General features: G+C 40.5%; 1 pseudogene; it reads left to right on the top strand.

Moving 5' to 3' along the window:
- Positions 1 to 50,972: 50,972 nt before the first annotated feature.
- Positions 50,973 to 51,951, top strand: LOC102283798 (small ribosomal subunit protein uS5 pseudogene; annotated as a pseudogene).
- Positions 51,952 to 72,089: the final 20,138 nt, after the last annotated feature.

Below are 72,089 nucleotides of genomic sequence, written 5' to 3'. Positions count from 1 at the left end.
CTAGTTTGAATTAAACATTATGATACATACCTACACTAGTATAAACTATTTTTTTAAAATTTTCCTAGTCAAGATTTCTTTCTCCAAGAAGAAAATTAGACAGGTGCAGCACACCAAATGAGATGAACTTTGTCCTCAAAGAAAATTGGTTTTTCCTTTTCAATTTCATTTCAAAGAGATCTGACAAGTGTGGCTTTGAACAAACTTTAACAGCACAATATCCTTTGTGTAAGTTTTCCCTTGTCAGCTTTTCCATTCCAGCAGGAACTTAGAACAAAGTGGATGTTGCCCTTTGAGTTGAGAACTTCATCAGTTGAATGAACACCAGTATAGTGCAGTGAAATTGAGGGCATACTCTCTCCTCGAATCTCAGCAGTGCAATGTCTCAACAAATATAATTTCTCTATCTGGTGTAAGGAGACACCAGCTATACATTCAGTTTCATACATTCGCCATCCTTTTTTCATAGTAAAAGCCAAACTATTTGGCAATATAGCCACTTGAAACTTTTACACATTATGCAAAAGAACCTTCCATTGTGTGTGGAACACAAACACAATATTTTGTGATGTTGTTTGGAGCCACACCATTTTATACCAACGTCACAGGGAGCTTGAGGTTAGAGGTGCAAAATCAGACTTTCAGGTACACACTGCTTTCTTTATATGCAAAAGAAAAAAAAATAGGTTTTTCTCTTTGTTTTGCTTTGTTTCATTTTTAACATGTAGTTTTGTGACCATTTGAAAGTAAAATTCAAAAGCAGAGAAAAAAATACAGGAAGCTGCTTCATAGAGATTCTAATCTGTATTGCACAAAAGCTTGTTATGGCTACTCATTCCTTAGAGTTTTAGATTGTGTATAAATTGTGCTATTTTATACCGGTTACAATCCTCTTTGACAAGTGTATTTTTTTTTCAGGTACTCTCCTAACTTTCTAAAGGTTTTTTTATTACAGTTGCCCCTTGCTATGTTTTTCTTTCTCTTGACTCCAACTGTTTCTTTCATCTTCTTTTTTTCCCTGTGCATTAATATTTAAAGACTGTACTAGTGTCAAACATTCATGTAGAGACAACTTAAATGCAAAGTGGATAAGGTTACAGAATAAGTCCATGCCCAATTTAATTACAGCATTTTGATTAACACAGATTGTAAGTAGTTTGAACTAAGAATTTTAAGTTGTTCAGCTTGAATATTACAAAGGCTAACTAGAGATGAAGTGTAACTTTGACTCAGAAACTGCCAGAAAACACTCTGATTAACCAATTTAGATGTACTATCTAATTAAGGATCTAAATATCTTTGGATCACAGAAATTCATGTTTATTGATAAGATAAAATATTTATTACCCAGAGAGCTGAATTAGCAAAAAGAACAGCTTTAATCAGGTGCTAACTCCCAGAGAAAAGAACATTGGTTGAAACTTGATAATATAATACTTGGGAGCAAACCTGGCTTGTTTATTCAAAGGCCGTGCTTCTTGCCAGCAAACTCAGTATCCTTGAAAGGTTAGAGTTGATGAAGTCTGTGGCCAAGTTTCTAAATGGGTTCGATAGATAATGACCGCCCATAGCAATTGCTAATTGAGAATAATGACTGGCAAGGAAGAAAGGGCACAGATCAGATCAGGGATGGAAGAAAACTGCTCTGAAGCAGGGGCCAGAAAACCCTCCAAGGTAAAGGGGAGAGAAACTCAAGCCTTTATATTTACTAAATAAACTGCCATTAGTTGAAGCCAAATTGTTTTGATAAATACAATATTTTCCTAAACAATTATAAGTGTAAAGAAGGTGAGGATATATTATAAGCTCCTATAATATAATTCCTAGTTCTTGCCAAATGCCTACACAGAGAAATCACTATATTTACAACTTTTTTGTCTTAAGATGAAAACAGAGGTTCTCTGATTTCTGTTATATTTCATTTTGTGTTAACTTGTTTTTGTTGTTCCTCAATGCATCCCAAATAGAGATGAAATCAGGTGTGAGTTATGCAAAGAATGAACGCAATATTAAGTAAGGTGATTGTTCTTTAAGTTCTAAAATTTTAAAAGCACCGTGAACGCAGAGTTTTGTACTCATGGATTTTATAGGTAGAATATGGTTTCTGATAGAGTAAAATCACATGAAAGAGCATGCCATATTTTATGTATTTAATCATATTAAAGACAAACTAAGTTCCAATACCTTTTTAAAGCCAATACCTTTCCAAAATGGGATAATTATCCAGGTAGAACCATTTGCTTGTTGGTAATTCTATTCAAATTATAATTAAAACATAAAACATACATGACTCACACAGACATACACAAGCCCCATTCTAGTTTTGCAAACTCTTAACATACAAAGGATGAAGTCTAAGATTAGAGTAATGACAAATATTTCTTGTTTGGATGACCTTTACCTGGTGAGACTTACTAGAAAATGTTTAGAAGGGGAGATGCTAAAACATTTATACATCTCATGATTATAGTTCTTGGCACATATGACAGCTTTGTTTACTTTAAAAAGGAGATTTTCTAACTACAGAGAAGGTATATTCTGCATGTCAGATCCTGTAGTTAGAATCACTACTGTTCTGGGCCCTTACAGTTTGCCAAAAATGTCAATTTAAATGCCAGTAAATGCAATATTAAGAGAATCAGGAATGAAAAGTAGGCAGCTATTCAATATAAACGTGATAATCCAACCATTTCTTAACCACTTTTTCATAATAGTGAGCCCTCTTTCTGGTTTCCTCTCCCTTTGTTTGGGCACAGTATAGTAATTGCTGCCAAGGCTGAATAATATACTTATTCCCTAGAAATTAGAGTTCAATATATTATCCTATTAAAATAATATATTACAGCATTACCAGCATCATTATTACAAAAATGGATTCAGAGCAATAAGCCAGATTTGACCAGGGGACTGTGCTGCTATAAATCTACAGGAATCACATGAGGCGTGGTGTTGCTGACCAGAAATTTTCAGTGCCCAGGCCTCTTGAGACATGTTAGTTAGATTCGTGGGCATAGGACACAAACTTGTTAAGCAATTCTGTCGGAGTGCTATAGAGAAACCATTTAAGTAGATAATGTCCTTCAAGAGCAAAAAAAGAAAAAAAGTTCTGTTGAGATCAATATCCACTGATTTTTATATTTGGAGGAATATCAAATAGACATTAAAGTAAGACTTCTAAAATGACTACATGTAAATAGTGACAAGCTTTGCAATTAAATTTAGTGCCCATTGTGATTACAAATTATTATAACTTATTGCCTGTAACTGAGGTCTGGTTCTATGCAAAATTATAACTCAAATTCAAAAAGTAAAAGTAAAGTCGCTCAGTCATGTCCGACTGTTTGCGACCCCATGACTGTAGCCTACCAGGCTCCTCTGTCCATGGGATTTTCCAGGCAAGAGTACTGGAGTGGGTTGCAATTTCCTTCTCCAAATTCAAAATTATAACTCAAATAAAATTTATCTCTGTTTTCTCCATGACTTGCATTTCTACTCTACTTTTCAACTGGCTACTTTCCCCACTAGCTACTTGATCTCTTTTATCCTAGGCCCAGTCATCTAGGGTGCTCACTTTCTTTATAAGAAAAAAAGTAACAGACTGTTGGACTTGGAAATGTTCTTATTTAACTTACTCAACACACTACTTTTAAAAGTAAGGAAAGACATTCTGATGTGTTATCTGAATCACTCAACGTCACTCAGATGCTTCATAGCTGATTCTCAAACAGGACACCTCCTTTGTTGATTGATAAGATGCAGTATGTTCCCCTGGCATTGTTTTCATTAATAGGTAAATCATTAAGCCAAAAGTGTATATTACTAATTGTGAAAATGTGGGTCACATCAGTGCAGTGATTCTGTGTATGTGTTCGGTGTCCGATGGGGCTTAAAGTGGAAGCCTAGCAAAGATAACTTTGTATTTTGGAAAACCTCCACCAGTGATTCCTGTATATAGAAAGGAACATGTTTCTCATGGACCCATCAACATTTTGAAGAGTAGACAGAGCTCTTGGTTAATGCCTATGTTTTCTTGAAAAAAATAGACCAGTTGATGGATGTCATGGAATTCTTTTTAACCTCGATTTCCTTCTTTAAAGAAAAATTAAAAATTTGGTTCCTTTAAAGTTCCATCAGTAGTTTACAAATTACTTGACAAATACACAAATTAGTAATTCCCTTCCTCCTTGTGTAATTTATCTGTGAAGTCTGTCCACATTTGAGTGCATATGTGCTTTTAGCACGATCCAGAGCAGCACTTCACAGACATCAGTTTGTGTAGACAGCTCCTGGGCCAGAGATGCTGTAACTCTAAAAAGCTCCCAAGTGATGCCCATGCTGTGCCTCTAGGGGCCAGGTGTTGCTATAGACTGAAGAAAGGATGCCAGCCTAAGGATCGTAACGTTTTGAATTTGAGTCTGTGTCCTAGTTCTGTGTTTTTAGGAATATACAAATGTCCTTATGTGGCTCTTCTAACTACCTGGGCAACCTAAGATTTGTGTCTTTACCTATAAATGAGAATTATCTTGCCTTTGCAGCTCCTGGAATTGTTGAAAGATCAAATGATGTAATGCATTGAAATGCTTCATAAATTACAAAGTGCTGTGTCATTAATGTTAGTTATTAACATGTTATATCAAAGTCCTCATCTAATTCAACATAGCACTAGTCTGTGAGAACCAAAATTCCCTGGCAGGAAAAAAAAAAAATTGGGCTTTGTCTACCCTTTATTAAAATCATACAATAATTTTTTAGGAAATATATGGCATCTGGAAAGGACTCCATCCTTGATTACTAAAAATGCAAAGTTAAATAAGAATAATAAAACCTGTCATATTGGCAGTTATTTTCTCACTATGATCCTTAGTGATGGGTAAGGTGCAGTGAGATGGCCACTATGATATACTGCTGAGGAGAGTGTAAATTGGTACTCAGTTTCTATAAAGCATTTGAAAAATATGTGTTAAGAGCCTTAAAAAGTGTTGTTAAAATCAGTAACTTCACTTCTAGGAATCTATTTTAGGGAAATAAGAGATATGGTAAAAATAATTTATATATCAAAGAACAGAATTATTATCATAATCAACTTTTGCATGATCTAAATGGCCAAGAATAGGAATACTGCTAAATAGATCTGGTGTATCAAATATAATGAAATATAAAGGCAGAACTTCATTCAGAAACACTTGAACTTTCACATTTTCAATTCACTAGATAAAAACAAAGTGGCTATCCACCAGAGCAAATTTTGTGAAATAGGAGAGCCTTAGTATGCAGTAAAATCTCAAATATTTTAAATATTTATTAATATTTTTGACCTTGGTAATATCACTTCTAGGAATCTACTTGTTCCCCTTCTCACAACTGAAGTAATCTGTTTCATAAAAACATGCCTAGTTCTAGGATTCTGTTAAGTCTGCACCAACTTGTGAGAAAATGTAGTTCAACTACCATTCTTTAAAATTCACAAGGTGGCATGTTTTAGGGCCTTTGCACTGCCCTTGCTTGATATTTTTTGATAGTTTTAAAAGAGTCCTTTATTCAAGAGATATTTATTGATACTTAATACATATCCAGTATCACTCTGGGTATGATGGATAGGAATTTAATGATAAATACAGATACAACTTTAACTTGGGTCTCGTAAAAGGAGATAATACAATTTAGTCATATGTAATACAGCATGACTGCAATAATGTAGCCGTAAGGGAAACACAGAAAACCTGATGAAAGACCAGAGTGGGTGACTTGTGGTGAAGCAAGAATAAAATGGTTCTGGTGGAAAGTAGCCTAAAGAATGAGTAGGACAGGTAAAATGGGCAAGAATGCAAGGAGATTTTCTGATATAGAAATTTATAAAAAACAAATGTAACAAACAAAATTATGTTATATCCAGGAATATTGGAATCTCCTAGATTACAATCTAATCTCCTAGATTAGATTCCAACAGTGGACAGTTTGGGGGGAAAACTCAAGGAAGTTCAATGAGATCAGATCAAATCATCAAGTACCCTGAATTTAAGGCCAAGTATTTAACTAATCTTAGAGGGAATGTGAAGTCATTGAAGGTCTTTAAGAGCAAAATAGCGCAAAGTCAGACTTCAGGAAGATGATTCTGATAATACTGTGCCAAAGAGTTTTGTGGGAAATTGTATCTAGGAAGTTTATACAAGAGACAGACAAAATTCCAAACCCATCTCAATAAACTATTTATGTTGCTCTGAAAAAGTTTCTTCCTCTCCTTTGTGGGATTTAGCCTACCACCAACATAAATAGACCTTTGTGTGAATTAGAAAAGGAGCCGTGTGGGTCAGGCAGCACCCAGAAGCACACTGCAGAACCAGACAGCACATTTGTACAAAGAAAACACTTCCTCCAGGTCACTGAGTAGATTCTGGCAGTGTGATGTGTGTGGGGAACATGTTGAGTGTAACCCAGGTTGGGTTTTATCCCTCACTCTCCACTTAGCCAGGCATGGAATCATGTTCACCTAGCATTGAATTGAGACTATTGATCCTGCCTTTAGGATTGTGGTTAAGTCATATACCCAGGTGTTGTGGAGACTTGTATTAGATGTCCAATGATTAACAGTGAAGGTGATTACAATGGTGATGGTGATAGTGAGCAGCAACAGTAGTAGTAATTTTAGTCGTAATGTTTACTGCTGATATCTTGACTTGGGCTTAAGGGCTTCGACTAATAGTCAGAGAATGGAAGTGAACAGGTGAATAAAAAATGCAAAAGTAAGAGTGGATGGTACTTTATGACTAGTTGTATCTGCAGAGTGAGAGAAAATACGTCAATGCTGATTTTCAGCTTGGTGAACGAAAAAAGAGTGATGATGCTCCAGACAGAAATAGTGAAGTTAGAAAGAGCTATTATGGGCAAGATGACAAGATCTGTTTTGCTTTGTGTTGTGTGTAAGGGAAACAGTGAGGTATCCCAATAGAAATATTCATCAGGTGATTGAAAATATGGGATTAGAAGTCAGTGTGAAGATGTAGACACACTGAGATCCAGGTGCATAATAAATCTTAAAAATTGATGTGATCACTGAAGGGATGGTACATAAAGGCAGGAGAACATGGACAGAAGATTCCTCTGTGCATTTATTACACGTTATCTACTGCAAGTTTCAGGTGTTGCCATTCAGAGCATATTTGATATGATAAAACTCTCATATAGAGGGACAGTGCACCTCTGTAGAATCATACAAGACGGTCCTGTTTGAGGATTTCCCATGTTTAGGAGATGATAGAGGAATAAGCACGATCCACTTTGTCAACATTCAGAAAACTAAGATCATGGCATTAGTCCCATCACTTCATGGCAAATAGATGGGGAAAAAGTGGAAACAGTGAGAGATTTTATTTTCTTGGGCTCTAAAATCTCTGCAGACAGTGACTGCAGCCATGAAATTAAAAGACACTTGCTCCTTGGAAGAAAAGCTATGACAAACTTAGCATATTAAAAAGCAGAGACATAACTTTACTGACAATGGTCTGTCTAGTCAAAGCTATGATTTTTCCAGTCATGTATAGATGTGAGAGTTGGACCATAAAGAAGGATGAGCACCAATGCTTTCAAACTGTGGTGCTGGAGAAGACTCTTGAAAGTCCCTTGGACAGCAAGGAGATCAAATCAGTCATTCCTAAAGGAAATCAACCCTGAATATTCATTGGAAGGACTGATGCTAAATCTGAAGCTCCAATACTTTGGTCTTTGGCCACCTGATTCAAAGAGCCGACTCACTGAAAAAAGAGCCTGATGCTGGGAAAGATTGAGGTCAAGAGGAGAAGAGGGCAACAGAAGATGAAATGGTTGGACAGTATCACTGACTCAGTGGACCTTAATTTGAGCACACTCTGAGAGACAGTGGAAGAGCAGGGTAGCCTAGCGCGCTGCAGTTCGTGGACTCACAGACTTGGACACAACTTAGCAACTAAACGATCTTGTCTGAAATGTAGGGGGTGGCCACAGAAACGAAAAGAAAAGGAGGGACCTCCCTCTTCAATTGGTGGAGCTGTGGTCCCAAAAAAGTGCATGAACCTTTGTTGCTTTTTTGTCCTCTCTCTGTCTGTCTGCCTTTTGGCTCCCAATGCGGTCACGGAAATGCATGGCAAAATGAGGTAACTAGAGGCTCAGATTTTTAGCTGGATAACCACACAGGGGAGCCCTAGAGAAGAGGAAACTCAGAGAGATGGCAGAGAGGGAGAGCCTCAAGAGAGCTACCCCATAATATTGTTTATGAACACCTTCATTCACTCAAGCTGTGCATGTATGGATCTAATCAGCATACCAGAGACTTTGAGAATCAAACTAACAGATCCCTGCTAACAGTGGTTCATATGTAGGGCAGATCTGAATAACACTACAAAGGTTTTGAAAACTGAGCTGCCATGGGAACCACAGTCCACAGAAGCAAAACTGGTTGGAACCTACAGATTGAACTTAACCATGCCAATTGCCTACTAAAACAAAAATCCTAATATTTTCCATAAAATTTAAATGGGTCCAGTGTCCTATAATATTCAGAATGTCCAGGACACTATCCAGTATTACTCAAGATATATTAAAAACAGGCAAAACCTCAACTCTTATGGGAAAAGACAATAGTTACCAGTGATAAGAAGACACAGGTGCTGGATTTTCTGACAGATACTTTGAAGCAGTTAATATATAAGTGCATCCATGAAAAGATCTTCAACATTGCTAATTACTAGAGAAATGCAAATCAAAACTATGAGATACCACCTCACACTGGTCAGAATGGCCATCAATTAAAAAGTCTACAAATACTAGAGAGGGTATGGAGAAAGGGAATCCTCCTACACTGTTGGTGGGAGTGTAAGTTGGTGCAGCCACTTTGGAGAATAATATGGAGATTTCCCAAAACACTAAAAATAGAGTTGCCATATGAACCAGAAATCCCTCTCCTGGGCATGTATCCAGACAAAACTATAGTTCAGAAAGATACATGCACCCCTGTGTTTACAACAGCACTATTTACAATAGCCATGACAGCTACTTAAATGTCCATCAACAGATGAATGCATAAAGAAGACGTGGTGCATATATACAATGGAATCCTACTAAACCATAAAAACAACGAAATAATGCCACCTGCAGCAACATGGATGGACCTAGAGATTATCATATTCAGTGGAGTAAGTCAGAGAAACACCAATATCATATGATATAACTTATACATGGAATCTAAAATATGACATGTACAGGCTTACCTACAAAACAGACTCACAGAGGACAGACTGTGGTTGACAAATGGAAAGGATGGTGGGGTAGGGATAGAATGGAGGTTGGAGTTAGCAGATGCAAACTAGTATATATAGAATAGGCAAACAACAAGACCCCACTGTATAGTATAAGGAGGTAAATGCCCTGCTGCTAAGTCGCTTCAGTCATGTCCGAATCTGGGCGACCCCATAGATGGCAGCCCACCAGGCTCCCCCGTCCCTGGGATTTTCCAGGCAAGAACACTGGAGTGGGTTGCCATTTCCTTCTCCAACGCATGAAAATGAAAAGTGAAAGCGAAGTTGCTGAGTCATGTCCGACTCTTAGCAACCCCATGGACTGCAGCCCACCAGGCTCCTCCGTCCATGGGATTTTCCAGGCAAGATTACTGGAGTGGGGTGCCATCACCTTCTCTGACTAAATGCCCTATCCTGTGATAAACTGTAAGGGGAAAGAGTATAAAAAAGAAAATATGTGTATGTATAACTGAATCACTTTGCTGTATAGCAGAAATTAATACACTGTAAATTATACTTCAGTGAAAAGTCCAAACCATTAAAAGTAAAACCAAGCTTAAAAAAAAAAAAAAAAATATATATATATATATAGTTCAGTTGCTCAGTCGTGTCCGACTCTTTGTGACCCCATGAATTGCAGCACACCAGGCCTCCTTGTCCATCCCCAACTCCTGGAGTTTACCCAAACTCATGTCCATTGAGTCAGGGGTGCCATCCAACCGTCTCATCCTCTGTTGTCCCCTTCTCCTTCTGCCCCCAATCCCTCCCAGCATCAGAGTCTTTTCCAATGAGTCAACTCTTTGCATCAGGTGGCGAAAGTACTGGAGTTTCAGCTTCAACATCAGTCCTTCCAATGAACACCCAGGACTGATCTTTAGGATGAACTGGTTGGATCTCCTTGCAGTCCAAGGGACTCTCAAGAGTCTTCTCCAACACCACAGCTCAAAAGCATCAATTCTTTGGCGCTCAGCTTTCTTTGTAGTCCAACTCTCACATCCATACATGACTACTGGAAAAACCATAGTCTTGACTAGACAGACTTTTGTTGGCAAAGTAATGTCTCTGCTTTTTAATATGCTGTCTAGACTGGTCATAAATTTCCTTCCAAGGAGTAAGCGTCTTTTAATTTCATGGCTGCAGTCACCATCTGCAATGATTTTGGAGCCCAGAAAAATGAAGTTAGTCACTGTTTCCACTGTTTTCCCATCTATTTGCCATGAAGTGATGGGACTGCATGCCATGATCTTAGTTTTCTGAATGTTGAGCTTTAAGCCAACTTTTTCACTCTCCTCTTTCCCTTTCATCAAGAGGCTCTTTAGTTCTTCTTCACTTTCTGCCATAAGGATGGTGTCATCTGCATATCTGAGGTTATTGATATTTCTCCCGGCAATCTTGATTCCAGCTTGTGCTTCCTCCAGCCCAGCGTTTTTCTCATGATGTACTCTGCATATAAGTTAAATAAGCAGGGTGACAATATACAGCCTTGATGTACTCCTTTCCCGATTTGGAACCAGTTTGTTGTTCCATGTCCAGTTCTAACTTTTGCTTCCTGACCTGCATACAGATTTCTCAAGAAGCAGGTCAAGTGATCTGGTATTCCCATATATATATATGTGCTTCAGTAAATAATGACAGACAATCTTGAAATGAATGGAGAAATAGAAAGTTTTAGCAAAGAAGTGGGCTTCCTCAGTAGCTCAGCTTGTAAAGAATCTGCCTGCAATGCAAGAAGCCCCAGTTGGATTCCTGGGTCAGGAAGTTCCCCTGGAGAAGGGATAGGCAACCCACTCCAGTATTCTTGCCTGGAGAATCTCCATGGACAGAAGAGCCTGGTGGTCTACAGTCCATGGGGTTGCAACGAGTTGGACACAACTGAGTGACTAAGCACAGCAAAGTATAAGATATGTACAATACTCAAATGTTATTTATAGAACTGAAATACAATAAATGAAATAAAAATCTCACTGGATGGACTCAATAGCAGATTGGAGACTAACTTAAATCTGAAGAGTGAACTTAAATGGTTAATAAAAATTATCCAGTCTGAGATGTAGAAATAAAAAGAGCTTTAAATATAAGCCAAGCCTTACACCTATGGGATAATATAAAAGACCTAATATTTGTGTCATGAAGAGTCCTAGAAGAAGAGGGGAAAGAGTGTGATGTTTTAAACAATAGTTGAATAAATAATGAGTGAAAGGTTCACATTTTTGGTTAAAGATAAATATCTCCCGTTTGGGGGAACATGACAAACATCAATCATAAACCCCAGTGTAAACCTCCAAAAATCTGTGCTTATACATGGCATAATCAAACAGTTGCAATCTAAAGAAGATGAATACAGTCTTGAATGCAACCGAAGTAAAATGGTGGATTTCCTGGAGGGGAACAGTATTCACATGAAGATGAATTTCTCATCAGAAACCTTGGAAATGAGAAGGAACTGCCAAAATAGCTTTAAAGTGCTAGCAGAAAGCAACTGTCAACTCAGAATTCTACATCAGGAATGAAGGTGAATAAAGATACAACATGGAGAAATTTTTTTTTGGATGATGGAGCTGTTCTGTATCCTGACTCTGATGGTGATTGCACAAATATATGTGTGGTGTGTCACTTTAATGGTGTCTGACTCTTTGTGACCCTGTGGAATGTAGCCTGCCAGGCTCCTCTGTCCATGGGATTCACTAGGCAGGATTACTGGAATGGGTTGCCTTTTCTTCTTCCAGGGAATTTTCCTGACACAGGGGTCAAACTTGCCTCCCCTGCATTGGCATGCAGGTTCTTTACTACTAGTACCATCTCGGAGCAAATGTATACATATGTTAAAATTTTGTAACACTTCTTTTACATCGGGAGTAATTTTGCTGTATGATAATTAAAGATAAAATTAATAAAGAAAAATAATGAATAAGAATCTAAATCCAGAAAATGAATGTATCTATAGATGATTTGATTTTAACATACTGTTTCCCTCTCACCACTATATTCTTGACCTTTCACTAAGTTTAGAAAGAGTGACATCATAGAAAATATTTAGTGAAGAGGTGATATTATGATTATTTTTGTAATTAAGTAGGATAGCTTTTCCCAAAACAATAAATTCCTAGTGGCAATTTGGAAATGATATTCAGTATTTCAGGTCGTTAAGATATCATTTGTTGAATACAAATGCAGTAACTTAAAAGCTGACAACCAGTGGCTGATGAACCATACAAGGCTTGTAAGAAGAATCTCATTGATCAGTACCTTGGAAGCCATCTTGTGCTACTCACCATGGAATGAGTGGTGAGTGTCACGATCAGAGCTGCTAAAAACAGTGTCAGCAAGAGTGAGTGAGGAGCAACTGGTAGAATTGTTTATGTAACCCTACACTTTGACTAATAACATACTTGACTCATCCATGGTCATTTTATGGGTCACGGCAACATTTTTAAAACATTGTTCTGGAAGACCTAGGGTTTAGTATGGGTGCTGAGTAGCCTTGCTGGTGAGGCTGTTACAAGACCAGGTAGTTGTTTCCAGCCACCACCCCAGCCTCAGCAACGCAGGCTCCAGTATTTGGTTTCTGTAAAATATTTTCTTGAAAATAGGGTTGTATTTCTAGAGGGAGAAACAAGCATTGTATGGGTCATATTAAACACTGGCCCACATAGAAGCATTCAGCCAAAAACAGGTGTACAAGTAAAAGAACCACATTTGGGAATTGCTTCTTAGAAGAACATGTGAGAGACTTTAGGAGCAGCCGGCTTCTTCAGGAAGTTCACGGACTGCTTTAGGAGAAGCTACTAAAACAGGAATAAAGAAAGAAAAGAAAATGCTGAGGAAGCCTATTGGAGAATAGTATATCCAGTGTTGAAAATCAGAGAGAAACATACAGCAAAATTTTGGATTTCCTACTTGACCCGCATGCAGATGAACCCAGAGTGTAGTGTTACCTTCTGGATTCTCAGCACAAGTGCTTTGGAGCCACTTCACTGAGAATGTGAAAGAAGTTACCGAAAATGTGGGAAAAGAGAACGGAAGGGGCATGTAATGACAAGGAGAGAACAATGTGGGCCTGTGGAGGTGAATAGTTTTAAAATCACTAAAGAATACAAAGAAAAACAAGAGATTTTAAAAGGTATGATTTGAAAGCTTAAAAAGGGAGAGGATGACTAAAGAGAAGAACAATGGTTCTCATACAGCCAAAAATGAGAGTCAGCCATGACAAGTGGGGTCTGGGCCAGAGGAAAGTGGGGAGAATTTTAGACTTATCCCATCCTCACAGGAGCAGGTCCATATGCCTGCCACAGGGTTAAAAGATACTGCCGCAGCCACAGTTGGTCTAAGAGACTCCCACAAAATCGGGGCTATGACCTCAGTCTCACTTCTTCTAAGTGCTTTAAAACACGAGGGCCAGGTGTGTAGCTGGGGTTTAGAGGCAGCGTCGACTCCCAAGAAAAAAGTCCTTTGGTCTTGCTTTTAGTAGCAGAGATAAAACATTATTTTAAGAATCTAAAAATAAGAGGTTAGCAAGGAAAAGAAGTTGTTTCTCAGGTCATGTTAACTCATGGCAAGAGGAATAGCAGGAAGTGCCAGAGAAGGCATTGACTATTTGAAGACAGACCACTATAGATTTCTCCCATCTCCAGCAAAAAAATTCATTCAGCAAGTCAAAAAGTAACATGTCTTCCATGTTGTGAAAGTTGAAAACTTCTAAAGCTGCCTTTCCAAGAGCTGCTGGTTACAGAGGATTTGTATTTGGGTTTACTTTCTTTCTTTGTTTATGTTTAAAAGCAAGTTTTCTGAACCCAGTGATTTTCCTTGTGGTCTAGCAGGTCAATACATGCTTTGGAAATTTTAGAAAGCATGTTTTATTTATTTTCTCAACCAACCAAAAAGCCCCTTAGGAACCATTGTAGTCTGTTGGTTAAGTATGGTTTCATTCATATGCTTCTTAAAGGTCTGTTATTTACAGACAGACAGTAATGACTTTATCTGAGCTAATCGAGTTCATTATGTCATTATATATTTAGGGCATGTCCTGCATTCAGAAAAAAATCCCTGTGAGAACCCTGTACAGAGTGCCAAGAACCACAATAGTATTCATCAAATTTCCTGATTGTGGTGTTACATGCATTGTTTTTGTTTTTGTTTTTTTCTCTAAGCAAAGATTGGCAATTCACTTCTTGCTCCAGGAGTACTCAAGCAAAAACAGTTCAGATACCTGGTTTCAATTACTTTTCAGTAACCGTCCAGAACTTGTCCCCAGCTGAACAGGTAACAGTGGAGACTTTTGGACATTGAGCGGTGTCGAGGGAGAACACAGACACAAATTTGTCACTACAAAGTAACTATCAGCTATTTGGTATCTGTGAAGTGCATTGCTTTTGGGGTCCCCAGACAGAGAAGAGATTTTAGGAACTGGGCAGTGCTCATTTCCACTTAATCTCAGCTGGGCTTCTTATAAGAGATTCTTTAAGTTTTATTTCCTTCATAACCACCATATGACCCAGCAATCCCACTCTTAGGCATATACCCTGAGGAAACCAAAATTGAAAGAGACACATGTATCCCATTGTTCGTTGAAGCACTATTTACAATAGCTAGAACATGGAAGCAACCTAGATGTCCATCGACAGATGAATGGATAAAGAAGTTGTGGTACATATACTAAATGGAATATACTCAGCCATAAAAAGGAACACATTTGAGTCAGTTCTAATGAGGTGGATGAACCTAGAACCTATTATACAGAGTAAAGTGAGTCAGAAAGAGAAAGATATATACCATATTCTAACGCATATATATGGAATCTAGAAAAATGGTACTGAAGAATTTATTTACAGGGCAACAGTGGAGAAATAGACATAGAGAATAGACTTATGGACATGGGGAGAGGGGAGGAGAGGGTGAGATGTATGGAAAGAGTAACATGGAAACTTATATTACCATATGTAATATAGATAGCCAATGGGAATTTGCTGTATGGCTCAGGAAACTCAAACAGGTGATCTGTATCAACCTAGAGGGGTGGGATGGAGAGGCAGATGGGAGGGAGTTTCAAAAGGGAGGGAGTATATGTATACCTATGGCTGACTCATGTTGAGGTTTGACAGAAAACAGCAAAATTCTGTAAAGCAATTATCCTTCAATTAAAAAAAATTTTTTTTAAAGGTTTAAAAAAAAAAAAAACAAGTTCTGGCTTATTTTTTAAAACACTGATACTCCTTACTGAACTTTTTTCCTTGTAGCTGAAGGAACGAGACTTTGGTAAAATATTTATTTTATTGGCTGTATGTTAATCTTTTGTGTATATACATCCCCAAGATACCACCCTATGGGAAGTGAAATCTAAGGCAAACTCAGAAAAAGTGGTTATGAATGGATATGAAGGAGCCTTAAAACAGATACATGTAGATGATGGGGCAGTAAGTAAGATACACGATGCAGCCCTTTAAACCCTTGCCTATCAGGGATGTCCCCAGCGAGGGGCCCCTTAGGTTTTGGCTGCTTGCTGGGCTCCATGCCTTGCTTTGTGACACTTCTTTAAATGCTGTGTCACATCTCCTATTATTTGTTGAATTTTGGGGCATAGTCATTGACCCTTTAAAGTGAATGAACTGAAAGAGTAAATAGAAAATAGATCTTTGTCTGTTCACCACACTTCAGATTAAGATCTATTTTCTATTATTCCTTCTGTTTGGGCTTCACTCATAGCTCAGTTGGTAAAGAATCCACCTGCAATGCAGGAGACCCCGGTTCAATTCCTGGGTCGGGAAGATCCCCTGGAGAAGGGATAGGCTACCCACTCCAGTATTCTTGGGCTTCCCTTGTGGCTCAGCTGGTAAAGAATCTGCCTGCAATGTGGGAGACCTGGGTTTGATCCCTGGCTTCGGAAGATCCCCTGGAGAAGGGAAAATAAATCTTAATCTGAAGTGTGGTGAACAGACAAAAGCTAGTCAACAAAACTCTGGTGAGAATGCCTTGTAGGAGGGAGTCATAATGAAATTGACCAAAACAAAGACAGCAATGACTTCCGACTTGCAGAGGGGAGGTGTAATGCTCTAATCTTTTAGGTCCTGACCCAGCTCCTCAAAGCTATGCTAACATGTATTCAAATAGATATTTTAAATAACAAATGTGAAGGGGGCATGAGCAAGTGTGAAGGTCTTGAGGACGATAGATGCTTAATTTTCCATTTTCTACATTTTTCTTTTGTTTCAGACAATTCCAGACTCCATTCCCAATTTTTTTTCTATGTGCAAAAACGAAGGCTTTGTGCACTCTGTTGCTATGGAAACAGGAGAGAGAGAAACAGTTTATGTATTTCAAAAGCTGTCAGCCTATATGCTGTGGATTTTGATAACTAAACCTACATGTGAGCCATCTTTTCTCTACTCCCAACGCCCAATGCTATAACGTTTATTTTATTTTATACATGTGTGTATATGTTGCTTGAGAAAATTAAGGATCTATTTATTTAGCTGTGGTGCAATCTATTTTATATTTAATTTAATGTCCAGGGGACAGAGAGAGGCTTTGGTGATGCAGTTAGAGAAGTATAAAACTGTTCTTAATAAATGCTTACTAAATCAGAATGAAGACAGAGTTAGCAGGCATCACAACTCAATCTATTGGCAAAATAAAAAAGATTGAAGCTCTATTAATTTTAAAACAGATCTGAACCTTGCTTGGCTTATATTTCATATAATGTAATGTCTGCTATACCCTCTTCAGCTCTCTAATAAAAGAGCTATTTTGAAATTACAAAATACACTGTGTTCTCCCCAAGAGAACCCAGTTCAATAGCTTATTGATTTTCCCTGGCATCCTTACTCCGGTGTGAAGGGGTTTCTGGGCTCCTGGACCTGGAAGGCGAGAGTTTGTTTGTAATTGATTCAGATTCTGTTCAGCAGAGCACTCCCCACCACCCCTAACCAATGAATAGTCTTTATGATGGTCCAGCCCATTAAATGCTGGCCTTCCTACTATTCTCAGTTGCTTTCCAGCACTTCCTAATATTTTCAAGAAAATGACTGCCATTGTAAGGTCATTTTTATCAAGTTTAGATGATGCAGTTAAGTGGACCAGGAAAAATACTTAAGAACTTCGACCTTCAAATCTAGAGTACACTCCAGTAGCTAAAGGGTCTGTTGGGCTCTCTGCTCTAAGGCCCGCTTTCCCAGTCTTTATAACTAGATGATTCACTTGAGTCTGAAAATCAGGTCCTTGTCTAAAAGTGTCTGTTTTTACCCCTTCATGAAGACATACTAGCAATAATTGATCTAAGTGTGTATAAAGGATAAGTGAAAGATGAATGGGAAAATGAAGTTAGTGATGCTTCCTACTGTCTTTTTTTTTTTAACAAGAAAATGGAATGTCTTTGATCTTAACACACACACACACACACACACACACACACACACACACCTCTTAAGTTCAAAATCTTTTCATCACAGTGTTTCAGAGTTGTAGTAACTTAGTCTCCTTGTCCAGTGTAGTTACTTCCCCAGTAAATGATAATGGTTACAGAAAGATTAGTAGGACTCTCCAAAGTAAATTATTTTGTTATTCTTAATAACCATAGACATATATAGTCCTTTCTCCTCTAAGAAACTTGAAGCATCCAATTGACCTTATCTCACAAATACCCTGTTTCTGAGACGTGATACACTTTAAATTTCCATTAAATTGCTGGGGGTAAATAAAACCCAGAGATATAAAATAGCCCCAGCAAGACATTTGTCAAATTGTCTGTAATTATTTACAGGTAAAATAGAAAAACAAAATCTGACTGATTAAATCTTAAGTATGTAAATTATAGTATCTCCATTAATTTGGAGAAAGGTTTTTACAAAGTGTCAAGAGATTCTGTCTCTGTGGCTTTGTCCTGCTCACATATTTTGCCAACTACTTAGATCAGAATATTAAATGCATGATTATCAAATTTTAAAATGGTATATTTTATGCTATAAGAAATTGAAAATATATTATACTGTAGCATCTGATTTCAAAAAGATACTATCTTGGGACAGTGGCTAGAGCCAACAAAGTTAAGTTTAGTAATAATGCACGTGCCTAATCTTTGATTTTTTTTTTTAAATAGAAACATCTGTGGAAGAACATCTAGGGAAAGATGTAAATATTATTTTTATGGATTTTAATAACAATAAAAGTATGAATTTGTCTTGTGTTCAGTTCAGTTCAGTCACTCAGTCTTGTCCGACTCTTTGCAACCCCATAAATCACAACACGCCAGGCCTCCCTGTCCATCACCAACTCCCGGAGTTCACTCAGACTCATGTCCATCGAGTTAGTGACGCCACCCAGCCACCTCATCCTCTGTCGTCCCCTTCTCCTCCTGCCTTCTAAAAATAGGAAAATGGCTTGGGCATAATTACGATATTCTGAATAAAGAAAGTGTTAGTTTCTCTGTAATCTAGCTGGTCAAACATTCTCTAATAGGCTCACCCCACTGATCTTGAGAATCACCTACAGATACAGAATCTCCTGGGGAAGAGACTCAGGCTGCTTACTAAGCGCAGGCGGCTGCAACGACCTGCGCACTAAGCGCAGGCGGCTGCGATGACCGGCGCATGCGCGAGAGGAGCTACCCCATGTCTGAGGTCAGGGGCAGAAGTCGGGAGGACCCCATGCCTGAAGGGCGGTGGCCAAGAGGAGCTACCCCGCGTCCGAGGTCAGGGGCAGTGGAGAGAGGAGTTACCCCGCATCCAAGGTCAGGGGTGGCAGCTGGGAGGAGCAACCCCACGCCCGAGGCCAGGGGTGGCGTCCAGGAGGACCAACCCCATGCCCGAGGCCAGGGGCAGCAGCTAGGAGGACCAACCCCACGTCAAAGGATCATGGCTGTGCGGACGCAGGAGGGCCTAGAGGAGCTGTCCCACGTTGAAGATCAGGAAGGGTGGTGGTGAGGAGATACCCCTCGTCCAAGGTAAGGAGCAATGGCTGCGCTTTGCTGGAGTAGCCTTGAAAATATACCCCACGCCCAAAGTAAGAGAAACCCAAGTAAGATGGTAGGTGTTGCAAGAAGGCATCAGAGGGCAGACACACAAACCATACTCACAGAAAACTAGTCAATCTAATCACACTAGGACCACAGCCTTGTCTAACTCAATGAAACTAAGCCATGCCCGTGGGGTAACCCAAGATGGGCGGGTCATGGTGGAGAGATCTGACAGAATGTGGTCCACTGGAGAAGGGAATGGCAAACCACTTCAGTATTCTTGCCTTGAGAACCCCATGAACAGTATGAAAAGGCAAAATGATAGGATACTGAAAGAGGAACTCCCCAGGTCAGTAGGTGCCCAATATGCTACTGGAGATCAGTGGAGAAATAACTCCAGGAAGAATGAAGGAATGGAGCCAAAGCAAAAACAATACCCAGCTGTGGATGTGACTGGTGGTAGAAGCAACGTCCGATGCTATAAAGAGCAATATTGCATAGGAACCTGGAATGTCAGGTCCATGAATCAAGGCAAATTGGAAGTGGTCAAACAAGAGATGGCAAGAGTGAATGTCGACATTCTAGGAATCAGCGAACTGAAACAGACTGGAATGGGTGAATTTAACTCAGATGACCATTATGTCTACTACTGCGGGCAGGAATCCCTCAGAAGAAATGGAGTGGCCATCATGGTCAACAAAAGAGTCTGAAATGCGGTACTTGGATGCAATCTCAAAAATGACAGAATGAGCTCTGTTCGTTTCCAAGGCAAACCATTCAATATCACAGTAATCCAAGTCTATGCCCCAACCAGTAATGCTGAAGAAGCTGAAGTTGAATGGTTCTATGAAGACCTACAAGACCTTTTAGAACTAACACCCAAAAAAGATGTCCTTTTCATTATAGGGGACTGGAATGCAAAAGTAGGAAGTCAAGAAACACCTGGAGTAACAGGCAAAGTTGGCCTTGGAATACGGAATGAAGCAGGGCAAAAACTAAAAGAGTTTTGCCAAGAAAATGCACTGATCATAACAAACACCCTCTTCCAACAACACAAGAGAAGACTCTACACATGGACATCACCAGATGGTCAACAGGAAAATCAGATTGATTATATTCTTTGCAGCCAAAGATGGAGAAGCTCTATACAGTCAGCAAAAACAAGACCAGGAGCTGACTGTGGCTCAGACCATGAACTCCTTATTGCCAAATTCAGACTGAAATGGAAGAAAGTAGGGAAAACCACTAGACCATACAGGTATGACCTAAATAAAATCCCTTATGATTATACAGTGGAAGTGAGAAATAGATTTAAGGGACTAGATCTGATAGATAGAGTGCCTGATGAACTATGGACTGAGGTTCGTGACATTGTACAGGAGACAGGGATCAAGACCATTCCTGTGGAAAAGAAATGCAAAAAAGCAAAATGGCTGTCTGGAGAGGCCTTACAAATAGCTGTGAAAAGAAGAGAAGCGAAAAGCAAAGGAGCAAAGGAAAGATATAAGCATCTGAATGCAGAGTTCCAAAGAATAGCAAGAAGAGATAAGAAAGCCTTCTTTAGCGATCAATGCAAAGAAATAGAGGACAACAACAGAATGGGAAAGACTAGAGATCTCTTCAAGAAAATTAGAGGTACCAAGGGAACATTTCATGCAAAGATGGGCTCGATAAAGGACAGAAATGGTATGGACCTAACAGAAGCAGAAGATATTAAGAAGAGATGGCAAGAACACACAGAAGGACTGTACAAAAAAGATTTTCATGACCCAGATAATCACGATGGTGTGATCACTGACCTAGAGCCAGACATCCTGGAATGTGAAGTCAAGGGGGCCTTAGAAAGCATCACTACGAACAAAGCTAGTGGAAGTGATGGAATTCCAATTGAGCTATTCCAAACCCTGAAAAATGATGCCGTGAACGTGCTGCACTCAATATGCCAGCAAATTTGGAAAACTCAGCAGTGGCCACAGGACTGAAAAAGGTCAGTTTTCATTCCAATCCCAAAGAAAGGCAATGCCAAAGAATGCTCAAACTACCGCACAATTGCACTCATCTCACACGCTAGTAAAGTAATGCTCAAAATTCTCCAAGCCAGGCTTCAGTAATACATGAACCGTGAACTTCCTAATGTTCAAGCTGGTTTTAGAAAAGGCAGAGGAACCAGAGATCAAATTGCCAACATCTGCTGGATCATGGAAAAAGCAAGAGAGTTCCAGAAAAACATCAATTTCTGCTTTATTGACTATGCCAAAACCTTTGACTATGTGGATCACAATAAACTGTGGAAAGTTCTGAAAGAGATGGGAATACCAGACCACCTGATCTGCCTCTTGAGAAATTTGTATGCAGGTCAGGAAGCAACAGTTAGAACTGGACATGGAACAACAGACTGGTTCCAAATAGGAAAAGGAGTTCGTCAAGGCTGTATATTGTCACCCTGCTTATTTAACTTATATGCAGAGTACATCATGAGAAACGCTGGACTGGAAGAAACACAAGCTGGAATCAACGTTGCCAGGAGAAATATCAATAACCTCAGATATGCAGATGACACCACCCTGATGGCAGAAAGTGAAGAGGAACTAAAAAGCCTCTTGATGAAAGTGAAAGTGGAGAGTGAAAAAGTTGGCTTAAAGCTCAACATTCAGAAAACTAAGATCATGGCATCCAGTCCCATCACTTCATGGGAAACAGATGCGGAAACAGTGGAAACAGTGTCAGACTTTTTTTTTGGGGGGGGGGGGCTCCAAAATCACTGCAGATGGTGACTGCAGCCATGAAATTAAAAGATGCTTATTCCTTGGAAGGAAAGTTATGACCAACCTAGATAGCATATTCAAAAGCAGAGACATTACTTTGCCAACAAAGGTCCATCCAGTCAAGGCTATGGTTTTTCCTGTGTTCATGTATGGATGTGAGAGTTGGACTGTGAAGAAGGCTGAGCATCGAAGAATTGATGCTTTTGAACTGTCGTGTTGGAGAAGACTCTTGAGAGTCCCTTGGACTGCAAGGAGATCCAACCAGTCCATTCTGAAGGAGATCAGCCCTGGGATTTCTTTGGAAGGAATGATGCTAAAACTGAAACTCCAGTACTTTGGCCACCTCATGCAAAGAGTTGACTCATGGGAAAAGACTCTGACGGTGGGAGGAATTGGGGGCAGGAGGAGAAGGGGACGACAGAGGATGAGATGGCTGGATGGCATCACTGACTCGTTGGACGTGAGTCTGGGTGAACTCCGGGAGTTGGTGATGGACAGGGAGGCCTGGCCTGCTGCGATTCATGGGGTCGCAAAGAGTCGGACACGACTGAGCGACTGAACTGAACTGAACTGATACCAGAAATGGGAGGCGAGTTCAGGAGGAATTAAAGCCTGTTCCATGGAGAGTATCTGATAGAGGTGTGATGCTGAGCCTAGACAAAGGAGACCAAGGGAAGACTGATAGTTGTCCTCACTATTTCCTCAGAGACAAAATTAGGACTGATGTTTTGAAGTTACAGAGGCCAGATTTTTGTGTGACATAACTTAAAAAAAAATATTTATGTGTTTTTATCTGTATTTGGCTGCGCCTGGTCTTAGTTGCAGCATGTGGGATCTTTTTTTTTTTTTCCTTTTTAGTTGTTTCTTGTAGGATCTTTAGTGCAGCATCTGAACTCTTGGTTGTAGCTTGTGGCATCTAGTTCCCTGATGAGGGATCAAACCTGGACCACCTGCATTGGGCATGTGGAGTCTTAACCACTGGACTACCAGGGAAGTTCCCGTGGAATACATTAAAACTTTTTAAATAATCTTAGTACTCCAAAGAGAAATGTTTTGTTTCTGTGGATAGTGAGTGCTCCATGGCTGGATCCAATTTTCAGATGGGTAATTAAATTATTTAGCCTTTGATGTCAATTCTGAATTTCATCTATAACACTGTGATTTTAGAATTTGCTCCAGAACACATGATAGTTATCCCTGGCACAAAATAATTAAATATATAATGGACTGATACATTAAAACATAAATCTGTAATGCATCTGGACAGTGGAATGTCTGGAGCTTCAAGTTTGTCTGCCTAGCATGTGTGACAGGAGTTTTTGTTAAACTCTTCTTCACTTCTAATAAGTTGTAAATATGGTGACTGCAGCCATGAAATTAAAACACACTTGCTCCTTGGAAGAAAAGCTATGACCAACCTAGACAACATATTAAAAAGCAGAGATATTACTTTGCCAACAAAGGTCCGTCCAGCCAAAGCTATGGTTTTTTCAGTAGTCATGTATGAATGTGAGAGTTGGACCATAAAGAAAGATGAGCACCAAAGAATTGATGCTTTTGAAGTGTGGTGTTGGAGAAGACTCTTGAGAGTCCGTTGGACTGCAAGGAGATCCAAACAGTCCATCCGGAAGTAAATCAATCCTGAATATTCATTGGAAGAACTGATGCTGAAGCTGAAACGCCAATACTTCAGCCACCTTGATGCAAAGAACTGACTCATTGGAAAAGACCCCGATGCTGGGAAAGACTAAAGGCGAGAAGAGAAGGGGATGATAGAGGATGAGATGATTGGATGGCATCACTGACTTGAGGGACATGAGTCTGAGCAAGCTCCGGGAGTTGGTGATGGTCAGGGAAGTCTGGGGTGCTGCAGTCCATAGGGTAACAAAGAGTCAGACACAACTGAGTGACTGAACTGAACTTAACCAAAATATGTATGTACTAAGGCAGGGTGGTCCTCATATCTATCACTTTGATGTAGGTGTTCTCTTGTAGATTCATCCCAGTTACCACCTGCCACAATTGTCCTGCACATTGAATGGTAGACAAAAGAAATTCAGAATGGTTGCCAGGGCCTGGGAGAAGCCGTAATGGGAGTTAATGTTCAATGAGTGTAGGGTTTCAATTCAGGAAGATGAAAATATTCTGGTAACGGATGGTGGTGGTGGTGGTGGTACAACAATGTGAATGTACTTAAAGCCACAGAACTGTATCCTTTAAAAAGTTAAAATGGGAAATTTTGTTTTATCTTACCACAATAAAAAAAATCAAAAAGAAAACCTCAGATATTCTCACTCTGAGTGGCTGGGTTTGCCCCCCAAGGCAGTATCAATAATTTGGTGAGGATATCCAAAGTAAAATCATCATTCTAAAACTTTGCCAGATTATCCTGGGTCTTCCCCTTTTCATTCAAGATTACGTCTCCTTTTGAAAGTATATGTGAACACAGGGACCCAATATACAGGTGCACCTAGAGTATACATGAGTGAAGGGGAAAGGACCAGAATCTAGCTCTTTTAAACTCAGTTTTTTGTATTCCACCTATGATGAGATAGAATATGCAGATGACAGCATCCTTATGGCAGAAAGTGAAGAGGAACTAAAAAGCTTCTTGATGAAAGTGAAAGAGGAGAGTGAAAAAGTTGGCTTAAAGCTCAACATTCAGGAAATGAAGATCATGGCATCTGTTCCCATCACTTCATGGGAAATTAGATGGGGCAACAGTGAAAACAGTGTCAGACTTTATTTTTCTGGGCTCCAAAACCACTGCAGATGGTGACTGCAGCCATGAAATTAAAAGACGCTTACTCCTTGGAAGGAAAGTTATGACCAACCTAGATAGCATATTGAAAAGCAGAGACATTACTTTGCCAACAAAGGTCCATCTAGTCAAGGCTATGGTTTTTCCAGTGGTCATGTATGGATGTGAGAGTTGGACTATAAGGAAAGCTGAGTGCCGAAGAATTGATGCTTTTGAACTGTGGTGTTGGAGAAGACTCTTGAGAGTCCCTTGGACTGCAAGGAGATCCAACCAGTCCATTCTGAAGGAGATCGGTCCTGGGTGTTCTTTGGAAGGAATGATGCTAAAGCTGAAACTCCAGTACTTTGGCCATCTCATGCAAAGAGTTGACTCACTGGAAAAGACTCTGATGCTGGGAAGGATTGGGGTCAGGAGGAGAAGAGGACAACAGAGGATGAGATGGCTGGATGGCATCACCAACTCGATGGACATGAGTTTGTTTGAACTCTGGGAGTTGGTGATGGACAGGGAGGCCTGGTGTGCTGTGATTCATGGGGTCACAAAGAGTCGCACAGGACTGAGTGACTGAACTGAACTGAACTGAACTATGATGAGATAACATTAACCATTTATCTGTGGAAAAGAAGTGGGGTTACAGAGTAGGGATGTTGAGTGAAGAGTACTCACAATGAGCTGTGATTGCTGTTAGATTAATTTACATATGTTGGATAGTATGGACTTACTCCTGTTTATAGTATAAATCATCATACTTTATTATGCAAGAGATTCACCCAGCAGAGCTTAATTGAAATTCAGATTTATAGGCCCCACCTAGTGATTCTGATCCAGTTGACCTTGGACTGGGGAAATTAACTTTTTAAAAAGAAATGTAGATGTTTATGAAGCAGTTAGCTGAAGAAGACATTTGAGAAACACTAACCTAGCGTGTAGCTCAAAAATCCTCAAATCTCTCTCAGGATCCCTTTTTATTTTTAAAAATCATTGAGGACACCAAAGAACTCTTGTCCATGAGAGTTATATATATCACTATTTACTGAATTGGAGAAGGCAATGGCACCCCACTCCAGTACTCTTGCCTGGAGAATCCCAGGGATGGGGGAGCCTGGTGGGCTGCCATCTATGGGGTCGCACAGAATTGGACACGACTGAAGCGACTTAGCAGCAGTAGCAGCATTTACTGAATTATAAATACTTAGAAAATTTTATTTAAAATAACAGTAATAAATCATTACAGGTTATAGTCAACATTAATTTGAAAAAGCTGTTTTTTAAACAAAAAAACTTAGGGGGAAGATGAACCTTGTTTTGCATTTTTGCACATCCTAATGTCTGCCTTCCCTGGTGGCTCGATAGTAAAGAAACCGCCTGCCAATGCAGGAGCTGCAGGAGACATGGGTTCAATACCTAGGTTGGGAAGATCCCCTGGAGGAGGAAATGGCAACCCATTCCAGTATTCTTGCCTGGGAAATCACATGGACAGAGGAGCCTGGCAGAGTATAGTCTATGGGGTTGCAGAAGAGTCACACATGACTTATAGAATAAACAACAACAAATGTCTATCTTAATAGAAGACTTCTGATTTTTCACGTATATTTCTAAATTGAATTTAATGAAATATATTGTTTCTATTGAAATACATCAAGAAGATTGGCCTCAAACAAATATTTAATTGGAAAAAAGAAGAATATTTTAATAACATTTTCAAGTATTTGTACATATTGCTCTTTGGTGTTACACTGAAACTCAGAAAGTGGTCATTTCTAAAAGTTTAGCTGCAGTGAGAAATCTGAAACCATGTCAAATTTTGTGTGTTCTCCTTAGCTTAGAATACATTCAGTTCAGTTCAGTTCAGTCGCTAAGTCGTGTCCGACTCTTTGTGACCCCATGAACCGCAGCACACCAGGCCTCCCTGTCTATCACCAACTCCCAGAGTTTACCCAAACCCATGTCTATTGAGTTGGTGATGCCATCCAACCATCTCATCCTCTGTCGTCCCCTTCTCCTCCTGCCCTCAGTCTTTCCCAGCATCAGGGTCTTTTCAAATGAGTCAGCTGTTCGCATCAGGTGGCCAGAGTATTGGAGTTTCAGCTTTAGCATCAGTCCTTCCAGTGAACACCCAGGACTGATCTCCTTTAGGATGGACTGGTTGGATCTCCTTGCAATCCAAGGGACTCTCAAGAGTCATCTCCAACACCACAGTTCAAAAGCATCAATTCTTCGGCGCTCAGCTTTCTTTATAGTCCAACTCTCACATCCATCATGATCACTGGAAAAACCATAGCCTTGACTAGACGGACCTTTGTTGACAAAGTAATGTCTCTGCTTTTGAATATGCTGTCTAGGTTGGTCATAACTTTCCTTCCAAAGAGTATGCATCTTTTAATTTCATGGCTGTAATCACCATCCGCAGTGATTTTGGAGCCCCCAAAAATAAAGTCAGCCACTGTTTCCACCGTTTCCCCATCTATTTGCCGTGAAGTGATGGAACCGGATTCCATGATCTTCATTTTCTGAATGTTGAGTTTTAAGCCAACTTTTTCACTCTCCACTTTCACTTTCATCAAGAGGCTCTTTTGTTCTTCTTCACTTTCTGCCATAAGGGTGGTGTCATCTGCATATCTAAGGTAATACATTAGCTTGCCTTACACTTTGTATGTATCTTTACCCATGCATGTTGTTGTAATGGCCGGCATTAATTTGTGAAATCTTACTTTTTAGTTATACAAACCTTCTAAAATTGATATATTTTTATCATGCGACAGCAAAGAGTCATACCACATTTATTAATTTCACCACTGTTCTTAGGAGAAAAGTCTTAACATACAGAGAAACTTCCAAGTTTGTAATAATGGATAAACTTTTCCCACAGTTCTAATTATTATGTGAAAGCTTGAACGTTATAGCTTGCAACAAATGCTGAAAGTTATTTTCCTTGAAGAAACAAACTCACTTAATTTTAGAAAAATGAATGGCAAATACATAAATCTGTCAGTCATTCTTTCAAGTGTTTTAAAAATAAATTTTTCATGAAAATGGTAGCTAGTTCAGTTTGCAACTCAAAAACAGGTACTTTTTCTTGAGACAGCCATTTTACTTTCGTGTACAGTAAATATGCTTTATTCCTATTTCTCATTTCATGATAGAAATATTCATCAGATGTGTATTCATAGATTGAGATTTAATGAAATTACTAACTTTTACAAACTTTTCTAACTTAGAGGATATGTTGGTAAAGAATGTAATAACTACTAGTATATTTTGGCAGTGCTATGTTGATCCGTCGTAAATTATAGCAGTTTTTCCCACCACTGCTTTTGGTGACACTATGCCTGTGGACTGTGAATTTCGCAAGTGTTTCTCATGATCAGTTTCCCTAGATCAGTCATGCTCTCATGACCTAACCCCATCAGATTGGGTCCTGGTTAACTAGTTTCTCTTGAGGCCTTGTTAAGCAAAGAGTGTTCTATTTCAAAATCATTCCTTTTCCCCACCCCTACCCTGTAAGAATTGTAAAAAGATTTTTATTTACTGTGGCAACCTGGTTAAGGTAGAACTTACAAAACTGTGAAGTTGCCCCTGTGACTTGGTCCTCCTGGAGTTTTAGCTCTCAGAACTTGTTCACACTCAGCCTCCAGCAGTTCATCAATTACAGTCCAGGTTTTGCTACTCTAGCACTGCTTTCCACTGCATTTTCTGCTCTGAGTCTCTGCTCTGTGACTCCTTGTATTCGCCTGTCTCTCCAGTCTTGGAGCTTGTGTCCTGACCTGTCTTCAAGATCCAAGAAGAGTTAATATTTCAGTCTGTTCAGCTTTTTTGGTGGTGTTAGAATGAGCGGTGATGTGGAAAAAGCAGAAGTTCCCCATCACTGCCTTTGTATTATCTGTGCAAAACCAATAAAGTGAAAAAGGCAAATAACACCTTAGTATTACTTTGAAAAAATTTTGACCTCACAGACCTGAAAGGGCATCGGAAATCTAGGGGTCTGCAGACTGTACCTTGAGAACCTCTGATGAACCCCATCCAGTGTTCATGTATTGAGGTTTTCAGGTTGAAGTTAATGCTATTATTACCATGAAGACTCATTGAAAAAGACCCTGATGCAGGGAAAGATTGAAGGCAGGAGGACAAGGGAATGACAGAGGATGAGATGGTTGGATGGCATCACTGACTCAATGGACATGGACATGAGTTTGAGCAAGCTTTGGCAGTTGGTGATGGACAGGGAAGCCTGGCATGCTGCATCCATGGGTCTCAAATAATCGGACACGACTGAGCATCTGAACTGAACATGAAGAGAGAAGCTAACATTTTTGTGCCGCAAATTTTTTGAGTTTCAAATATATTTCTTTCAAGCCTCACCAGAAAATGAGAGTGATAATACTTATTATTATCTCCATTTTACAAGTGAGGGATATGAGGTAGAAAGAAGTTAAGACACTCAGCCAAGATCACAAAGTTGGTAAGTGTCAAAGCAAGAATTGTCCTTCAGACCTTTTTCTGGAAGTGAGAGATGTGTGCAATGGGAAGAGGCATCACCTAGGAACTGAAGCCCAGGACATCTGAGATGGTCCACCAGCAGGAATAGTGGATGGAAAGTTATCTATCAAGGTTATGCTTGCCTGGATAAACACTATCAGCCTGTCTTGACAGTACTTAGGTTTTAGTTATTAATGGAGAAAATACCTGTTCTATAAGCATCTGTTTCCTTACTTTCATCATTTTCATTTTATCTCACTTTGGTTGAAGAAACTTAACCAAATCCATTGCTTTAGCTTTCTTAGTTTTCTTTACAGATGATCTTTTACAATGAACTTTATCAACAGTCACTGCCTACTGACTCAGATATGTAAAAAAAATATAGGTACATTTATGTGTCTATTCAGTATAAACTAGAAGAGAGCCTTTGCCTCTAGACATTAAAAGAAAAGATATACCATATAAGAAACTCTATGTGACTCCAGAGAGTCACATATTTATTCACAAATATTAGAGAATAAACCATTTATGTGCATCTGTTCCCCTCATTAGAGGGACCTAGTCCACACATAAATGCCCATATTCTTTCCAAATATTTAACACCCATTCTGCAACTAAAATCGTTTGCTTTTCCATATATTTTGATGTTTCCATTTCATAAGGAGATTAGTAGGATTCAAATAAAACTGCCATTTACTCAGTATCTATGTTATGCTCAAGCTAAGTCCATCCTGTTTTTCTCCTTTCCCATCTCATAAGTCTTTTGAGACAATTCATGTCTAGTGACTTCTACTGTGACTTTATTGACATATCTGTACTTTCCATCTGCCTTCAAAAGAAGAAATTGAAGCTTAGAGACATTGAGGGACTAGCCCACAGTCATGCAGTTTTAGCCTGAGACTTCTAACACCAAATCTAGAGAAATATGAGAACAGAACAAAAAAAGAAAACTGCATAGTTTTGTTCAAACAGTACAGTGTAGTTAGAACAGGCTGGTAAGTATCCAGGCAAGCTGCTTTGGTCTATCCAGTAGACCCTGTATCTTTTTTTTTTTTTTCCCCCAGTAACCCTGTATCTTGAAATAATAAAACACCTATGAGCTGATCAGAGCTAGCTATCTCTCAGCAGTTGGAGATTTTCTTTTTCTTCCAAACAGTAATGAATTAAGAGTTAGAATATGTATGAATGGTATAGAGAAAGGATGAGGTACAATGAAGCCATTCCCTTCTATGTAATTTACTCTAGTTTTCTTTTCCATGAGCCCTGAGGTTGCTTCAATATTCTCCCCAACATAGAACTCCAAGAACCACTACCAATTGATCACAGTTAGCAGTTCAAGATGAAAGCAGTTTTCTTCTTTGGTTTAAAGTAAGTCTTCATCATTGAAAAGGACTCAAGAGCTATTTTCTCTTTTAGAATTACATATTGAAAGGTCACATTTCTGAGCTGTGTATGTTTAAGATTAGATGGATGCTCATTATCGTAAAAGAAATAGTCCGACACTGCTTAACAGGTTAACTCTGTACCTAATCACACAGACAGGGTAAATTGTCCATTGCCAGACAGCATCTGTGCCCTCTTCTCAGAACCTTAATGCAGCCACTTGCCACTTGTTTATCTCCTGTGCCCTTCAGTAAGTCAAGGAAGGTTAGCGTCAGAGCTCTATACCACCGGGATCCAAAGAAAATGAGTCATACACACCTGAGCACTGTGAGCTCCAGCCCAGACATCCTCTCTTGCTCACTCATCCGCCCTTGCCTGCATACTCAAAAAAAGAAAAGGACAGAGTTGAAATCTTGGATGAGCTTCCCAGAAGAAATCCCTCAGCTATACTAACAGGACTCCTAAATCAACTGGCAAATTCCCTCAGGCTTTTCAGAAAAGTTAGGCAAGGTCTGCAGATAAGCCTCTAATAAAAATTAAGGTGATTATTCATTGCAGTACAATAGGAGAACCACCATTCCCTGGTAGGCAGCAGGGAATGGTACAACCCAACAGCTGTGCACTAGCATCGAAGCTCTCCCTCGGGTGCTTTCAAGCCTCAGTCAGGACAGTGATGAGGGAACTACATTGGAAATATGGAGCTTCTGATGGCTCAGGTGAGTTGGTCAAAATCAGAAGAAAAAAAGAAAAAAAAATCACACTTCAAATGGTTGTCTGCATTAAGAAAAGCACAATGAAAGAGGAGAAGAGAGAGGGCAGCCCCACACCAACTCTATCATGGAGGCTCTTCTTATCATTCTGCTCCAGTCCCTGCGATTATGAGGAGGGAGGGGAAGCACCCACTAATCAGGGCAGTGTGGTGTGCTATTCACAAGCTCATAACTGGCAGTAAAACAGAAAGGCCCGTGTCTGCTCTGCTGAGTAATTTCCACACTGAGGCCCTGAGCAGAGATGTTGTGTCATTTGTAACATCTGCCTTGGCATCCAGGAGCCAAAGTAAGCTAGTTAGAGAGTTCCACTGCTTCTTTCTCCCTCCTCTTATGACAAATCTAAAGGACTCATGGTTATTTATAAAGAAAACTAGTCTGAGCTCTTCAGAGAGTTGTCAGTTTGATGCAGGTGAGACAGAAGAGAGGATTGGAAGTTAGGAAGACACTCTGGCCTCTTATTTACCTAGAAAAGAGGGGAGAGTAGCATCAGGTGTATATGGAGAAATCCTCAAGTATCAAAGCAGAAATAGGAAGAGTAGGGGGGGGGGGGTCGTCAAAACTGCACAGGTGGGAAGATGGTCTTTATGCCTTATTAGTTTTCAAGCTCTCCACAATGTCTCAGACAACAAGAGTGAACAATTTTTATATATGAGACAAAGCTCCAGGAGTAATGGGGCTTCCCAGGTAGCTCAGTGGTAAAGAATCCGCCTGCCAATGCAAGAGATTCAGGAGACAAGGGTTTGATTCCTGCGTTGGGAAGATCCCGTAGAGAAGGAAATGGTAATTCACTCTAGTATTCTTGCCTGGAGAATCTGATGGATAATGGAAACTGGCAGGCTGCCGTCCATGTGGTTGCAAAGCGTTGGACACGACTGAGCATGCATGCACACATGCTCAGTAGCAATGATGGGGCTCGATACTAACTGCTAATTTCAAAAGTAGTTGGTTTTTAATTGTAATCTTAACCTTTCCTACTTATCCTAAAACACAGATTCTAGACCAGTGCTTCTCACTCTTAATGTACATACGAATGACCTGGAGATATTGTTAGACCAAGGATTCCGATTCTGAAGCTCTCGGTGGGACTGAATACAACTTCCAGGTGATACCTATGCAAGTGGCCTGCAACCCCAACCCTGCTCAGTAGCACAGTACTGCATAACACATTTTTGGGCCACAGCAGCATTTATTAAAAAGCCTTCACTTTTTCTTTCTTTCATTACCTTGACTTAAAAAAAAAAATAGAGGGTCCAAAGTGCAGTCATAGCATATGAAGCACATCTTATGGAGAGCAAGTCTCATTTCTCACATAGATGGGAGAAGCAAAGCAGTGAAGGAGGACGCCACCCAGCCATGAACAGGTGTGGATGGTCACTTTCTTATGAGCTTGAGGGTCCAGTAAAGCTTTAGTGGGTGTTTGCCCAAGCTATACACCTGTGCAACTGACTGCATATTTAGAGAGCCCAAAGAAACTGGAAAATAGAAATATGAAACCTCTTAACAATTTGGCACTTAGGAATTATTTCCACATAATACAAGGAAAGTCAGAGCCATTAGCCGTTCTATCCAACAGTTAAAGTCCCAAGGACCTTTCATTATGGTTTCTCTTGGCCTTGAACTGTTGATTCATTGAACTAGTGACTCTCAACTGATAGTTTCTTTGATGCAAACTCTAATGCAGGGACTAGGGATCACGCAAAACTTGAAGAAGATGTAGAAAATGGCATCAAGAAGCCTTTGGAAAGCTGGAGAATAGAGGATCTAATGCACTTCTTAAAAATTTGATTTTTCTATTATTGTCCTTCAAAATCTCCACAAAGCAGTTCTTGCCTCAGCAGTTCCTAAAAGGCTGGCTACACACAGCAGCCAATGCTATATTGAAGACTTGCTGGACCAGAATTGCCAAACAGTAATCATTTTAATGACATTTATACCGAATGATCTCGCACTGAAATGGTTTTAAACTTTTCCATTGTTCTCTCTGTGTGTTAATTGTGGAGGGGTTCTGCCTCATAGCTTCTCTGAGGATTTTTATCAGTGTTCCTGTTTCCATTCTATATGGGAAGACTGGGCAGAGAGAGGTTAAGTGACTGCCTAAAGCAGGAGTTGGAGTCAGTGGCAGTGCTCGGGACCTCTGTTCTCATCCTTAACCACTGAGGCATCCTGGCTCTGTCACCCCGACTTCCTGCACACACCAAGCCTGCCAACCACTGTAACAGCCCGTGACAGCCGAGTCATGATGAGCCGCTATGTTGGGAAAAGAAAATATAAGCCAGATTCTCATCCTATATAACTCTAGGGGAACTTTAAATTGCCAGATGTCAATCTGGAACCTTTCCTGAGTGGGAAGCTTGCAACACACAGATGGAAAACACGGTTCCCTACGGAGGATTGGGCTTTAAGGACACATTCAAGGCAGACCTCAGTCCAGAACACAGGAATGGCACCTGGCTCTCCATGACTCAAAGTGTCCCTTTGCTGTATGTCATTTAATCTTTCCAGACACCAGATCTTATCTCTAGAGGGGATTTGTTTTCTCATTTGCCTGTGAGTCAGAGTACTGTGTTGGAAAGATAATAGGCTTTGTTATCGTCAGACTTGGACTTGTGTCTTGTCCCCACCTCTCATTAACTGTGTGTCATTGGACCAGCTGTTGAACCTTGCTGGGCCCCACTGTTCTCATGTTTCAAAATTTAAAGCTTCCAGAAGCAATTTTCACTATGATACAGGGTTAAATGTGACGGCATAATTAAAATGTTGCTGTTGTATAACAGACTCCCGGTGCATGCCCTGTTTCTCTCCTTCTTTGTTGACATTCATGAAGGAGATGTCTTGGAAATATTTGGTAAAGGCAAATAATGTTAATACATTAGTCCCATTTAATATGCATTCACTCTGGGTCAAAAATGTATCAACAAGTTATCTCATAAAGAAGCCAGGTAATTGAGATAAATTAACTGGAAAAATGGAATGCTAAAAAGGGGTTAGTTAATTGTCCTCAAATAAATGAACTGCTTTCATTCAATAAATTATGGTTTCTTATTAGTTTTCACCTCTGCTGAAAGACACAATGAAATGTGTGTAGAATCGAGTAGTGCATAAAGAAAAACCTAATAATAATAATAATGGTTAAAATCTAGAATCTTTTTCTTGGAGACAATGCCCAGAGGTTTATGGAAAGATAGATATAGTCCCATTTTAGGGCAGCAGAATCAATGAGAACCTGCAGTTAAACTAACATTCCTAAAATAATATATGACAAATATGGGGAATTATTTGATTAACTAGAAAACTATTAATAAGAAGAAAGGGTTCACAGAGACAGCCTAATATTGAGAGGAAAGGATGAGTTATTATTTGTAACTTTCCTTTTCACCTTACCTCCCAAGAAAAGGTATTTATAACTGCCCTCTTTACCTTAGATAAGTTTAGTCTAGTCCTCGGTCTCCTCATATGTAAGTAGGATTGTTGAATTACCTTATTTTAGGATAATTTTTAAGCATTTGGTTTCTTTCTGATTTAAGATGTCTCTAGAATTACAAAATAAAGGGATATTTTCATACTTTTTTTTTTTAGAATCAGACATACTTTGCAAGATGAAGTATGTCTGAAATACAAATTTTCATCTATCTAAAAATGACGAAGCTACTTTTCAGTTTGGAGGCAGGATGATGGATTCGAGGTCACAGTGCACATTGCATCTATGCCTGCCATGCAAATGTTCAGTAAAATTTTTTTGAATAAAATATTGCACAACCAGATAATCTCAGACAGTAGCTCTACAACTTTACAAGGACTCATTCAGCAAACCTACTCTGTGGCAGGCAGTATATCTGTTATTTGCAGTGGTATTTGGATATGATATGAGCACCAAATTTAATTCTTAAAGAGTACCCTCTACTCAATTAAAAAATTTCCCAGTACTCTCAAGGGCAAATGAAATCAGATGATTTTATATACTAGAGTAGAAGCTGCTAAGGACAGTTTTCTGACCTTGATATGCAAGTTTGTCTCTTCAGTAACCGAGGCTCTCAGAGAGGAGAGTTGAGGTGAACTGGAGGATTTGTAAAATTCTGAGGATAAAGGAATTTTCTCTTAGTCTTCAGCAAATGAGGTGATGGGCACTAAAGCAGTGGTAACTTGGAGAGAAAAATGAGATTTCTGGTAAATGTGGACCTTATTAATGAATCACTAAATTGTTTCAGCCTACACTGAAAAAGGTGAAATGGATAAGGATGAACAGTAAAGATGTGTGCAAGTAGATTTTCATGGGGATTTGACATGCAGACTGATTTTCAAAGGCTTTGACTCAGAGGACTCAGAAAGTAAAGCCAAGGAAAAAGTAGGTGTATAGAGTGAGTCTCTTTTGGTGGGTGAGTGAGTCATACCATAGGTTTCTTTCCTTCAAATAGTATTGTCATAGCGTCTGCTTAAGTTATTTGATCCAAGCTTTAAAAAGAAATATAGCAAGGCTCCCTTTCAGAAAAAAGACCCTAAGGAGTTTAACAGAAATTATGGTTTCTTTTCATCAACAGTTCTACGAGTCTTACTGCCACCAGCACTAATTACTGTGGCTCACAAACCCTGATCTCCTTCAGTTTAAGCCCTCAAGAATACTGAGAGCCAAGCAGTGAAAATCCAACGCTGACATGGGCTTTTTGCTGTCATTTTAAAATGCATTATGTAAGAGGGAGAATCCTTATCTGAAACTACAGGTTTGAACACACCGTACGTCTTAAATTAGACCTCTCTTTGAAGCTTACTTACAGAAAGGTAGATGGGAACACAGATAGAGCTGAAAGTCAGATTCTGGGCCCATCCTGCAGTGCCTTTTATGTGAGAGGGTTAGAAAAAGATGAGCAAAAACTGAAAAACTATAGACACTAAATAGCTGTGTTTATTTGAGGAAGGGACGTCCATTGTTGAGAACATTTCCTTGAGATTTATTCTTTGGAATTGTGTCCTTATGAGAACTGAGGTTAACTCTTCCTGGGAGGAAAATATTTCCTATCATGAGAGAAATTAAATTAACTCTTTTACTCACAATGCTGTGCAAGGTAGAATTGTAGCAGATACTAAATTAAAGAACTATCCTTCATCTGAATTTTGCAATGTTTAGCTTTTTCTTTCTTCTAGGACAGCCTGTCCCTCTCTCCATATAATTCGTATGCTTACCCCATTCTATACTTACCATCTCTTTACTGGTCTTCCCTCCTTTTACTCATTATTTGTTACAACTTTATTATACTGGGCATAATTTAAAGAATATGTCCAACATATATGTGTTCAATACATACTCTGCTCAGTCACATCCGACTCTTTGCAACCCCATGGACTGTAGCCTGCCAGGCTCCTCTGTCCATGTAATTTTCCAGGCAAGAGTACTGGAATGGATGGCCATTCCTTTCTCCAGTGGATCTTCCCAACCCAGGGGATCGAACCTGGGTCTCCTACATTGCAGGCAGATTCTTTACCATCTGAGCCACCAGGGAAGCCTTTTCATTTTTAAAATTTATTTTAATTCTTAAGTTGACTCAGTATTACAGAGTTTATAACATAGAGAGACCAAAATCATCCATAACCTTACCATTCAAGCCAGCAAACATTATTTTGGGAAAGGAATGCTTTTTGGAGGAAACACAAATCTAAAATTAAATGTCATTTTACATTTTTAGGTAGAAAGCACAAAATCATACTCAGAGTATTCTTAAAAACATATTTGCTATATTTAAATTTCCTTAAAAGCCATCACACTTCATCAAGAAGTCTTAAGTGGGTGAAGATGATCTTGTTTAGCAGATGAGGAGAAAGAGCTTCAGACAACTATTGCAGTGACAAAGAATGGATTAGATTTAAAATGATCCTCCCAGTCCAGGCTCAAATAGTGGTGACATACTTTCCTTTCATGGGCTGGGAATGGGTCTGGAATTGTTTCTTGTATCAGAAGGTTGTACTGAAAATTGCCTTGAAAATATTTTCTAAATTGTAGGTGTGATGAGAAGTCTTTGGGGACTGTGTCTTTTTGTTTTAAACCAGACCCCAATTTTCAAAGGTGAATATGAGAATAAAGTATATCCAGGCAGCTCCTAGACTATTAAGAGTGGAGATTCATATCCATGTCATTTTCTCTGTATTGGCAGATTAGGTCACAGGTCTCTGCTTTACAGAGGCATTACCAGAGCCCTTCATGAGCAGTATAGGCAAATGTAATTTGACTTTTCATTTTTCTTAGTTTAGAGCCTATATAAAAATGGTGAATATTATAATGCCAGTAGTAACCTGGGTGTTTTATCACTTGATTTTTTGGTGTGGCTCTTGTACTTTTATATGAAGCTAGGTATAATCACCAAAATGTTTTTAATGTAATTTACCCATATCATTGTGGTTTCTGTAAACAAACAAACAAAAAAATTAAATAGATTTGACATCTACCCGCTGGTGTTTGGTGAAGACACAGAGTTTGGCTTAAGATTCAAAATAACCCTTCCTCTTAGATCAGGCAGTTGACTCTCATTTTGCCTGTTTGTGTTAGAGTAGATTCAGTGATATCAAACCCGTGCAACATGATTAACCCAAAAGGATCAGAGGAGGAAAAGTTTGTTTGTTTTCTGCTTTGAATATTTGATAACATTTTTTCTTCCATATTATTCATACAAATTTGTTCAAAGTGAAAAAAATTATTTAGGTAACCCATTTTGAATAGGTTGAAAGGAAGATAGGTTGAAACCCATTTGGGTAGGTAATTAACTGGCCCGAGAAATTTTTCAGAGCTAGAGTTACTTTTCACCAGATCTCTTTTCAGAATAGCTTTATGTATTAATCATGCCAATATCAACAGTCTGAGAAAACCACTCTACAGTTAGACAAGAGAGACCAGGCATTGAAACCAGTTCCTCAAACCACTGGAATCAATCAGTTCAGTTCAGTTAAGTCGCTCAGTCCTGTCCAACTCTTTGTGACCCCATGGACCACAGCACACCAGACTTCCCTGTCCATCACCAACTCCCGGAGACTGCTTAAACTTATGTCCATTGAGTCAGTGATGCCATCCAGCTATCTCATCCTCTGTCATCCCCTTCTGCTCCTACCTTCAATCTTTCCCAGCATCAGGGTCTTTTCCAATGAGTCAATAAGACTTATCAATAAATTGGATGTGATTGATAAGTAAAAGGAGGATTTTAGGATGAAACTCAGATTTCTGACTTGGAAACAGGATATAAAAAGTAGATTTTATCATGAATTTCATTTTAGGTAGATCAAACTTAGGATGTCTATGAGAAGTTTATTAGGATATATTATAAATGGGTCTAGAACTAAAAAATGAGGTCTAGTTCTGAAATAGATAATTGTGAGTCATTAGCATATAACCTAAATTGAAGGGTGTTTAGCAGATTAAATGTGATGGGGCCAGAAGAGACACTTTAATTGTGTGTGGGGGGGGTAGGTCCTGAGCTTAAGATACCACCCAACTGTGAAGGTGATCAATGGCAGATCAGAGCTGGTTGCTGGAGTGGCTCTCTTGTCACCATGCATTCCCTCTCACAACGGAGGCACCGGCAGCAGCCCTCTGCTTTGAATGGGGCAAAAATATAAGACAAAGACTGCAGAAATGCAACCCCCGTCCCTCAAAAATCACTTAAGCCTGCCAATAGATAGAGGTTCTGGTTATCATGGCATCCCAAGGAAATATCCCCCTGAGTCAGCTCTTCCTAGTCTGGGGGCTGAACAGTGAAGATTATGGGTAGATTGAGAAGGCAGGGAGGTGCTCGTCCCTTCTATACGAATGGAGCATCTCATACTGACCATGTATAGGGCTAAGACTAAAATTAGGCAGTCTCTGTCCCAAACCTCAGTCTCAAAGGCTGCTTCCTTATTATTCTAACACTCTTTATTTAAATATAACCTGGTTTTTAGTCTACAGAGGTATCTATTAAAACAAAAAACAGGTATACCTGGGAGATGCCACACTTTGAGAACATGTTATGAATTACCTGGATATTATAATGGCAAAGGTATTGAACTTAAAATCAGAACATTTCACTCTAATTTCCTCTCCTACTATAGTCATTTTCCTTTCCCAGGCCTCTATGTCCAAGCTTATAATAAGTGATAGAGTTACATGAGATAATCTCTAAGATTTGTTCTCTAAACATTTCTGGATGAAAGTTGGTTGATAGCCAACCACGTGTAAATGTTTATTCATATGCTAACTCGATTCTTCAGCTATTTGTTTAATGATCACGCTAAGCACACATTAGGTGCTCCAAGGATACAGAGATAAATAAAGAGCCTGGAGACTAGTGGAACTGAGATATATATTTTTCCCTAGGTGAAAATGTATTTTCTCAAGAACCATTTCTTCAGGTTGTAGGTCCTTTTTTTATGAGTCAGACTTGGCATGTGGGGTTGGAGGTTGCTGGAGAGTAGAAAAAACATTTATTGTCCAAAGTGATGTCCTGAGAAACTAATCTTGAAACTGTAGATGCTGAGGGTCACAACATAACCACACTTCGGGGGACTTTTAACAAAGAGTAGTGCCAATAGATTGCAGTTAAATAGACATCCTGGTAACAGAATGATCTAAAATCAAATAGCAAGACTCTACCTCTTAAGGTAAGAGTCAGAAGATACTCAAAGGTATAAGAGAAGAATAGCCATGTGGTTTTAGGGTCTTTCAGTGGGTATGGAGCCATGTCTAGATAAACGTGTCTAATGCGTATGGATCTGTCTAGTTGGTATGGTTTCACATGGTATCTGGAGCCGGTGTGTACCTGCTAGAGCATTCCTGTTCTTTCTCAGACTCTTTCTTCTCCACTGTTCCATCAAATGGGATACAAATAAGAGCAACTTTACCTATTTTAGGAAGAATGCAGTATAGGGGAAAGGAGCAAGTGCTAATGAGAGAGTTGAAGATCAGCTTTTTAAACCAGAATTATCTGACTGAGTGGTTAAACTTGCTTTTTTATGGCATTATTTCTTTTTTCTTTTATGTACATTTCTTACTGTTCAAAATCCCCACTTTCTTCTTTTGGTAAGAGGAGTTTTTTTTTTTTTCTTCTTCCAGGGAACTGTGCCTTCATCATTCCATATGACCCTGACGGCTATGCCCTCCTCAGCCAGTGAGAGAACCCGTGACTCCTGGTAAGTGAGACTGGATTTCCTTGGCATTTAGAAGTATCAGAGTTTCAAAACACATGCTTTGAGAACAGCTGATGCAGAGTCCTCCATGTTGCAAACCCCAGTAAGAATGCCCTTCTTTTGACTACGTTGAAGCAACTTTGGATCCTCCTTTCCCAGAGCCCATTCATTCCCTCTCTTCAGTTCTCTTACCTGTCCAGTATTCTGTGAGTAAATTCCTCATCGGGTTATGCTAGACAGTCTAGGCTTCTCCTACTCACATTGTTATAGATTGCATATTTCTGTCATCTCAAAATTCATATGTTAAAATGCTAACCTCCGATGGGATGATATTAGGAGGTGGGACCTTTGGGAGGTGATGTGATCATGGGGGTTGGAACCCTCACCAATGGGATTAACACTCTTATAAAAGAGACTCTGGACAGCTCTCTAGCCTCTTTCCACCCTGGGAGGATGCAGTGAGAAGTATGCACATCAGAAGAAGGCTTTCATCAGAGCCCATTCATACTGGCACTCTAATATCAGACTTTCAGCCTCTAGCACTGGGAAAAATAAAATTCTGTTGGTATTAAGCCACCAGTCTATGGCACTTTGTTAAGGCAGCCCACACTGACAGAGACACATATTAAGTAGATAAAGCCTCCTCCATGTATATCTCAATGCAGTGAGCCCTTCCTATTCAGAGGAAGGTTAGGAAATATATCTGAAGTATTCTCCAATTTCTCCAGGCCAGAATACTGGAGTGGGTAGCCTTTCCCTTCTCCAGGGGATCTCCCCAACCCAGGGATCAAACGCAGGTCTCCTGCATTGCAGGCAGATTCTTTACCATTTAAGCCACAACGGAAGCCCTCCTATTCAGAGGAAGCTTAGGAAATATATTTGAAGTAGATTTGGGGGGACAGAGTAAATGATCCTAAATCATCTTCCTCAAATATGTATAAGGAAGAACAATGAAATTCAGATTCTTGAAGGTCTCCTCTGTTTGAAGGGCTTCCTGGTGGCTCAGTTGGTAAAAAAATCCGCCTGCAATGCAGGAGACCTGGGTTCGATCCCTGAGTTGGGAAGATCCCCTAAGAAGGGAATGGCTAGCCACTCTAGTATTCTGGCCTGGTGAATCCCATGGACTACAGTCCACGGGATCACAAAGAGTTGGATATGACTGAGCAACTTTTACTTTGTTTGAAACCTTGTTTATAACATTTCCGTTCTAAAGAGATTGGTCCTGAAAACAGAAACCCCTCTTAACAATAGAGGGGCTTCTTTGGAGGTGTTGACAGGGCTCTGCTCATGTCCAAGAGCTACTGCAAGCAGCTCTTCCCCCTTTTACTGCTGGGTAAAGTGAAAGGTCCAGAAGTTTCTTCAGCTTCTGCTTTGGTTCGTGAGACAAGGGGTTCCATTATCTTCTACTCTCTCTTCAGACTTGTCTACAAGTCATTTATTATATTACAGCATTTCCAGAAATTTAGCAAATTCTTGAAAAGAAAGATTTAATCTTTTCAAGAGAAGCTGGAGAAGATTTATGGACGCCTATTCTTAACATGTCACAATGTGGCTTGGCTGCTAAATTTACTGGGACCGCCTACACAGCTGAGGATTTCTGTGACTGCTGGAAATAATGACTTTAGGAGGTAACCAAACAGCATTAGAGAAAAATATTTGAGAGAAAACAGATTTTTCAGGTTACAGAAGGATTTCTCATTTTATAAAAGAACATTGCATTTTTAGGAGCTCATTAAGTTGTTTTCTCTTATGTTTGACCCCAAATTAGAGTTTAGAGTTCTTAATTTTCTCTTCTAAAATCATCTGCAAGATATTGGGAAACTTGAGTTTCTAAGTCTTCAAAATGCCTTACACAAAATGAAAGCATTAGTTCTTAAGTAGTATTATTATGGAATAAATTGAATTTTGTTAGGTTGCCTTTTGTAATCCTTATTTTTTTTCTGTGCTTAATCATTACAGGTAATTTAAAAATAAATACTTCTGCAAGTGAACCAATAAAAATATTTCACTGTCATTGAACAGAAAGCTAAAAGCCTAATTACTGTATGTATTGAACATTCTTCTGTGGTAGTAATTTCTTCGCTCTTTCAATATCTTTATTTTCTTTATTTAACATCCACAATTTTTCCCTTTATATGCTGGCTTTTTTTTTTTTCCTTCTCCATTTTGTGGAAGAAAGTGGTACTCTGTTATACAAATATGCTCCCTATTTCCTTTGAAACTGTGTTCAGTCAGTCCCTGCAGAAAGAATAGGTAATGAAATTCTATCTCTCAAGTGTATGTAGACATATCAATCACTTTAAGTGGAAACAATCGTTCCTCTGCCATTTAGAGCCAACATCTTTGAACACAGAAGCAGTACTATTGCTTTCTGTTACTATTTTTAGTTTTTCCATAGTATGCTTAGGTTTACATTCCATCCACATGCTGCCGAGGTCAAGAAAAGCAGATTTCCTGATAACATTTGATTTGAGCAAAGGGAGTGATAAAGGTGCCTTCTGTAATCTGGGTTTAGAGCCGACTGAAGACGTGGACCCCAGAGGAAGAGTCCAGCAGCCCCGTGCTCTTGCCACCCCACAACCATTCCCAGACCTCTGCCCAGGCTTGGTCAGCAAGCACAAAGAGTTGTAGCTCTTTATTTTGCCTTTGACACCCAGCCCTACCTACTCTAACTTCTGCTTCACAATCCAGCATTTTTTTTTCCTCCCTCCTATGTGAGCAGAATTTGTACTGCCACCTTTTTCCTTAAGAATCATCATACATGTTAAGCTTTTGTCATAGTCTCCGTATTTTAGGAAGCTGACACCAGAAGACACAGAAGATAAGGAATTCGACCTCTTTTATTCCAACTATTCCGATCCTTCGTGCCTGCTCTCCCCACCATAGACTTTAAAACCCACGCCTGTTTGAAATGCTGCTGGCTAAAAGCATGCTCCTGATGAACGGGAGTCATATCATGTTAGCCCAAGGCCCTCTAGTTACTGTGAGGCGCTGCTGTCTCTACCCACGGCACTGTTGCTGTGAAGCAAAGAGTCTCTCGCTCCCGATCCCCAGATACAGAGCAGTATCAATGCAGAAATATTAAAGAGAAAATTAATAATTTATATCAAAAATTCATTTGCAGCTGCACTTCAGTGAATTAATTACTTTTTGTCTTTCTCTTTTTATTCATTCCTCTCTCTTGTTAATGATCGACTTAGAACTAGGAAGAGGAAGAAGTAAGTAGGGTGGGAAGAAGTGAGAGCTGGGAGTCTGGTGCTGCGAGAGCAGAAAACACAAAGGAGACCGTGCTTTAATGTGGGTGCCCTAAGGGACCTGACAAGTGAAAAGAGATAGGTTAAACTTAATCCCATCTTCTCTACCCCAAAAGCAATAGGAAAGCATTTTACCATGTTATAGATTCTACTTAGTATTTTAGAAGAGGGGAAAATTAAAATCCAGCCAGCCAAAGTCCCAAGTTATTAAAAAGATTAATCTGTTGTTTATCACTACATCTTCTATGCAATTCACTTCCCTGTATGCTCATTAAAATAGTATAGCCATGCAGACAAAGCGATTATATAATAATGCTCAAGTGTTAATGGAGCTTGTGTACTGACTTCCAGAAGGGTTGGGGTAGGGGCAGCAATTTTTACATAACACTGGCTTATCACAACTTGCCAGATGACACTAAGGTAATCTTATGGCAAGGTTCAAATTCATAGCCATTTTAGTCATTTTCTAAACTAAAAGGGAAAAATCAGTCAGGGAAATTTTACTTGCCAAATCCCAGACGGAGGCAAAGCAAATAGATCCTTCCCATGTTTAAAGCATTCATGGAACAGGAAGACAGTTCCTATCATACTATTCCAAGCTACCATTTTAAAGCAAGCAAAAAGATGTACTTCTTAATATACCTTATTCTAAGTAGCCATTTAATGGGAGAAATAACCTTTGTACTAACGAGATTTTGAAAATGAATGTAAAGGCAGACACTGAGTTTTCTCCAATAATCTTATTGTTCTGGCACAAGATGGGTAGCCATTTGAGTACCAAATGATCCCCTCGGGGATAAACAGTTTCCATGGGTGTGAATGAATGTTCTGGTATGTGTATCACCAGAATAGGGGATAAAGTTACGGGAGAAGTTGGAGAGAGTTCAGTGTTTCATTTTATCCCAGAGATCAGAGACTAGGAAAGGAAGAGAAGGAAGGACGTTCAGCGAGGGAGAAGGACTTCAGGAGCCAATGTTAATGACATCAGAGGCAAATGCTCTTCTCTTCAGGTCAGTGCAAACTACCAGCAGGGGAGCCTATTGAGTCCTCTCTAAAAGTTGTCCAGCTTGCATCGTAATGTTGTGCCCCAGGCTAGTATAGTCTTTTGTCACTGCTTTCACATGACCTAACGTTATCAGGAGCCCATCAGCTAATTCCAAGTCTGTGGTCTGGAGGTTGGAATGGGACATCACCATCTAAAAAGTGGGTCTTTGCTTGAATTTCTAAAGCATGCCTAACAGATAACCAAAATGATCTGTCCTAACAGTCTTGGTAGAAAAGATTTCTCCTCCCAACGTTGAAAACTCTTCAGATCACATGAATGCATAATTACACCAATGTTCATTTATGTAACTGTTTAAAGAGACCTGTCTGAAGAAGACCTGTTCAATATCATTAAGGCACTTATAACCTCCATGCACTAAATGTAGTGGTAAAATTCCACTGACAATGAATGTGCACTTATATTTTCATCTTCCCTAGAATTCTTTATTTGAAAATGTATCAAAAAAAACAACTCATCCTATCAGACAATAAGAAACTGAAAATCTGTACCTAAGATACACCTTTACTGTCCCAAACAAATGTAGAATAGCATTTGATAATGTAATTTTTAAAAAATGGTCTGTTTGTCTGTTTCCTATTTTGTATGTTTAAAGTAGCATTAAACAGAATAATCACAAACTTTCTCCAGCATCTCCTGGCAAGTGATTGCACCAGCAGGTGGAAAATTTGGTAGACATCTTTCCTTCCTAATTCCTGCAGCAGGAACATTTAGAACAGTATAATGATTGGCTTTAAGGAATCTTGTGCTTATGAAAAACTAACCTGATTCTGCTTTATGCACTCACATTTCATCTCCAGCCAGACTCTTCGCACACCCTGGAAGCTCCTGGAGACTTTTGACTACCTAGTACTGCCCTCATGTGGGCCAAGGGTGTCACTATTACAAGGAACTACCTGCTTTCCTTTTTTGACATTTGCAAAGGGAAGTCAAAATCATGATTTTTAATAGTTTTTAGTGTATACATTGATCTAAAATTTCAGTTGAAGCAGAACTGCTTTCTAGTTTCTAAATTAGTCAGAAAAAAAACACTTGGTATGCCTGGAAATAAAGAACAGTGGAGAAGGATAGGCAAATCTAGGCCAGTGTTCTCTCTCACCTGGGATTCTTGTTTTCTCCACCCAGAAGGTCAAATCTCAGCTGAATCAGTATGCAGATCACATACACAGCAACCACAGTTCCAGACTAGGGAATGTGCTAATTGGCTCACCCGCTCGAAGAACCAGGGTACCAGGCGTCTGACACACCACCTCTGAGGGAAGCAGGGCTTAATGCAGGACAAAATGTTCTTGCCACTCTGCACTGTCGCCTATCCTTGCTTCTAGCAAGCAGTCTGGCCATATGCAGTGGTGACTAGAACACTTTCATAATTATTTCCCTCTTTGTAGCTAATCTGTACACTTGAGATGTTAGAATGCAGTCTAATTCAGACGAAATGAAAATTAAAGCCAGTACCCCTTCAAGCTTTCTTTCCTCATACATTTCTCCTGTAGTGTTCCAAAGAGTGCTCTAAATGGTGTAATGCGTTCAAAAGGTAGGTCACACACTTAACATCAGTGGTGTTAACACTCTTTAGATCTGTTCTTAGCATTGGGAATATGATTAAAATTATATTCCCCTTCCAGACTGCACAAGAAACAACACCGTTGGTTGCTGCATATAATTCCCTCCACTATTTGTCTCAGGATTCCAACTCACAAACTGTTCAGTTGTTCTCTGAGATTCTATCTGGAAGGGACGGAGTGCTTTTGAGAAGGAGCATAGAATTTCATGAGAGAATGCTTGCTCAGTTCTCAGAAACCATAATATCCTTGAGCTCTCTGAATCGGAAGCTGTCTTCCTGAATCATGTGGCATCCATGGAGCTGATGCAATAGGAATAGGAACATACCACAGCCATCAGTTGTTGATTAACTCTGATAACTTACCCTGCCTAATGACGTGGAGGTCTTTCATGCTTCCACTGCCTAATGGAGCTCATTAGATGTACACTTATTAAATATTCAGATAATTGTGGTAGTCATAATAGTGGTAATGATAGCCACATGATGACATGATGAAGAAGAAAGCATCCTGGAACTGGAAAGTTTTCATTTTGCCAAAGAACGTCAAAAGAGCTTAGAGGACTTCCGTGAGCCATGTGCAGAACACACAAAGGTTATTTAGTTGTTTCTTTGCTTTATAATTTTTTAAAAAAACTAAGAGTAATCATCTTGCGGATTTCCTGGGATCACCTGGCTACGCAAAAATGCTGCCAGTTCCCAGACAGCATAGATAACTTTCTCTTGATTTGGGTTTGTATTTTGAACAAACCTGAAACTAGCAATATAAAACTCTGTCTCCGCATTGTAATTTACGTTCTGCTTCAGTTCTTTATTTATGATAGTTAGATTTTAGGTCAAATACCCTTGTGGAGCCAAAAACCTTACAATAAAGAGAGACTTCAACCTCAACTAAATCAGACCTTTTTTCCTAAACAAGTCTGTTGCTGAACATTTTTTCTTACTAATGTTTTTCAACTCTTATGTTTGTCAGAGTCTCCCAGTTTGGGGCAGGATGAGATGTGAAAATGTCAGAAAATTCAAGAAAACTTCTATTTTGTAAGACTCAAAAGGATTTGATAAGAATATGAATTGTCAGTTTTGCTCATCACTCAGTTCTAAAAATCTATACTCAAAACCTTTCATGTCTGTCTTATCCCTCACTAGCATCAAACATAATAAAATCAAAATAAACTTCTGACAAAAATGAGGTTTCAAAATTTTACCATGGGTTTCTTTTCTGTTTGATTTCTTTTTGATCAGCACCAGATACACTAGAAACAAACAAGTTCCTCCTGAATCCCATTTTGTCTCAGCAGTACTCCTAGCAGGGAAAAAATAAAAAGCAAAGACAAATATGGAAATGATGCTAAGATATTTCTCCTGTCATCTCTTTTAACAAGTTCATAAAAGCAATACCCGTGTTGGCTTTATGAATTTTCCAAATTGAAAATAAGATAGATAATACCATAAGGCTCAGCTTTTGAATTTGTGGTGATCTTGCTCTTGCATTTAGAAATTTTATATCCCTGACAGTTCAGTAGCACTATTTTCTCCTTTCTCTTAAGTCTAATGTAAGTCTAATGGGCTCACTTAAGCTTGTAATGGACAGCTTAGGAGTTTTTACTCTGGGGTTTCAATCCTGGGAGGTGACAATAGCTTGTTTGCATTTGCCTTATAAATTGGCTGCTTCATGGTAGTGAAAAGCAATCTTTTGCTGTCTATACAATTATTATGACGCTTCTTCAACACGATGTGCTCACTGACACTGGTTTACCTTTTGCAGCCCTAGGCTTGCAACCTGGTGGTATTTGAATGTATTTGCTCCAAAGAAGCTGCTGGTCTTATGACAGCTTTGCAATGTGGAATGAGCTGAAAGCAGGTTCAACTGACCCAGTTACAACAACATCCCTGAATCTGGAGATTCTTCTGGCTTCTGATGGTTGCTTTTCTTATATTGTGGAAAAGTCCACAACATGGCTAGAAAAAGAGAAAAACATCTTTGACTAAGTCTGCACTAGAGGAACTTGCCAGAGATCTTTTACTATTTTCTTCTTTTGTCCTGAGCAAGAGAGTCAGGGATAACAAACCATCAGGAATGTATTTGTGACAGTTGACTATTAACAGTTGACTATTCCAGCTAATGTTGATGGAAGAGCAACAATGGTACTTCTAAACTTTCTATTTTGTAGTGGATTGTAGGTGGCAGTCCGATCAAAAGAGATAGCAGAGGAATTGTGTGATCCTATTTGGCTCAGACGATAAAGCGTTTGTCTGCAATGCAGGAGACCTGGGTTCGATCCCTGGGTTGGGAAGATCCCCTGGAGAAGGAAATGGCAGCCCACCCCATTATTCTTGCCTGGAAAATCCCATGGATGGCGGAGCCTGGTAGGCTACTGTCCACGGGGTCGCGAAGAGTCGGACACAACTGAGCAAAGGGAAAAAGAAGAAGATTGTTTTAGTAGTAAGACTGTATGTCTATGAGGGGGTAACACCAGTTGGCCTAAAGGAGATTATAGACAGTTGTGAGTCTTCCACTCTTACCCTTTGTCACTTCTAAAATGCACTGCTAGTTTGGTGACCATTTTGAAAGGTTACTCTTTGATTGTTTTTATATTTCACAATATGTAATAATTAGAGGAAAATAAATATAGGTTCTAGAAGGACTGTTCATTTGAAAGAGTAATAACCTAAGCAAGTGTGGATCAAAGTAACCTACCTGATGAAAACAAACCAAAGTATTTATTTGTACTAGTGGCTTTTGCTCCAGTTCCCTCCATGAGATCTGAATTAGTTCTATTAAATCTAATTCCCAAAGAAGCTTTCATTTTCTGGGTCCATCTGCCAAAATGGATTGCCATTGGTGATGGACCCAGAAAATAGTAAGCATGTTGAGCAAATGTGCTACAGATATGTCATCTGCTGCTGATAGAGGAGTAGACATATTGCATAAGATTTCTTTGAAAGGAAGAGCAAACTAAAAACTAGCTATTGAATTTCTAGCTACATGAATTTCTTATCAGTGTTGAGGTGCCATGAGGGTGAACATGAACATTCTTCCTTACAAAGCCACCCAACAGATAGAAGAGGGAAAAACAATTCCAGCATTCAGAAAAAGAAGTCAACAGCTGACTCTTGTGCTTTCCCTATGTTTTCTCCAGAGCTCTATGGGGAATATTCTGTGCTGGTAATTGTTCCTAATCAACTGAATGAAAGAGAAAGCAAAAATAAGAACAACTCCTTGCTGTATATTTACTATAAGCTCAGTTCTCCTCCAAGATAGAGGACACCAAGACGAATCTTAGAAATGATCTTTTTAGACATTTCCTCCCACCTATTACCCAGTTTTCCCACTTGTTCTTTTTTGAAAGTGCTTTTAAAAATACTTTCCCTGCAAATGTATGCAGCTTAATAATCTGATAATAATAGTATAATCAGCATAATCTTTAATACTCACTCTAGTTCAACCTTTGCCAAGTTCTAACCATGCTATAAAATAGATATTGAATGAGTAGAACAGTCCATCTCAGTCACATCACTTAGAAACAGAACCACCACCATGAGTGTGTGATAACACTTTGAAAGCTGGTGCTTTGATCAAGGTCAGAGTTGGGTTTAAAGGCATGACACAGGAACAGACAATGGTAACTTTAGACATGGGGAGAGAGGAGATGGAGTGGCTAAACTTCATTAGTGGTAGATCACTAGGAGAAGACCCCCAAACCCCTGTCCCTGAGATCTGTAAAGACATGGAGTTCAGAAGCACTTCCGCAAGGACGTGTTTATTACAATCATGTACTTAGCCCACTACTTAGACCACTCCAGATGTGTTCTTAAGCTGCCCCTCTTTGTCACTAACTTGAGTCATACTTTATTCCTTACAATCTAAGAATCCTCATGAGAGGCACTCAAAATATTTTCACATCTGTGAATCACTCAGACTTTGAACCAACCCTCTTCTTTCAAAGAATGATTGGAGTAGGTGGAAAAACAAGAAAAGAAGAAAGTTAGGGAAGGTTCTGCTATTCTTCTGGGATAGATATGCCCAAATCCATAATTGTAGGCTTTCATCTGCTTATCAGTTATGTGTCTTAATGAGCATCAATTTTCTGTGTGTCTGAAGTAAATTGTATAAACTAGGAAGTTTTGAAAAAAACAGGAACCATAATGAACCTAGGATTAAAACTGAAAGTGATTTGTGCTTCTGATTCTTTAATGTCTGTAAGAATATTTGAGGTGAGTGCTCATAATGTAAGTTCTGATTTCTTAGGTGTAAGATGGGCCTAAGACTTTGCACTCTTACAGTCTTCCACGTGATGCCATTCTGATTGATCATCTGTCAATCACATTTTGAGTAACAAGGATGTAAAAATGAAGGTGCAGCTGCACAACCAGTCTCATTTATGCTTTGTAGGCTCGTGAATAAAAATGACCATTAAAACCAGATCAGGTCACCATTTCTGATATGTGTGGTTTTGAGCAACTCATTTAACCCATTTAGCTTCTTCATTTGTAAAATGATGATGATATTTCTCTTGCTCTTCTCCATAAAAATACAAAATAGTAGATGATGCTGGTGCTGCAAGAGGGCTCGAGGCCCTGGGAGCCCTGGAATGGGAGGCCACAATAGCCTCTGTGGAGGCTTCTGTAGTGGCATCTGGGACCTAGGTTTCAGCTCGAGAGCTTATGGAGGCAAGGACAAGGAATGGCTCCCTGTCACCAAGCTGGGCTGCCTGGTTAAGGACATGAAATCACCTCTTTGGAGATCTGTCTCTTCTCTTTGCTCATCAAGGAATCATTGACTTTCCTGGGGGCATCCCTCAAGGACAGAGCTTTGAAGATTGTTGTTCAGTGGCTCACTTGTGTCCAACTCTTTATGACCCCATAGACTGCAGGGCTCCAGGCTTCCCTGTCCTTCACCATCTCCCGGAGTTTGCTCAAATCATGTCCATTGAGTCAGTGATGCCACCCAACATCGCATGCTCTGTTGTCCCCTTCTCCTCCTGCCCTCAATCTTTCTCAGCGTTTGAAGATTATGGCTGTGCTGAAGCAGACCTGTGCTGGCTAGTGAACCAGGTTGAAGGCATTTGTCCCCACTAGGGATTATGACAGACATATTGCGTTGGGTGTCAAGTGTTCTCAGGAGGTAGCCAGGGCCATCTGTGGGACCATCATCCTGGCCAGCTCTCCACTGACCCTGTTGGATGAGGCTCCTGTGGTAACAAGATCAGCAAACCCCATACCATCCCCTGCAAGGTGACTGCCCGCTGTGGCTGTGTGCTGGTGCCTCTCATCCCTGCCCCAGGGGTACTAGCATCATCTCAGCCCCTGTGCCCAATAAGCTACTGCTGATGGCCAGAATTGAAAACTGCTACCCTTCTGCTGAGGGCTGCACCACCACCCTGGGCAACTTCACCAAAGCCACTTTGATGCCATTTCCAAGATCTACTGGCAGTTCACCCCTGATCTCATTATAAAGTGTTCCCCAGGTCTCCATATCAGGAGTTCACTGACCACCTTATAAAGACCCACACCAGACTTTCCATGCAGATAGCCCAGGCTCTAGCTGGTAGCCACCACCTAGATTTATGAGAAAAATAAAGTGAATGAAGCCAGAAAAAAATTTATCTTGCAGGGTGATTCTGAGAATTAAATGATGTAACATATAAATTTGATATTAGCTTTTAAGCAAATGACATTTTTCTAATCAAAAAGCATTTTGAACAATATGCAGTTTCCAATAGTAAGTGTCAGAGGGGAAGAAATGCATGATTTCTGACCTAAAGAGTTTGTAAACCAATAAGAGTAAAAATCAAAATGTCTATAAATTGCTAAAATAGAATATACGTCAAATAATAAATGTCATAAGAGAGGAAAAGACAAAATGCTCTGGAGTTGATAGAAGGAAAGGTTGACTGAGGGATGAAAGAATGAGAAAGATGGAGAAATAAAGGAAGGCTTCAACAAGGAGTTTGCATTTGAACTAAACCTTAAAAGATAAGTAAAAGTTCAGCAGGCAGAGAAGATGAAGAGTGTCATTTAAAGCAGAAGTAACAGCTGTAGACACCATGATATTGTGAAAAACAGTGGCCTTTTAATGACATTTCCAGAATTCCAGTGTGTCTAGAACTAGGTCAAATTGGGAGAAGAGGAGGAAGATGAAGCTAGCGGCACCCAGAAGGGAAAAATCTCATATGCTGTGCTGAGTTCCTGGGACGGACAGCACCTCCCTCCTATTACAGATCTCATCACACATTATCATAATTATGTATTAGCTCAAACATGACTCTGTACCTCGACTGCAAATGTCTGACCCATAACAAGAACTCAGCGAATTGTTGTTGGCAGAATGAATGTCCAAGTGTTACAGAGAGTTTCTTGCAGTAGGATTAAAGGCCTTAAATAATATTGCACAGCTAGATCCCATAGTGCCTATTCTGCTTGTCCTGCAGTGACCCCAGCCTACAGATTTGCTCCAGTGTAAATATACTCCTTAGACACCCAGCATTTTTTATTTGGAATGATTGTTACATTATATAACAAAACAACCATCCCATTATACGACCCATTGCATGCATTCCATTTGGCCTCCCTGTGATGATTCAATCTCTGAGTGGCGCTTAAGATGGTAAAGGTTGAGAGACGCTATTATACTCTAAGCAGATTGAGATCATCAGATGAAAACTATGGTGTGTCAGCATGGCATCCACCATGGCTTGTAACGCAAAGTTCAGTAATATAGCTTCCAGCTACTAGTTGATTAGAACAGCTTTCTAGGCTAGGACGTCTTAAACAGGCAGAAGCATGGGGCTGCTTACTTCCTCACAGAAGCAGAGTGGTAGTCTCCAGTGAATGATATGATTTCAATACAGAAATTTTGCTTACATCTCACTTCATTTCCATTCCATCTATTGATTTTTTTTTCAGGATTGTGCACATGTATTGGAATACCTTTATTAAATCCCCCAGGCATTCCAAGTAAACACAAATAGAATAAAATTAGGAACAACTGTAAGAGAACAATTGTAAGTAGACTTTGCCTTCATATTATATTAGGAATAGAAACCTTGAATTTATCAGATGGAATCATTTAAGGGCTGGCTCTAAGCAGAATGGGAAAGAAGGCAAAAGCTTATTTTCTGAGGAGAGATGAGAGTGCAGAGGTCAAGGGCATGGGCTGGAGGTAAGCTACTTGGATTCCAAACCTTACTTGAAGACTTCCTAGCTTTGTGATTTTGGTTACATTGTTCAATCTTTTATGCTTCAAGCTCATCCTCTATAAAGTAGAGATTATAATATTAGTTAATCCATAAAGCTATGGAAAGTTAATCCAGGAAATATTGCTTGGAATAAAGCTGATGCACAGTAAGAGCTTAATAACTATTAGCCATTCTTACAGTCTCCAGGGTCTCTACCCCACTAATTCAGTAACTATCCCCTACTTCCAGACTCCCTCATTCCATATTTCTGGTGCTCCCCTGTATCTTCCTTCTTCTCATTTCTAGCCAGAGTTTGAGTCATTTATGTTTGTATAATTGTGTCCCCACAAAACATTGCCCCGACGGAATCCTTTTTATTTACCTCTTATTTCTTACTGTAGAAAGAAAAGTGCTGTTTTTAAAAAAACAATTAGGGAATTCACAATGTTTATAATCAAATGAGAGGCCTATTATCCCAGCCCATACCTAAAGCCTCTGAAGTCACAGCAATATACATTCATTCATGCAACAGATATTTATTGAAGTGTTCTATGTGTCAGAGACTCCTGGATGTTCAGAGAGGGCAAAGATAACAAGGCAGGGGAGATGCTCCGTATTAACTGGGGAGCGTGAGAACACCAGGAAGGGGAATTTAATCCAGTCTGCTGTAGGGGAGGACATGGCAGTAGGAAAGACTTCTCTTCATCTATCAATGCAGAATCCCTTGGATTATTTAATGATGAGCATCAGTTTGCCTCTAACTAGTTAGAGGACAAAGTCTTCTTTCTCTTCTCTCTAAAAATCCTGGAACTATATCCCTCCACACTTTTACAGTGCTCAAAGGACAGGGGGAAAAAAAATCTAATGTTTCCCTACCTCATGTACTGGGGACTTGGGTCACAGAAGGAAACCTTTGCTTCAGGTGTTACTTACACTGAAAACAGCATGAGTGCGTTCATGCATTCACTTCTCTTCCCTGTGCCTCCTGCAAAGTGCTTACTGAGCACACATAATCCATGTCAATAACGTTAGGTAAAATGGAGTGTATATTAATAAAAGACGTTGTGTCTCTGTTCATGTGGAAATTAAAGGTTGTTGAAAGATGAGATGTATCCTACAACAGAAATAGTTAAATAACAATGAAATGAAACATAATTAATTCTCAGTGAATTATTCTATCAGTGATTCTTGATGTTCTGGAACAGACATCGGTTAAGATAGCACATACTGAAAGTTTCATCTCAAGCGCCACTTCCTACCAACTGGAAGTAAATGGCTGGAAAACTGTGTAGCCAGGGATTATCTTACTTTGCCAGACTCAGAAGGAAGTAACTTTGGGACTAATGTTCATCATGCCATAGGAAGGGGAAGTGTGAGCACTTGCCACATCTTTGCCATGGTGTGCTGGCTATGTGGGCTTCCCAGGTGGTTTGGTGGCAAAGAATTACCTGCCAGTGCAGGAGATGCAAGAGACGTGGGTTCAATCCCTGGGTAAGGAAGATCCCCTGGAGTAGGAAATGGCAACCCATTCCAGTATTCTCGCCTAGAAAATTCCATGGACAGAGGAGCCTGGAGAGCTAACAGTCCATAGGGTCGCAAAGAATCATACAGGACTCAGCATGGCACAAGAACTGGCTACATAGTAAGTTACATAATAGCAGGATGGTTAAGAAAAGATTTTTGCAGTCTAAAAGACCTGAATTCTGCTCTTTGCTAACTCTGTTGTTCAGTCACCCAGTCATCTCCAACTCTTTGTGACCCCATGGACTACAGTGCACCAGGCTAACTCTGTGCTAATTCTGGGCCTTGGGCAACTTATTTAACTTGTCCGAGCCTCAATTTTTTTTAAATGAAAAGTGGAGGTACTATTGTTTACCGACTCCCCAGATGGGTCCCCAGCAAAGGTCTCTCTGCCTGGCGCCGTTTGTGCCAATAGCAGACTGTATTTGGTTCAGAAGCAAAGGGAACACTTTATTCTTTAATCAAAGAATGGAGATTTGCAAAGTTGCACTGCAAATTCTTCCTTTGTGTAGATGGGAGAGCGATTGGATGGATCCGTCTTTAAGGCATGAGGGATAGTGGCCAAGTTACTAAGAATGGAGATTTGCAGAGTTGCACTGCAGAGTACCTGCTCTCCCTAAAAGACCATGGCCTGCGGGGCTGCTTTATTTGGTTTTTGTCCACAGGGAGCGAGTTGAGTTCTCACGGTTGTGTGTAGGTGCACACTGCTCATGCTTTCAGATCCCAGTGCCCAGCGCAGCGACTCCACCTCCATCCTGAATTAAGGTGTCAGGGGCACAGAGCTTCTGCTCATAGATCCCCAAACTGAGATTCTAGGCACAACCGTTTTTCAAGAGAACCACTGGTCTGAACAGTCAGGTGCAAGGCTGCTGCCCGCAGTAACCTATGAACAAGTGACACCGAGTGAAGCATAAAGGAAAAAGGTTAGACTTTATTATCCAGATTCTAATCTTATTCCCCAGAAGTTGTTAATGGGTTTTGCCAGTGACAAATCCCTCCTCTGTCTTTTGTCCTGCTCCTTATTCCTCCTCTCATCTTCAGTAATTACTTCCTGCTAATTTGAGGTGTCATCGTAACCCTGGGTGAATGAACAGAGCTTCTCCCCAGCTGCCTTTATGTCTGTTTGATTGTGACCAGGCCTCACCCCTGACCATTTGTATCCCTGGGTGACCACCTTTTGGAGACAAAGGATGTCAAGATATATTTAAGATATATGGTCCAGATATTAGCAAGAGAATTATGGTCACATGTCACATTTTTCCTAAAAATGACGGTGCCCAGATCTTTTGCCTGTAGGCACAAGTGTGCCCTGATGGTGAGGCTCAATGTCGTGGTTAAATATCCTGGGTCTCCCTTGTGTTGTTTTTTGAAAGATAAGAACTTCAGGTCAGAGAGGGGTTCATGTGAGTAGTCAAGGGGTTTATTGCCTCAAGTTGTCTCCCTCAAGTGTCTTCACTCAAGTGTGATGTGCCCAGAGTGATCCCTGCAGCTTCAGGACTGAGTGTGTGGTTAGAATCACCAAGGCAGGCCCATTCCATTTAGGAGTGAGCTGACCTTGAGGGCTGCTGGTTTTCCCGGTTTTCAGATTCACCTAGTCTCTGGCCAGAAGAGGTGGAAGGCCTGGTGGCTGGGTGCTGGCAGCACTCAATTAGCATTATGGTATGAGAGATTTCATGGTTTCTCCTACCTAGAAGGCATACTTGAGTGGTTTCATTTCAGCGGGGCTAAGGTGTCCTGTCTCAGATTGGGAAATGGGTCTACCATATACGAGTTCAAATGCACTTAACTTTAACTTACACCTTGGAGCTAACTGCTGCGAAAGTAGGGCAGTCAGACCAACTTAGTCCAGTTTTCTTTAGCTTGACTAAGGCTGGTTTCAAGGTCTGATTGGATCTCTCTACTTTCCCCATCAGTTGGGGTCTCCATGCTGAATGGTAGCTCCATTTTATGCTCAGGGCACTCGTTATCCCCTTTGTCACTTGAGACAAAACTTGGACCGGTATGACTTTGTAGAAATCCTGGGAGCCCAAACCTGGGGATTATTTCTTTAGGTAATGTCTTAGCCATTGCAGCCGCCATTTCAGTCCTAGCAAGGAATACTTCTGCCCACCTAGAAAACTAAGTCTCCTAGCACCAAGAGATACTTGAAAGTGCCCAATACTCTTGGCATGACAGTGAAAATCTGCCAGTCTTCTCTAGCATGTGTCCCTCTGGTTGCGTTAAGTGTTACCTGGGAGTCTCTTGGCGAGGAGGGGGCGTTCTGGTGTTGGTGCTGTTCATAGTGCAGATGAGGCCTGTCTCAACTATCCAACTGACTACGCTTTCCATGCGAGAAGTTACCACGACCTAACTAGCCAATTACCTAGGCTTCCCTCTTATAGTGAGTTCCTTGATGAGCCTCCCTGAAGGCTTGACAAGCTACAGTTTGAGGAAAAAAGTATCGCCCATGTTCGTTAACTAGCCACACATGGCCTCCTAGATGTCTGCTGAAGCTCCATCTTCACGCTTTGTCTAATTCTTCCTTTGTGTAGATGGGAGAGTGATTGGATGGATCCGTCTTTAAGGCATGAGGGATAGTTGCCAAGTTACTAGCTCTGGGGCCACCCTTCCGGCAGTTGCGTCTGCCTTGTTATTTCCCTGTGTTACCTCTGCATCCTCTTTTTGGTGACCCTTATGGTGAATCACTATTACTTTTTTGGAAGCTATACTGCTTTGAAGAGCTTTAATATGCTTAAGCCATGTTTTACTTGTTTATTCTCTGCAGTAAGCATACTTGTTTCCTTCTAAATAGTCTCGTGTACGTGTAGGATGATATGTGTAAGCATACCAGGAATCTATGTAAATATTTAAGATTCTCCCTGGCCTGACTCCAGAGCACAGGTGAGGGCTCTCAACTCTACCTTTTGTGCAAAAGTTCCTGGGGTAGACTTCTTGCTTCTGTGACTTGACTCTGGAAGGTCACTACATATTGCTCCAATTTTTTTTTTTTTTTTCCGCTCTCTCATAAAGCTGCTTCCATCTGTGAACCATTGCTCTTAGGTGTTTGGGAGAGGCTCACTTCCTAGGCTAGGGTGACAGGAATAGATCGTGTCTAATGGAGAAGGCAATGGCACCCCACTCCAGTACTCTTGCCTGGAAAATCCCATGGATGGAGGAGCCTGGTAGGCTGCAGTCCATGAGGTCTCTAAGAGTAGGACACGACTGAGCAACTTCACTTTCACTTTTCACTTTCATGCATTGGAGAAGGAAATGGCAACCCACTCCAGTGTTCTTGCCTGGAGAATCCCAGGGATGGGGGAGCCTGGTGGGCTGCCGTCTATGGGGTCGCACAGAGTCGGACACAACTGAAGCGACTTAGCAGCAGCATGATTTCTATACAGTGATGCTCCAGGGCTCCTGTTTCTGTGGGTAGCAGGGTGAGAGGATTTAGTGGGTGACAGGTTTATGGTTGTCCCTGGGTTGTCTAAAAGCATAGACTGAACTTGAATCAAACTTCTGGAGTATAGCCATTGTATTCCCTTAGAGCTTTACTGCTACTGCTAAGTCTGACTCTGTGCGACCCCACAGACGACAGCCCACCAGGCTTCCCTGTCCCTGGGATTCTCCAGGCAAGAACACCGGAGCTTTAGTGAAGCCTGAACCTGAGGTGGAGGCCATATAGTGATTGGCTGACCAAGCATTAACTTTTCAGTCTTCTTAAGCAGAGTTGTTAAGTAGCTGCTACTGCCCGTAGGCAAGGAAGTCATCCCTTAGCAGTTAGATATAATTGTTTGGAGAAATAAACAACCACTCCAGTAAGGGGTCCCAGTTTTTGAGCTAATACCCTAAGGGCAGTTCCCCTTCTGTCATGAATGTATCAGTCAAACTGCTGCTGCTGCTGCTAAGTCACTTCAGTCGTGTCCGACTCTGTGTGACCCCATGGATGGCAGCCTACCAGGCTCCCCTGTCCCTGGGATTCTCCAGGCAAGAACACTGGAGTGGGTTGCCATTTCCTTCTGCAATGCATGAAAGTGAAAAGTGAAAGTGAAGTTGCTCAGTCATGTCTGACTCTCAGCGACCCATTGGACTGCAGCCTACTAGGCTCCTCCATCCATGGGATTTTCCAGGCAAGAGTACTGGAGTGGGGTGCCATTGCCTTCTCCGGTATCAGTCAAAAAGTTTAGCTAAATCTAGGAGAGCCAGAACAGGGGCGTAAAGTAGTTGGTTGATCAATTCTTGAAAGAATCCTTTGTATTCTCAGTTCTATAAAAGTATTATTATCTTTTCCTTCGACTTTTCGTATAGAGGCTTACCTATTAGACCATAAATAGAGACCCAGATGCCACAAAATCTGGCTATCCCCAGGGAACCCTTAAACTGTCTTACAGTTTTAGGACGGGCAGAGCTACAAAAAGGCTTCTTTGCTGGGATAGGCTTTTCTGACCTGTGAGAATGAAGCATTGTCTTGGACACCTTTTATCCTGTATTGACTAGGTTGTTCAGGGTGGTTAGCAATTTTTTCAGGGGTCTCTATAAGTTAGAACTGGCAATCAGAATGTTGTCTATATTCTGGATTCCCTTCTCCAAATATAGATCTTTTAGGTGTTTAGCAAAAGTTTCCCCAAAGATGGTGGGGGAATTTTTGAACCCTCGGAGCAGCAGTACTGTTTTTCATTTTTTATTTGGCTGTGGGAGTCTTAGTTGAGGCATGCAGGATCTAGTTCCCTGACCAGGGGTCAAACCCGAGGCCCCTGGATTAGAAACGCAGAGTCTTAACCCCTAGGCCACCAAGGAAATCCCTGTATTGTTGTTTTTGTTGTGTGTTTGGGTCCTGCCACTCAAAAGCAAAAATTTCCTGTGACTCCCATTTCTAATACAGAAAACCAGGTCCTGGTGAACAGTAAAGTGGCCAGCAGGGTGCAGGGGTTAGACACTGCTGGGTGTATATCCTCAGTGGCTTCATTGACTGCCTAGAGCTCCATACCATCTGGTATTCCCCTTTGGGTTTTCTTAACAGGACGAATGGGGGTGTTACAGACTGACTGACATGGTCTAATAAGTCCCTGGTCAATTAGGTCCTGTATAACAAGGCAGTGCCCGATAAGGCCTCTCATTGGAGAGGGTACTGCTTTCCTTTGGGTCATGTATGTCCAGGTTTACATGGGCTAACACAGGCCTGGTGCCTGCAGCTCATTCTACCTGTTCTTGGGTCCAGACCTTGGGATTTAGTCCAGAGAGATTGACTTGCTCTGTCTGGGAGCTTTGTCCTTAGACATTAGCATTATCATCCTGTGCCCTTTGTCTAAAGGGACACCAGTCTCTAATTAGTCTCCCATTAGGTGAACAGTAGCCCCTGATTTATGTCTTCCTGGCAGGGATATAGGGCCTTGGGGGGCATATAAGAATGTGTGTTTGTCCAGTTTACATCCTGATGGCTCTGTGAATACCTGTTCTTGGGACTTCCCTGGTAGCCTCATAGTTTTACAATCCCTGACTTAGTATTCAGAAGGGAGTAAAAGCCCTAGTGTCAACTAAGAATTGGACAGGCTTTACTCCCGTGTTCAACGTCAGCTGAGGCTCTTTAGGGGTCAACTGGACTTCCAGGTTAGGAGCCCTTAGCCCCTTCGTTCTATATTTGGACCATCTACCTTCAAGACCGGTGGCCAGGATTTGCCATTTCTGTCCCCTTTGAGGGTGGCAAAAGCATTCTCTCTTCCAGGTCCTCCTTGTTTACATATGGTGCCCTGTTTGGGTTCCAGTTTCCTTGGCTTGCTAGCCCTTGGTGGAGACTGGAGATCATTCACTGGAATCGAGTCTCAGTAGGTGGTTAGTCCAGATTCCCGTCCAACCAGTTGACATTGGAGGGCGACTGGTGTGTGAGCTGGCCTCCAGACTTTTTATCTTCTGACTTTCCTTTCTGTACATCTTCATTATTAAACACCTGGTAGGCACCCTTGGCTAGGCAAGAAGTAGAGGTTATCTGGTTCTATTTCCAGTTTCTGAAGTTTATACCTAATGTCAGGGGCGGTTTGTGAAATAAAATATGATCTCAGGATTGCATTCCCTTGCAAGGACTCAGGGTCAATGGAAGTATAGATTCAGAGGCATTCCCCAAGGCACTGTAGAAATGCCAAAGGGTTTCTGTTGGCTCCTGATTGATTTCCTTTATCTTATTCCAATGGACAAGTTTCTCTCCTGCTGCCTGGATTCTTTTTAGGATCTCAGGATCATATTTTTGTAATACATCTTTCGCCCTTTTTCTCCATTGTCTCAGTGGTCCCAGTTAGGTTTGTTATCTGGGACCTCTTGATTCCTCAGTCTGAATATAGTGTGACCTGCATTGTTTCTGTTTTCTGTGTCTGCTTCATCTCATGCTTTAGGAAATAACATAGGGTTTTCTTTCCTTTTAAGGAATACTTTGAGGAGCTCTAGATGTCAGCCCAGGTCGGGTCATGGATCTGAAAGATTCTCCTACTCAGATTCAGGAACGTCTCTGGCTCCTCCCTCAATCCCTCACTAGGACTTTTCCAGTTATGCAGATCAGAAGTGGTCAATGGGATGTATACCTGAATGAGCCCTGCTTCTCTATCAGGGACCTGCCTCAAAAGGAATACTTTTCCTAGAGGGTTGTGGACCCTGACTGGTAATTAGTACCACTTTGTGGACTTGCTAGACTGGGTTCTAGGGGAGAGGGCTTGTTATGGAGGGAGCCCCTTGGGCATGTGGCCCAAACTGTGACATAAGAAGGAAGAGGGAAGGGTGGGAAGAAGTTAGGGTGATAGGGTTAGGGAAGAGATCAAGAAGGTCCTCATGGGGAGGGTCAAGGGACTGGTAGGAAGCTTTTAGTCTCCTTTGGTATTTCCTCAGTGGAGGAGAACAGGCATCCCTTTTGAAATTCTTTGTTCTGATATAAGACCATAACAAACTAGACATAGGAAATTTCATCCCATTTCTTTTGTCTCTGACATGGCAGGTCCAACTATAAAATGGTGTTGTAATTTAGAGACCCATGGACAGGCCACCTTTCCCCATCTCCTAGAAGTACTGGGGCCAGGCTGTATTACTCATGATTACATGTTTTGGGGCCAAGGAGTAATAACTGAAAAACTTCAAATACTTCAGGATGTACCCTAATGGTCAGTCCTTCAGTTTGGTGGACATTTGTTTCTCTGTCTCTTAGATGTTCTATTATGAATTTGTTTCCAACTAGCGAGGGAGTGATTTGTTGACATGCAAATGTGAAAAGATTTGACTCAAATAAGATTGTCTGATTCAGGAGATTTGGAACCAGCACCACACTCTTAATTGGATTCCTCAAAAGACCATAGTAGGAGGTGTCTGAATAGTACACCTGATATAACTGGGGTTCGCCCTGTAGTTTGAATTTGTAGTTTGAATTTGCTTGAGAGTGTCAGTCCCTCCCCAGTGAGAATGTCCCATGAAGATTAGACGGGGCCACATCTGAGCCAAAGCAGCTTAGCAACATTAATCCCTGACTGGTTTGCTCTGTTAGGGAGTATCCTGTCTGTCTGAGAGAGCGGTTTTTTCCTCCTTTCAGCTGAAAAGGAGTTTTCAGAGTTCACACAAAGCGAAGGCTAGAAATCAGAAAGGATTCCCATGGGGTACTCAACAGATCGCGGAGGCAGCTGGTATCCTATACTGATACTGGGAGGAGAGCCTGTGTAATCTCGATCAGTAAAGAATCACCCAAGGTTCATCTCATAAGCAGTGTGAGGAGGAGAGGTTGGGTGGTGGGTGTTTCCTGTTCTTGCCAGTAGCTCCCGGGGCTTCCCAATAATGAGGCTCCTGATCTTGTGAGTGGCTCACAGGGTTCCCCAGCACTGACTAGAAGAGATCGAGTTACTGGTTGCACACCTGCCTTGACACGTTTCATACTCAGGCATCCCTTGTGCCTTTCCTTGAACTCAGATTATGTGTCCTCATTCCATCTTAGGCAGTCCTCATTACCTGAGCCTTTTCCCAGCCTCGCCTCTTGGCTCATGAGGTTGGCTACTTTTCTTTACGAAACTGAAAGGGCCTATGGAGAATGCTACTGTTGACTCCTGGGCATTGGTGAGAACTATAAAGCCCTGGGTGTAGCCACTGCTGCCTTGCACAGGAGTCAAGATGACAGGGCTACTAGTGAAAACAGTGGGCAAGACTGCTGCAGCTCTCTCTTATCCACAGATCCTCAGTATCCCCAGGTGCCTGGGACCTCAGGAAGACCAGCCAGATGCAGCAGGCAGGCACACATGAGATTCAGTCTCTGATCCCCAGTGATGCCACAGTATGGTGCATTCAAGAGGATACTCTGGGGCCAATGCTGTACCACTTGGATATCAGGTTGCTGGTCCAAGTTGCTCTGGATTTGACCAAAGGCTGCCACCCTTCTACCCCATCAGAGTGAATGCAAAGACCAGAGTCAGTCATCCTCATGTAACCTCCCAAAGCCTCTGCCATCCTGTCTCTGGAGCTGGGGTGAGTCAAGAGCCTAGTGGGTACATGCAGATGGAAAAGGCCATGATCTATCCCATCTGGGTCACCAGAATTTTGTTACCTCCCCTCCTGCATTAGTCCTAAACAAGGGTCCTTCTACCTAATATCATTCAATAGAATTCAATTCAGAAGCAAAGGATAGCTTTATTCTTTAATCAAAGAATATAGAGCTGCAAGCTTATACTCTGGAGTACTTGCTCTCCCCAAAAGGCCATCAGTGAGGCTCTTTCATAGGGTTCTCGTCAATGGAGAGGAGGCAGAATTCTTACCGGTCAGTCATAGCTGTGCTGCCCGTGGCACTCCAGATTGAAGTGCACACAGTCTGCCTCCACCATCCTGAATTGAGGTGTCATGGTCCACGAGCAGAAGTGATGGGCGCAGCCATTTCACACTAGAAACTTGATCTGAGGTGCCACGTGCAGGGCCTATGCATGTGGCACTCTATGAGCAAGTGAAACTAGAATGAGCACAAAGGAAAAGAAAGTTAGACTTTATTGTATCACCTAGATTCTGTTTTTATTTCCCAAGAATTATTAATGGGATTTACCAGTGATGCTATTATCTCATTCAATTAAATTCCATGAAAGAATCACATGTCTGTCATTCATCTTTATAACCCTGGCACGTGGCCCAACAAATAGCTGTCCTGCCCACCTGCCTTTACACATACACACACTCACACATGTTGGAAAAATTCTTTGAAGAAATTGGGACTTGAGAAGAACTTTAAAGAACAGGTAGAATATTGAGACTTCCCTGGTTGTCAGTGGTTAGGAACCTACCTGCCAGTGCAGGGAACATGGGTTCTGTTTCTTGTCTGGAAACTAAGATTTCACATGCCGCAGGACAACTAAGCCCGTGCGCCACGACTGCTGAGCCTGCGCTCTAGAGCCTGCGAGCTGCCGCTACTGAAGCGTGTGCACCCTAGAGCCTGTGCTCTACAACAGGTGAAGCCATGGCGACAATAAGCTCGCCCACCGGAACTAGGAAGTAGCCCCTGCCCACCGGAACTAGGAAGTAGCCCCTGCCCACCGGAACTAGAAAAAGCCCGCTCACTGCAGCAAGAGCCCCTACACCACAACAAAGAACCCGTGTACCAGAACGCAGAGCCTGTGCACCACAACGAAGAGCCCGTGCGCCACGACAAAGACCCAGCAGAGCCATAAATTAAAAAAAAAACTAATAGAGTTCAGAGGAAAATACTGTAACCAACACATAAATAAATTTTTTAAAAGAATGGGTAGAATATTAATACATCAATGAATATGAGAAAAAAATTACTCCTTGAATAAAAAGACCTGGTAAAACATGGAAACCAAAATGACTATGACAGGGACTAAAGAGGAGACAGGAAAGCCAGAAGGAAAAATAAATAGCATCCAAACACCTTTAATTTTGGAAGACGCTAAAATCATCTCATCTTTTTTTTGTTTTGTGAAGCAAGAAAAGTGAAGCTCAGAGAAGTTGAAATAGCTTACAGTGGTAGACATTGTGAGATTACAACCCAGATTGCCTGACGCATGTTTCAGTGCTCACTTGAGAACGGACTGGAAGAAAATGCTGGGAAGTCAGTCAGAAGTCATATGGTAGAATTCTCCATATGCAAAATTCACTCCTTACATAAGAGGATCTCTGTTATCTGTTACCAGCAGTGTAAACAAGGTTAGAATGAAGTTTCCTGGACAGCCTCTTTGAGAAGCATGACCAGGAAAACTGGGGTCACAGAGCAAGCACCATTGATTAGCAAGCATGGTTCCTGAGAGAGCATGGACTTAAAAATGCCAAGCTAATTTAGAGGGAAACAACCCAATTGTTTTGGTAAGGGGAGACACTATGGACTCATTGCTTGATTGAAGCAGAGACTGTATGCCAAAGAGAACTTCCTCCTCCCTGAAAATGCCCTATTGTGTTTGTATTGTGTCCAACACTAACAGAAGGTAAAACCTACACAATACTACTACGATGGTTACTTTGGCTTTTTATTTTTTATTTTTATATTTCTATTACTCACAGAATCTATCCCTCTGTGTTTATGGCCAGATATATTCTTAGTCTTATTTTATAATGGAGCAACAATTAAATATGATTAGCACTGGTTTCTTGACCACCGTTGTTTCAGGTATTACACTTGATGCTGTCCTAAAATGTGGAATCAGCACCTGACATCTTCCCCAGAAAGGTAAATATTGCTCATTTTTATTTGTCATCTAATAAGTAAAAGCCAGATTTGGAGGTGGAAACTTCAGAGTGCAGTTGCTTCATCCTGAGAAAATGTCGGTGTCTGTTTACATCCAGATATTAATGGAATAATCTCCCAGATCAGTCAGAGTACTCGAGACACATCAGTAATACATATGCCCCCATTGTTCTTAATTAGCTTCTGATTAAAATGTCTTCTCATGCTCTTCAAGCTTAATTGTTGTCATTGAGATCCATGAAAGTACTCTTGCAAAGATTTCTGCATCGAGAGTTAGAGGCAGGGGATCTATAGTGAAGCACCATGTCCCTGGGAAGTTTTTCTCTCTTTCCTAATTATAATCAGTCTCTGACTGCCATAATATAAAAATTGTAATACCCAGGTAATGGACACCCTGCAAACATACTGTGGCTGTAATATCTGAGTTCTTCGGGCAAAGGGTCCCTGCAGGAGCAGTCATTGTGCTCAGCAGTGCTCAGCAGTTCCATCCAGAAGTTTCTTCCATCAGTTGATGGTGTTTACTCCTCTTTTCCATTGGGATGTAAGCATCGCAGAGCAGCAGTTAGGCCTAAATTCCAACATGGTGTTCCTTGCCGTGGACCTTCAGATTGCCTACTTTACATCAGTTTCACCTCTTAACCCCCTGTTAACAGCATTAGTTGTCCACCTTGGGAGCATATCACAATCTACCTGAGAGATATTTTTAAAACCACCGATCCCTAAGGATTATCCTTGAGTAGTTCAATCTGAATCTTTGTGCAGAGGCTAAGAGCAAGGGCTCTGGAATCAGTAGCCCAAGTTTGTATCCTGGCCCTACAATGCAAACTTGGGGGGTTTAAGCTCTCAGTGCCTCGGTTTTCTCAAGGATAAAATCAGGTTATAACAGTACCCATCTCATGGGAGTATGGTGAAAATTATAGAGTAAATGTTTGTGAAATACTTAGAATAGTAGTTAACACATATAAATGTAATTTTACAATTTGCTATGATGGTGATAAAGATGATCATGATCACCATGATGGGAATGAAATGGTTGATCAAATTGTGTTTGAAGTCCACCCTACCTCTGAAAATTTAATAGTAAAGAGCCAACAAACTGCTTCCATTTTTAAAGCCTTTTTGTGTTCATTTTTCCTATTATTTGAAGCTTCTTAGGCAGGGCTGAGAAGCCTGTGGGTAGTGCATGGATACTACAGAAACACCACCAGGCTGCGACTTAAATGAATTCTGGCTCCAATTGCTACTCTACCTAAGGAGCATTGATTTCAGAAGACTTTGCAGCACTAATTTTATGACATATGAGAGTCTGTGGAGTTGACATCTGATAACCACCAGCTGAAGCTCCAATACTCTGGCCACCTGATGTGAAGAGCAGACTCTGGAAAAGACCCTGATGCTGAAAAAGACTGAAGGCAGCAGAAGAGGGTGGCGGAGGATGAGATGGTTAGATAGTATCACTGACTCAGTGGACATGAACTTGGGCAAACTCCAGGAGATAGTGGAAGACTGGGAAGCCTGGCGTGCTGCAGTTGATGGGGTCGCAAATAGTGGTACATGATTTAGCGACTGAACAACACAACAGCTAATACTTTTCACTCCTCAGTTTTATTTTTCTAAGAAATGAGGAGGCTGAACTAGAACTTGAAGGATAATCAGACTTAAGGAGCCCATGTTTTTATTACTTCCTGGAGGCCAGGGGCTAAATTACCTCTTTGGATAAGAGCATTAGTGGGCCAAACTTTGTAGTGACTTGTACACAAGCTTTTCTTTCTTTTCAAAAGTTAGTTTCCACTCTATCCCTGAGGATGAATAGGAAGGAAGTGTTCAATGCTTCTGATTTTCAGAATGGAAACCATGGCAACAGGAGAAAACAATTCCAGAGTGGTAGTGATGAACACAGAAATTACCTGTCTTTGTTACATGTTTGGAACAGAGCCATTCTACAATTGATCTGTGTATCTTAAGAGCCTATATACACAGCATTGAAATAGTTTCTTAAATAGAGGAGATGTAGAAACAACATTTTAAAATAAACTGTCCCTTGCATCTGGTTACCTCCCGTGAAGCTCATCCAAGATTGGTTGCGGTAACCTGAGTGTGCACATCAGGGTTTTAGACCATGGCCATGCAATTACCAAACATCCATGTGAGAACTGAATTCTGAAGCAGAGAATACAAACCAGTTAAAAGTTTATTGAGGCTGACAAGTGGGTTTAGTTCAGCCTATAACTTACTTTGAATTGAATTAGAAACCAACTTTTTAAATCAGTTTGCAAGTAAAAATTGTATTTTCCAGACTGTGGAAAAAGTTGGAAGATCTGGTAACCCTGGGCTGACATTTCCCCATGGCAATAATAGGCTATTACTGACAGGCAACTGCCCCAAGACTTACCCAGCTTGCTGCAGTGCCTACCCCACCTAACATCAGCTGAACATGGAAGCTGACGGTGTTTATTGTCCAGCTTTTGCTTTTTCTGCTTCACTCACTTCTTCCAACTGCTTGACCCTTGTAGATACTTGTGTTTGCAACCTTAGCTTCTCTTTAAACTTTGTCCACATCCAAACTGATACACCTGAATTCAGTTTTTTAAAAATTGAACAAAAGTGTAGATGGTACGGTGAGTAGGGGTGAGGAGTATTGGCTACATGGTGCCATCCAATGGTTTAACTGTTTTACTTTCCGGAAATCTCCAGTGATGCTCTATAGACACAGAAATGTAGTTAATTATATTGAACTTATGGTCTTAGACCTCTGTGTGTCACAAAGAAGCGACAGTCTTCAGATCACCTCCTGAGATGAATTGAGGAAGAGTTTTCTGGCATAGAACTCAAATTACTTTATAGATTAGCCTGAAGCCTTCTCTGCATTTTCCTCATTTCCTTTATGGAGCTTAAGTCAGAAATAGCTTTTCTAGTACCGTCTATTAGAAGCACATGAAATGTCAAGCCAGATTTATGGATTAAGAAATTGACATTGGATCATAATTCAGTTTAGAGTAGAAGGAATGAGAATGCCAAAAATGACTTGGAGCCAATTCCTTTTGTGGTCACAACAAGAACAACAATAAAAAGAGAGTGTTGGTTTCTAAGTCAAAGCCCCTCGTCCCTCCACTCCTGCCCTCAACTCTCTTTTGATACGTATACAAACTACACAAATACAGTATATACAATTAAAATGGACACCTAAAATCTCCTTGCTATTTAGCATTTTCCCCCTACATACCTAATTCAGAAATTCTCCTTTCTGACCACCATTTCTTTTCTTATTTCCCAGTTCCTCACTTCTACTGAATTCTGCTTTTGTATGTAGCTATCTCTTTAACTAAACTGTGGCTGCCAGAGGGGAAACCCATCTTGTTCATCATTGTTATCCCAGGTCCTCTGCACACTACTTTGAACACCGTAGGAGCTCAAAACCTATTTGTAGTTACATGAATAATCGGTGAACTCCAGTCCCTCAAGCTGCTGCTGCTGCTGCTGCTAAGTCACTTCAGTCGTGTCCAACTCTGTGTGACCCCATAGATGGCAGCCCACCAGGCTCCCCCATCCCTGGGATTCTCCAGGCAAGAACACTGGAGTGGGTTGCCATTTCCTTCTCCAATGCATGAAAGTGAAAAGTGAAAGTGAAGTTGCTCAGTCATGTCCAACTCTTAGCGACCCCATGGACTGCAGCCCACCAGGCTCCTCCGTCCATGGGATTTTCTAGGCAAGAGTACTGGAGTGGGGTGCCATTGCCTTCTCTGGTCCCTCAAGCCCTATCTCTAATTCCAAGATCCCAGCCTCCTTCTTGTTCTGTTTGCCTCACTACCAAACCTGAACCCTATGGTCAGCTATGTTAGTGAATTCTTACATTACCTTGTCTTCATCTCCCTTGATCAAGTTCCTAGACTGTCAATAGTTGGTGGAAAAAAAATTTAAAGGCATATTTATTATGTGTAAAGAAACATACCTTATAAAATAATAACTGATGTTTCATGAGCATATGTAATGATAGTATTCAGTTAATTCTTATTGACCCTGCCACAGGGTATGTCCTCCAAATGTTCCAGATCTTCAGCGTCCCCAGCACTCCATACTCGTCCTCCTCAAGCGCATTAGATGACCTAACCTACTTGTGAACTTTAGATAACCCAACTCGAGTTCCCTTAGCTCCCTGTTTCCCTTTTCAGAACATCTTTGCGTTATTACTTCCTTTATTTTTCTGTTTGTCCTTCTTTGTCAGCTAAGTGATGCGCTTACTCATTGGTTCCTTTGTATCCCATAGTCTCGAGAACCTTTTTCTGACTCTTTCTTCTGTGTGTCCCCCTTTGTTTCCTCTTCCCATTTCTCTCTTCTGTTTTCATTTGTTGTTTGTCTGTTGTAGTTTGACGTTCATCTGCTTCACATGTCAAAAGTAGCTCTTTTGAAGGTTAATAATGTCACAACTGTCAAAGCCAAGCCTTTTTTAAATTGTATTTCTCTTAAACGTTTGCATTTTAGCACCGTGTTTATCACCTTCTTTTTACATCCTTTTTAACAATAACTTAGGATACCATCACATTTTGATTCCATTACTTTTTTGATTGCTGCTGCTGCTGCGCTAAGTCGCTTTAGTCGTGTCCATCTCTGTGCGACCCCGTAGATGGCAGCGATTACTTCTTACCAAAATCCCATTTTTGGCTTCTTGTCCTACACTGTTAATCACACAGACTCATAATGAACTTTGATTCTTCCCTTGCCTTTGTACCCCTTGTGCCATCAGTGCCCAAGTCTTAAAGTGTTCTTTTAGGGGGCAAGATACACATTTAACTAGTTGTGTTGCCATGTATTACTCAATTTGAACATTTCAGTCTCTTCTTAGAAGCCTGAGATGTTCAAGGTGCATACTCTGGAAAACCTCAAATAAGTAATAAATTAAAATCAAGAATGCAGCTGAATCTGAAAAACAGAAAAGCAGTTTTGTATTTGACATATGACAAGTGAGATGATAGTTAAGCATATTTATCTTCTAGCTCTACTTTTGGATGGGGATTTAGTTCAGAGAAAACTCATACTGTATGGCCAATCTTCCCTTCAGTCCTTTGCCATGGAGGGGACAGAAAGGAGAAATGAATTCTATGTATGAAAGAGGATAGTTCTTCCTTGCAAGTGAGATAAACACAACTCAAACAAGCTTAGGCTAAAATGGGGGATTTGTTGGCAAGAATAAGTAAACCTGGGGAAGAAAAGCAATGACTCTGGAACAACCGGAACAATGGACTCAGATAGCATGGCTCCTTATCCCTGGCCCATACTTCTCTTTCAGTTCAATTATATTCTCTTTGGTCAGCTTTATCGATGATGCTTGAGTCATAGCAACTGGAAACTTGGTTCACGTATTCTCACTTTTTCCAACAGAGAAAAGAGGATATTTTCCTCTGTTCCAGTAAAAAAAAAACTAGGAGAGACTTTGTTGGACCAGCTAATATGTTAATCCTCATATCATTTTGCTTGGTTAGGCATATAGGGCCATATAGGAAGCTGGCAGCTCTCATTCACTTATAATAAGTTTCATAAGATGTGGGCCTATGACCTCGCTCAAGCCCACATCTCTCCTGATCCAGTACATGATCCCTATTTAATAGAAAGATCATTTAGATTTTCTCTCAACATTTAAGTATCTTTTCTTGAGACTAGGGCAGTTTGATTTTAAGCTTTATTTGAGTTCAGAAAATTCGACTTATCCTAGTTTAAAAAATTGGTATTTCATGCATTTTGGCCAGTGGGTTGAAAGTGAAGGATTAAATGCAGACTTTCCTAGTCTTAGTATCTCAGAAATCAAAATTACTTCAGCAGAATTCTCCAAATGGATTATACGACAGTGGTACTTGTGTGCACTTTACAGATGGCAGAAAATTTCGTGAAAACTCTTAGAACTGCCCATTAGGGCTGACCTGAGGTTGAATTAACATCATGCTGGCACAGGCCTGACAAAAGCCCAGGTGTGGAGTCACGCCACTTCTCTGCTATTTCCACCGCCGTTGTAGACATTGTCATTGCCACCATCTTCTTTCCTCTTGAAGCCACTAGGAACTCTTGTTTTTCCATCCCTAGATTTGAGCTCAGGAATATGAAAGAGGGGAAAGAATGTCTTTGTCTAAGTTCCACATAGAGTTTTCTTTCACAGATTACAATTCACTGTATATAATATCTAAATAATTAAAACTTATATCAAAGACCTGGATAACATACTTATAAATCCCAGGTCCTGTTTTGACAATCTTTTGTCAACAAGGCCTTGAAGGGAGGAAAAAAAAAATCAGCATAATAGGTTATAAGTAACTACATGTGTCTGAGAATAGATGTAGTGGAAACTTCTG

The sequence above is a fragment of the Bos mutus genome, chromosome 21 (genome assembly GCF_027580195.1).
Source record: "Bos mutus isolate GX-2022 chromosome 21, NWIPB_WYAK_1.1, whole genome shotgun sequence".
Taxonomy (NCBI): Eukaryota; Metazoa; Chordata; class Mammalia; order Artiodactyla; family Bovidae; genus Bos; species Bos mutus.
The sequence above is the reverse complement of the archived record's forward strand: the minus strand, read 5'-3'. Positions and strand labels throughout refer to the sequence as shown.